The sequence below is a fragment of the Lactuca virosa genome, chromosome 6, assembly GCF_052849685.1.
Source record: "Lactuca virosa cultivar CGN04683 chromosome 6, Lactuca_virosa_CGN04683_v6, whole genome shotgun sequence".
Classification (NCBI taxonomy): Eukaryota; Viridiplantae; Streptophyta; class Magnoliopsida; order Asterales; family Asteraceae; genus Lactuca; species Lactuca virosa.
The window spans coordinates 200,351,609-200,423,697 of NC_136431.1; the positions used below are offsets into that span (position 1 = coordinate 200,351,609).

The following is a 72,089-nucleotide window of genomic DNA, read 5'->3' on the forward strand; positions in this document are numbered from 1 at the left end:
TGTTGAGTGCAAGAGAGACAAATGATCGGGTAGCCCCCGAATCAAATAACACCTATATTGGGATATCGTTCACATGGAACGATCCTAACAAAACACATAAAACATAGAGCATAAATATCATATCCGACATGTAATAAGAGTTAGGGAGAAGAAAACATACCCGTCACCACATCCGGTACGGCACGCGCCTCCTCGGCGGTCAGCTAGAAGGCTAGGCTCCACACCACTGGATCATCTGTCTTGCCCTGTCGGCCATCCGTGATCCGCAAGGTCGCTGGAGCTGGCGCTGCCACTGGTGCTCCTGATGTCAATCTCGGGCAGTTGGCCTTTTTGTGGCCCTTGTGATTGCAATGAAAGCAAATCAGGTCTGATGTCTGAAGGGTGGGGGTAGGGGCAATACAATCCCTGCCAAAGTGCCCAAGCTTGACGCACTTATAGCAGCCCGACGACCCTAATCTGCAAACTCCCTCATGCGTCTTGTCGCATTTCCCACAGCGAATCCAGCCCTTCTGTCCCTTCAACCTCGAGTCGAATCGCTTGGGTTTCTTCCCAGAAACCCCAGTCATTTGCCCGGCCTCCTCCTTCCTCTTCTGGATGTGCTCTATATCAATCTCCTTCTCTCTCGCACTGGCTATCATATCCTCCAAAGTCGGGCATGTTGAGTAGTTGAAATGTTTCCGGATGTCAGCTCTAAACATATCGTAGTACCGGGTCTTCCTCATCTCCTCATCCCCCGCATACTGAGGCACCAGTAAGGCCCTCTCCCTGAACTTAGCGATAATCCCCGCCACTGACTCAGTCGTCTATCTCATATCAAGAAACTCCCAGGCAAGCTGCTAAATCTCCACAGCTGGCACAAACTCAGCCCTAAACATGGTCACAAAGTCCGACCAAGTCAATGCCTCAATGGTTGGGGCTACCAACGAATCACTAACTGCCTCCCACCAGTCTCTAGCTCGGTCTCTCAAACATCCCGCAGCATACCGTACCTTCGACCCCTCAGGGCAGAAGCTCGTCAACTATGCAGACTCGATGTCTGCAATCCATGTCCTGGCCACAATGGGGTCCTTCACCCTATGAAAGTCTGGTGCACCACATCCCCTGAAATCCGTGAAGGAGAGTGTGGGCGTCCCTGACTGTCCACATGCCATGTCGCTCCAGAATACCCTAAGGCGATCCTCCATCAGCTCGATGATCACTTCCATGATCGACCCGAAAATCACCGAGGTCGCCTCAAGGATGCCTCTCGTAATCTCAGATGCGATGAACTTGCGTAATCCGTCATCCACTGGCTCAGAACCTACACCCGAACCTGAACCTGAACCTGACCCAGACCCCGAACCTCCTGCTCTGTGACGTGTCACCACCATTCTGAAACAAAGCACATAATCGTCAGGGTCATATATAACCTCGAGAGGTCTCACTCACACTACAAGTTCCCTGGTTCTATCTCAGCCCTCCTTGACTCGAGTACGGATCCTTTACTTTTAGTAGTACGGGCCCATACTACCTTCCACATCTATCCGTACTTTCCTCAAGGATTGTCTTGACTTCACCAGGTCCCTTTTTACTACTACTGCTCGCTTCACTAATCTCATCCTAGGCTTACCCTAGGGTAACCTCCAACCCACTCTACACCATCAGCTGCATAAGGAATCCCTGCTACCTTTACCTAACTAGCTCGCGAATACCATTACATATTACTAAGACGAGATAATTCTTTGAATGAGAGGTCTCTCCTACAACGGTTAGACTCAAACAAGAGCTGCGAAATAGGGCTAAACCTAACCTTCTGAAATTATTTAATCCTCGTAATATGTAACTTAACATATTTATTTACTAGTTAATTAAAGATAACAAGGACTCCTAAAAGCACAAAGCAAGCAGCATTCGGGCATTGAGTACCCAAACCAAGCATATCCTAATTAGGTCATCATATCACTGACTAATCAATACTATCACGCAGCTCAACAAGCACATACAGCAGGCATATAAGGCATCTTCCTAGACCCTTAGCCTTAATCTAGCATGCAGTTCTCATAATCATACAGTAGGCATATAAGGCATCCTTCCTAGATCCTTAGCCCTAATCTAGCAAGTGCTTCTCATAATCATATCATATATCATAACAAAGATGTATGGGTATCTTGGGGAAAACTTATTTGAGTTCGGCCGATTGCACGCATCACACACCTTGTTCTTTCTCAAAACTCTTTATTTTAATTTTTCAGTAAAAATTATTTTCTTGTAAAAATCTTTCAAATCCCTCGATTTGAGTCCAAACACCCCCGAAGGTGTGTCCGAATCCCTCAAACCAAGCCTCTGATACCAACTTGTAACATCCCAAAATTCAAGACCAAAAATTTCATTTTTAATTTAAAGATTTATAAAATAGATTATTGAAAATGCCATCAATGTTATCTCATATCATGAAAAACCAAAAGTCAACTATCTCAAAAACATATCATAGGAAAAATAATGTTAGAGTACAAATCCCAAGAATCTCATGTGCGGAAAATCGTGGTGTGATTCGCTGCTATCGTCCGGGCTCCTTTCCCTTCGAAGAAGAAGGACCTGAAACAAAAACTAAAAACTGTAAGCACAAAGCTTAGGGAGTTCCCCCATTATACCACATACCATACAATAAACATATTGTCTAACATGACCGGGTACTGGCCTACCCCTTCGGTCTCTTTCAACCGGTAACTTCCCTAGCATATCAGGGTGTTGGCCTACCCCTTCGGTCTCTTTCAACCGGTAACTTGTCTAGCATATCAGGGTGCTGGCCTACCCCTTCGGTCCTTTCGACCGGTACCTTGCCTAGCATATCAGGGTGCTGGCCTACCCTTTCGGTCCTTTTGACCGGTATCGGGGACTATTTCACCCCTACTTCTACCATGTAATCTCCTAGTACATAAACACATAAGTTACATACTGCCTAGCATATCAGGGTGCTGTCATACCCCTTCAGTCCTTTCGACCGGTACTGGGGCCTATCATACCCCTCCTACCACTATCACATAATATCATAGCATACTAGCACATAAAGCATAACAGATAGGGGCATACCAGATAATTATCACCAAGACAATCATCTCTACTATAACTCTTACTAGTGGGCCGGCATTGGTGCATTCGACCCACTTCTACTGGCAGGTAACTCACCTCAAATGTCGTGTAGTAGTTGAACTGTCCTCGACTCTGGGATCAACTCCTCTCAAACTCCTACACATTAAAATCTCCTTTAGTTACCCTTTCATATTCATAACCCCTTTAAGGGTCAACTCTGGTCAAAGTCCAAGACAAACTCAACCTTCTGGTCAAAGTCAACGTACTAGTCAAAGTCAACCTTCTAAGTTGACTCAACTCGTCGAGTTGGTCCATCAACTCGCCGAGTTCCATAAATCATAAACCCTGAAATCGCAACCCAACTCGTCGAGTTCTTTCATGAACTCGTCGAGTTCCTTCTTATAAAAGATTCGGGACATTTCGCTACAACTCGTCGACTCCTTCCTTGAACTCGTCAAGTTCTTTAATCTTCAAAACTCGAAAAACCTTAAACAACGCGTTGGGTCATCTCCTAGACTCACTGAGTTTGCTCAGGAATCAGAAAGGTTGGGGGACCACGATCCAACTCGCCGAGTGAACAACTCGTTGAGTTCTCATTGTCTAAATCCATTCAGTCACTTCCAATCGAGTGCAATGCTTCCAACCCATAGATCTGGTCCCCTAGGGCTGTTGTGTCACGTAAAGTTGCTAACTTTACGTCCATGCATGGTGTCATGAAGCTGGAAACACCAAAACTAAGCTATATAGGAGATCTAGGGCATGGGGAACCACCAAGGCTTGATAAAGTTGGCAACTTTAAGTCTCATAAGTTCATGAGTGCCTAGATCTGAAGTCACTACTTCATGATATACCCAAATCCCAAAAATGACTTCAATATGGCCCAAAAGCGACAACATACTACCCTAAATGAAGATCTAAGTAATAGAAAGCCAAGGTATCAACTTTATACCTCAAATGAGTCAGGAATGCAACTCAAACTCTGGATCTACTAGCTTCCTCTTGAGTCTCCAAGCTTCTCCTTCCTTCACAAGCTTCAAAGTCACAAAGAATGCACAAAACGGCTCAAAACTCTCCAAAAGTGGATTAGGTTTTCTAGGCTAGGGTTTGGGACGATGGAGGCTGTAAATGAGGCCAACCTTTGGAGGTTAAGCTGTTTAAATAGGGTGCAAAACCCTTAAAATTAGGGTTTCATTCTGCCAGGCCTACTCGTCGAGTTGAGGCTCTCAACTCGTCGAGTAGACTTCATCACCCGTGTCCAAAATCCATATAACAACTCGTCGAGTTCCTGTACAAAAATAAATAACATATACTTTAATTACATACCAGGAATTGGGTGTTACAAAATGAGTAGAAAATCGACCATATAAAGCCTTTCAGGAGGGGCACACCTCTCCTGGTGACATGACAGTCTCTCCTTAAGCCACATGTCAGCATTTGGTCGAAGCCTTGGGGAAGAAGGGTGTCTTCTTATCGCGCCACGTGTCAAAATCTGGTCCGTATGACTCTATTAATTTTCTAAAATTCATAACTTTCACATACAGTCTCCATTTTCAATGGTTTTTATATCCATAAATAGCTATCGACGAGTACAATAACTTTCATTTAGACTTTGTTGGCTAATTTTTACCTTGTTTTTCGTTTTACGGTCCGAGAAGGCTTAGACTGTAAATAACGCTTCGAAATTCATAAATTCTTCATTCGAACTCCTTTTTTGATGTTCTTTATATTGTTGATTTCATATTGAAGAGTACTACAACCCACAGTTAAATTTTTTCGGCTAACAATCAACCGATTTTCATTTCGATTTCTATATCGCACACTGTTGTATTGTGTCGTATTCGAAACTTCGAAAAATCAAAACTTACCCATATGAAGTTAGATTTAGGTGTTATTTATATGCACTTTTGTATTTAATAGGACTTGGACTTTCCTTTACATTACTTTGGCTAAAAAGCAACCTATCTTCGATTCACTTTTTATGACGCATATTGTCATATCGGGTTGAACGTGAAACTTAGATAAATCATAACTTCCTCATATGAAGTCAGATTTGGGCGTTTTATATAGCCACAGAATTATCATCACGTCTACTATGACTACCGTTAAGATTATTTATCTTAAATAATCTTTTATTTTTTATAATTTTATTTAACACAATTCGTAAATTTTATAATAATGTTTTATACAAATATTATAAGCCCGTAATATTTGTCCATAAAACATGTACGTAATATATAAATAACATTTATATAACTCACATCGCATACAAAGTATTATTATTTATTTATGATTATCCTAGTCGAGGATTTAACAATTCGATATGAAAAATATTTATAATATATAATCCTTAAAATGTCTAACCCGAATTTGCAGGGGTTACATAAAGTGACACGAATTTTAGAGATGACTCTAAATCATAGTCTAAATGGACATTGATATTAAATGGAAGTGCGGTAGCATGAAAGGTTTCATGTAGGAAATGATGGTAAACTCAATAATATTAGTCAGATTACAATAATTAAAGTGAAGTATCCGAGAAGTGTACCTGGATCGGAAAAAAACAACTTCATAGTTGATTTTGGATTTGTTTTTTAGTAACAAATTGTCATCATAAATATTCTATGAAGGTGCGGTCGCGTTGACTAATGATCCTTGAGACCACAGAAGGTCAATGCATAGAAGAAGGAAATATCACTACATCCAAGAAAAGAGTTGAGGATGGAGATCTAGTTGCGAAGTGAGTATCTTCCTGATGATTCGTTCACAATAGAGATGACCAAAGAAAATATGATTTGCATGCTAAAGGCATAGGTATGAGAAATAATAACAAGGTTTAGTTGTTAAGCCGATTACCCCGAAACATTTATATCATCAATAAATATGTAATTGTATGGTGATTATATAATAGGGAATTATTTATATTCAATAGTATGATACTATAGACAATTAGTTTATTATTATGTTTCATTTTGCATGTTTCTCCCTTAGTAATTAATTTACTCGAAACTCCACAGTTGATCATAATTTTAGGAGTAATTGATGATTTAAAACTGTCATGGAGTGTTAGTAGATTGTCCATATTGATTGGACATGGCATAAAGATTGCTGCTATACTCCTGAGTGCTTAAATATGGATTTTAAGTATTGAATAAACTTACGCTTAGAGATTACTTTGTGCATTCAATCACAGGTAATTCTAAGATGATAATATCTTCTCTTCTTCAAACGAAGATACATAAGTTATAGTTTGAAAATATGTTGTGTATTGGTATTACATAAACACATCTATAATTGGATGTTATAAAATATAGTTCCATGTATGGCATGATGAGTAAAGGTTATAATTATGTAGTCAGAGTTTATTCGTTTCTTTTACCTTAATAGGAAAAGTGATATCTTTGGGGCCCTAAGTGATTTGATGTTGACTTTCATGTGCAAGGCCTTGACCGGACTAAATTAGTTTTATCAATTAATTAGTCTAAATCCATTCATCACAGATCGAAAACGGGGAAACATAATCTTGGACTATGAGATTGATTTGTATCTATGTCTCGTGTCTATATGATATCTTATACAATGAAGGAATAGTTGATCCCTTACCTAAGGGCCAACGTTTGATTATATCAGAGTTTGGCAGTGGCTTTGGAAAGCATTCTTTACTGATTATTCAAAGTCTATACTTGCAATTGTAGTTGACGACTTATCCAAGGCAGACTGTTGGATTAAGGTGTCTAAGGTCTTAACTAAATTGGTATAATATTAGTGAATAAAAGTAAAGTCCTTTTTAGGTTTTCCTCATAACCAAAAATAGCTAGAATTGATATTAGAAAAGATATAAAATGATTTGTTAATATATTATATGCTTAATATATTAACTAGAAATAGTTAATAATTAATTAAGAATTAATTGGAAATTAATTTTGGATTAAGTGGGATTAATTAAAGGTGCAAGTGATAAATTGTAATTGTTCATAATTGAGCAATGAAAGATGATTCTAGAACCATCCATGGTATGGACGGTTTTAGGGTGGATTCTAGGGTTTCTAGAAGTCTCACATAGTTGATAAGGATAACTGCCTTGAATAGATAAAATCAAAATATTTTATTATTTAAATCAGGGTTTATCCTGGAGATCCCCTAGCTATAAATATTTGCTCCTAAATTTCATGGATTTTACCTCTCACAAGGTAGAGAACTAATTTCTCTTCATCCTCTTATCTCTCATATATTTTTAGGGTTTCCAAAGTTTTGGGTGTGAGCCATTAGAGGCATCCACATTATTGGTGCTTGCTTTCCAAGGAAGAACTCAAGAGGATGGTTTGAATTATTCGATTTTTTCAAACGGTATGTGTTCTAACTTTGTAATTTTTTATTTAAATAGGTTAGAAGTTTGTTTCATAAGTATGTTGTTATAACTTGAGAAAAAAAACTATAGACTTCTAGGTTGCATGTACCCATAATATGATTATGAATCTGCTGCGTCAATTTTATCCTTGTAACCTAGAAAAGCAATCATATGTGTTATTACGTGTTTTGAATATGATATGTATAATGGGCGAGTAATGTGATTTCTCACTAAGCCATAGGCTTATAGTTGCTAATTAATGTTTTATAGTAGGACCATCTAGTATGGTGGATGGGAAACTGGCATGACTGTGACATATGGACATTCTCGAGGGCATGACATTTGTCTAGTAATTATTGACTCAATGAGATGATTTTCAAAACAGTATTTTATGCTTCCGCAACTTGGTGATATTATGTTTAGTATGATGATATGATGAGGCATGTTTGATTTCCAAAATTGGATTTGATATCGCAAATGAGGTTTTATGTTTCACGAAGATATATACTACGATTTTCCAAAAAAATGGATTAAATTTAGGGATGTTAAATGGAAAGATTAACCATGCTAAATATCTAAATGATTTTTAAAAAGGGCATTGCTAAATGTGTAATAGTTAGGCTTATCAGATAATATGTTAAATGCTTAAGCTGCAAAAGCTATGGATAAGCTCTACTGCTATGTAGTTGATTACTTGGTATAGTTGGCAAGAAGCTTATATGTGTACAAATGCTAGAAAGCTTTGTGGTACAAATGTTTTTTTTTTTGCTTATGTATGTCAAAAGTTTATAAAAGTTAAATGCGTGAAAAGATATGCAATACTTTCTATGTAATTGAGAATATGGTCTGCTCAAAGGGTGATTAGTAGAGTTCTAATTAAGCCTTGTAAGTATTATAAGCTTTATGAAAAGCTATTGACATGATCCTATATGTAAATGAATGATGAGAAGCTTTATAAAATATATTTGTGAATGAGGCATAAAATTTATTTTATGTGATTGAGGCTATGTAGTACTCCATTGGTAAGTACAAGATATATATTTAATCTATGTAATTATCATGAACTATCAAGAAAGCAATCGGCTCAAAAGGCTATTTGTGCATTTGTGTATGTGTCAGAAGCCTTATAGAAGCTATATGTGATAAAGGACATAAAATGCCTTATGTATGATTGAGGATATACTAGGTGAGTACTAGTAAGCACATGATGAATATTGTTAAGCCTCGTGACAGGTTACAGTCACAAGTTCCAATTTTGGAAGTTAGTTAAGGCCCTACGAGGGGATGTAATGACAACTAATGAACAGTTATGACTTGTCATGAGTTTATGTGGTCCGGGTTTTCATGTAGCGGCATGGATCGATCTCACGTGGATCGAGATGCCATGCATCCGACTTTATGTTGGCTAGGGGAATCAACTCCCCATATGTGAAGCTATGTGGTTGGCCTTGTGTTAGCTAGGTGTATCGATTCCCTATATGTGTTAGGATCTTGATTAAAGCTAGCCATATATTAAAAGCATTAAACTATCTTTGTGTTAGTACTGTATGTGTAACGCTATACTTAGTGTCATTATAAGATGACAAAATATTTTAAGACATTTAAAGTTGTATTGAATTATGTTAATGAGTCAAAACTGTAACGCCCGTAGATCCCGGCTAGTCAATTTAGAGACGATTAGCGTCAAAAATGACTTTTTGATAGAAGAGTGTTTAGAATAAATAATCTTAACCAAGTTGTAGTATATGTCACAAGGTTTCCGTACATATAAAGAACGCTGAAATCCAAGTTATAACGAAGAAGTTATGACTTGTCGAAGTTTCGCGACAGATTCGGCACGACGATGTAGGACGTAAATAGTGAATTTACGATAGAGCAATTTTTAGCCTTAGCGATCTAAACAAAAGTTGTAGAATACGTTAAACCGAGAGCGTGCATAAAAGGAACGTCCAAATCTGACTTCGTATGAGGAAGTTATGATTTTTCTAAGTTTCAGCTTAGCAGTATGCAGCCCAAAACTCGATATTTAGATCGAGTGATTTTTAGCCAAAACAATCTAAACGAGAATCGAATATCTCGTTAATATTAGTGCAATCGTAAAAAGACAGACGAAAACGGACGTCAGATAAAGAAGTTATGAATTTATAACGGACTTTTCCTGTCCCGGCCTACTAAAAATATAATATTAAAAATAAAGTCAAAATCAGTCGACGGAGTCTAAATGAAAGTTGTTGAACATAATCTCACCTACGCGTGGATATAAAGAACGTCGAAAACGGAGCTCGTATGCGAAATATATTAATTTCTGAAGTTTGGGGCACGAACTTCAACCTGTGTCAGAACTCACGACGTGAACATAGAGTTCACGATGTGAACTTAGTGATTGACACCTTCAGAGCCTGACAGACTGATGCCGCGACTACGCACCAGATGACGACCAAGTTCACGACGTGAACAAGCCTGATTCACGACGTGAATAGCGAAATTCAGCCCTATAAATAGAAATCGAAGGCAGCCGGTTTTGGTTGCTAATTTCTCAACCTCTCTCCTACTTTTCTCATCATTAAGCCTACTTTTAGCCCCCCGAAGTCCTGATATCATCCCCGACACACGAAGCAAGTCCCGAAGCCTCGAAGATCCCAAGAAAAAGAGTTTTCGAGCCGAAACTCTGCCCGCGTGAAGCCCGGTTTTGAAGATATCCCGGTTTCATCAAAGAATATTACTATAAGAGCCGTAGTGCTGTCCGATCATCGTTTTATCAGGTGAGTGTATAGTCACTTTCATCTTACAGATAGATATGAAGTATTTTATATAAAATACGTGCTATGTGTATATATGTTGTTTTTTATTTGAGATGGACGTTGAATGAATGTTTTATACAGATTTTAAACTGTATATATGTATTTTATATCTACAAATATGTCGGGTAAAACATGGGTAGATAAAGAATGAAGGATGAAAGATGGAATATATGTACGTTGGTAGCTATGGATTTAGTACTGTATAGATGTACGTTGGTAGCTATGGATTTAGTACTGTATAGATGTACGTTGGTAGCTATGGATTTAGTACTGTATAGATGTACGTTGGTAGCTATGGATTTAGTATCGTATAGATGAACCTTGGCAGCTATGGACTTAGTGCCTGTTGTATGAATCTCAGGCAGCGATGGACTTCGTTCCTATTCCTTAGGATAATCCTTAGGAATGAATGAGTGAAGGATGATTGATTCTTAGGGTAAATTCTTAAGAATTAAATGAAATAATAGGGATGAGTATTGGGTTGATTGTTTGATGATTGAATATAATAATTATATTATTGTGGGTTGAAAACCCTATATGCTCACCAGGCCCCCAAGCCTGACCCACTCAGTTTTTCTTTGTATTACAGGTAGTGGCACCAGTGCATAAGTTGGATGACTTATCAAGATATTTTGGATATAGACCAGTAGTTGTAAATAAATGTTGTAAGGTTTGTTTAGTACTCTTTATGCTTTTGGTCTGTATCGGAACATGACATCCCGAGATTTTGTTATTTAATGAAAATACGTTTCCTTAAGAAATGTTTTGATAAATTCTTATCATATTTTTTTTGGGAACAAATTCCGCAACTCTTTTAATCAAAGGATTACTCTGATTTTATAAAACAAAGCATAAAGAAATCGGTCTTTTCTGGCCGTGAAAATGGGGATGTCACAGTTGGGATCAGAGTATTAGTTTAAGCGAACTAGGAATTTGTAGGATTTCTAGACTTAAACTTAGAATGCTAAGCGATGATTGTGAGATGAGTGTCTACCATATTTTAGACACGAGCACTAGTATATTTTAGGAAAGATGCCTAAATTGCTTTTATGTGCTAAATGCTATATGTTTGCCATATATGATATTGTTTGTTCGGATCTATGGTCTGTTGCCGACCGGATCTGGAAACCTTATGTGTTTAGGATTCTAAGCGTACGACTACGATATTAGAACTAGCATGTAAACGTTTCGAGGTGATAAGGATGATTTAAACGTCTATCGAAATAGAGATCTAAATTCGCCTAATTTGGTGTATAGATCGAAATGGCAAGCACACAAAGTGGATTGGGAAACGATAACCCGCAGCCTGAGCCACACGTGATTGAGAGTGCACCAGAAATAACAGTTGCACCTGATCCAATCACGATGGCAGGAGTACAAGCAATGGTACGGACGATGTTGGATCAACTGATGGAAGAGACAAAACGTTTACTTCAACAAAGTAAGGATGAACTTATTGTTCCAATACGTTAGGAACCTGCTCTTGGGGCAACTATCTGGGTTGCTAAGTCTATTGAAGAAATAATCAACGACAGGACCACCAACAAGGTTGAAGTTGGCAAGAAGAGGAAATTTGAGGGGTCTACAAGGTCCAACAAGATCAATATGTTCTTAAAGTCTGGAAAAAGAGGAGGTAAAGAAAAATGGTGCAGGAAGTGCAAAAATAAACACTCTGGAAGGAAGGTGACTTGCTTCAAGTGTGGAGAGACTGGGCATTACGCCAATGAGTGTACGCTTCCCAAGAGGGTGTGTTACGGATGTAGGGAAGGAGGACATATTTTTAGGGACTGCCCGAAGAAAAATGAAGTAGCAAGGCCGAGCGCACCGCCAACGCCAAGGGAATTTCAGAATATCCTCGACGAAGCAAATAACAACGCTAGGAATTAGAAGTAAAGACTTGATGCCCGAAGATTAAGTTATGAAGTAGCAATGTGAATAGTAGCATGTGGTATAGCCTATTAGAGGAATAGTATAGGGTAAACTTGAACCTCTGTGTAATCGTTTCAAGAAATAATATAAACCCTAGTGTTGTTATCTGATGTATTGAATGACATCTATCGGAAGATATCGTAAGTGGTATCTTGCCTTTAGAATATGTCTGATAAAATAACAGTACGTTTAAAGGAGTACGGTACGTCTGAAGTACACCTTCGATTGGCAGGATGATGGAACGGTTGGCGTAATTCTTGAAGTTGTCCCATCGTCTAGCATTTCCATCACCAATCGAGTTGAAGCATGGTTGATGATTGAAGATATGCATGAAAGAAGTCCTAGTAGAGCCTAGGGAAATTTTTATGATTATTTGGACACATTCGTATGTGTTCAATTGTTTTGTGATTTTAGGAGATAAGAACTTGGGGACTGCGAGACAATACTTGGGACGAGTATGAGTACGTGTGAATGGTAGTAGAGGCCTATACTACCGGAAGCATAGGACTCACACTTGGATCAGGGAAAGTCACAAGGTTACCAAGAAGCTAGTAATTGATTCCATTTTATTCAAGTATGTCATTACCATTGTTTCGGTAATAACTATGCAGATGATTGTTATTCCGACCCTAGTGGTCATATCAAATTGAGTCCGACTATGATGAGTTTGTTACGTGGTTCGGAGAACCAAGTTCAATGTAGCATCTGACTTAAGCCGGAAGATTGAAATCAAAGCGATTGATAGTATCGCGCTCGTTGTTAAAGAAGTTAGTAGCTAGAAATGCTACGTGCTAAAAATGTGATTATATCACATTAGAATATGAAGGAAGGTATATTCCATTCTGGAATTTGACTCTAAGAGACTTGAGTCTAAGCGTTGCATCCTACGATGAGAGGTCATTAGAACATGATCCATCGGTCTGTTACAATAAATGAAGGAAAGTACTTATTCTAAGAAGAAAAAGGAGTCCTCAATAAGGATTTACTTTGTAACTCGAAGGTTACGATTGAAAGTCCAACATAGTACGAGGAGCAGGTGCAAGATTGAGCATCGCATGCGGTCAAGAAGTCCAAGAGTTAGATACTCATTCGAAGAAACATAGAAGTACGATTATTACCTAGGATGAAAATATTACGTATGAAATCATTATACCATACCTATTTCGTTGATGATTCCGGGACGTAACCATCCTAAGGGGGAGATAATTGTAACGCCCGTAGATCCGGGCTAGTCAATTTAGAGACGATTAGCGTCAAAAATGACTTTATGATAGAAGAGTGTTTAGAATAAATAAGCTTAACCAAGTTGTAGTATATGTCACAAGGTTTCCGTACATATAAAGAACGCTGAAATCCGAGTTATAACGAAGAAGTTATGACCTGTCGAAGTTTTGCGACAGATTCGGCACGACGCTGTAGGACGTAAATAGTGAATTTACGATAGAGCAATTTTTAGCCTTAGCGATCTAAACGAAAGTTGTACAATACGTTAAACCGAGAGCGTGCATAAAAGGAACGTCCAAATCTGACTTCGTATGGGGAAGTTATGATTTTTCTAAGTTTCAGCTTAGCAGTATGCAGCCCAAAACTCGATATTTAGATCGAGTGATTTTTAGCCGAAACAATCTAAAAGAGAATCGAAGATCTCGTTAATAGTAGTGCAACGGTAAAAAGACAGACGAAAACGGACGTCAGATGAAAAAGTTATGAATTTATGACGGACTTTTCCTGTCCCGACCTACTAAAAATATAATATTAAAAATGAAGTCAAAATCAGCCGACGGAGTCTAAATGAAAGTTGTAGAGCATAATCTTACCTACGCGTGGATATAAAGAAAGTTGAAAATGGAGCTCGTATGCAAAAGATATGAATTTCTGAAGTTCGGGGCACGAACTTCAACCTGTGTCAGAACTCACGACGTGAACTCAGTGATTGACACCTTCAGAGCCTGACAGACTGATGCCGCGACTACGCACCAGATGACGACCAAGTTCACGACGTGAACAAGCCTGATTCACGACGTGAATAGCGAAATTCAGCCCTATAAATAGAAATCGAAGGCAGCCGGTTTTGGTTGCTAATTTCTCAACCTCTCTCCTACTTTTCTCATCATTAAGCCTACTTTTAGCCCCCCGAAGTCCCTATATCATCCCCGACACCCGAAGCAAGTCCCGAAGCCTCGAAGATCCCAAGAAAAAGAGTTTTCGAGCCGAAACTCTGCCCGCGTGAAGCCCGGTTTTTGAAGATATCTTGGTTTCATCAAAGAATATTGCTATAAGAGCCGTAGTGTTGTCCGATCATCGTTTTATCAGGTGAGTGTATAGTCACTTTCATCTTACAGATAGATATGAAGTATTTTATATAAAATACGTGCTATGTGTATATATGTTGTTTGTTTATTTGAGATGGACGTTGAATAAATGTTTTATACAGATTTTAAACTGTATATATGTATTTTATATCTACAAATATGTCGGGTAAAACATGGGTAGATAAAGAATGAAGGATGAAAGATGGAATATATGTACGTTGGTAGCTATGGATTTAGTATTGTATAGATGTACGTTGGTAGCTATGGATTTAGTACTGTATAGATGTACGTTGGTAGCTATGGATTTAGTATTGTATAGATGTACGTTGGTAGCTATGGATTTAGTATCGTATAGATGAACCTTGGCAGCTATGGACTTAGTGCCTGTTGTATGAATCTCGGGCAGCGATGGACTTCGTGCCTATTCCTTAGGATAATCCTTAGGAATGAATGAGTGAAGGATGATTGATTCTTAGGGTAATATCTTAAGAATTAAATGAAATAATGGGGATGGGTAATTGGGTTGATTGTTTGATGATTGAATATAATAATTATATTATTGTGGGTTGAAAACCCTATATGCTCACCAGGCCCCCAAGCCTGACCCACTCAGTTTTTCTTTGTATTACAGGTAGTGGCACCAGTGCATAAGTTGGATGACTTATCAAGATATTTTGGATATAGACCAGTAGTTGTAAATAACTGTTGTAAGGTTTGTTTAGTACTGTTTATGCTTTTGGTCTGTATCGGAACATGACATCCCGAGATTTTGTTATTTAATGAAAATACGTTTCCTTAAGAAATGTTTTGATAAATTCTTATCATATTTTTTTTGGGAACAAATTCCGCAACTCTTTTAATCAAAGGATTACTCTGATTTTATAAAACAAAGCATAAAGAAATCGGTCTTTTCTGGCCGTGAAAATGGGGATGTCACAGTTGGGATCAGAGTATTAGTTTAAGCGAACTAGGAATTTGTAGGATTTCTAGACTTAAACTTAGAATGCTAAGCGATGATTGTGAGATGAGTGTCTACCATATTTTAGACACGAGCACTAGTATATTTTAGGAAAGATGCCTAAATTGCTTTTATGTGCTAAATGCTATATGTTTGCCATATATGATATTGTTTGTTCGGATCTATGGTCTGTTGCCGACCGGATCTGGAAACCTTATGTGTTTAGGATTCTAAGCGTACGACTACGATATTAGAACTAGCATGTAAACGTTTCGAGGTGATAAGGATGATTTAAACGTCTATCGAAATAGAGATCTAAATTCGCCTAATTTGGTGTATAGATCGAAATGGCAAGCACACAAAGTGGATTGGGAAACGATAACCCGCAGCCTGAGCCACACGTGATTGAGAGTGCACCAGAAATAACAGCTGCACCTGATCCAATCACGATGGCAGGAGTACAAGCAATGGTACGGACGATGTTGGATCAACTGATGGAAGAGACAAAACGTTTACTTCAACAAAGTAAGGATGAACTTATTGTTCCAATACGTTAGGAACCTGCTCTTGGGGCAACTATCTGGGTTGCTAAGTCTATTGAAGAAATAATCAACGACAGGACCACCAACAAGGTTGAAGTTGGCAAGAAGAGGAAATTTGAGGGGTCTACAAGGTCCAACAAGATCAATATGTTCTTAAAGTCTGGAAAAAGAGGAGGTAAAGAAAAATGGTGCGGGAAGTGCAAAAATAAACACTCTGGAAGGAAGGTGACTTGCTTCAAGTGTGGAGAGACTGGGCATTACGCCAATGAGTGTACGCTTCCCAAGAGGGTGTGTTACGGATGTAGGGAAGGAGGACATATTTTTAGGGACTGCCCGAAGAAAAATGAAGTAGCAAGGCCGAGCGCACCGCCAACGCCAAGGGAATTTCAGAATATCCTCGACGAAGCAAATAACAACGCTAGGAATTAGAAGTAAAGACTTGATGCCCGAAGATTAAGTTATGAAGTAGCAATGTGAATAGTAGCATGTGGTATAGCCTATTAGAGGAATAGTATAGGGTAAACTTGAACCTCTGTGTAATCGTTTCAAGAAATAATATAAACCCTAGTGTTGTTATCTGATGTATTGAATGACATCTATCGGAAGATATCGTAAGTGGTATCTTGCCTTTAGAATATGTCTGATAAAATAACAGTACGTTTAAAGGAGTACGGTACGTCTGAAGTACACCTTCGATTGGCAGGATGATGGAACGGTTGGCGTAATTCTTGAAGTTGTCCCATCGTCTAGCATTTCCATCACCAATCGAGTTGAAGCATGGTTGATGATTGAAGATATGCATGAAAGAAGTCCTAGTAGAGCCTAGGGAAATTTTTATGATTATTTGGACACATTCGTATGTGTTCAATTGTTTTGTGATTTTAGGAGATAAGAACTTGGGGACTGCGAGACAATACTTGGGACGAGTATGAGTACGTGTGAATGGTAGTAGAGGCCTATACTACCGGAAGCATAGGACTCACACTTGGATCAGGGAAAGTCACAAGGTTACCAAGAAGCTAGTAATTGATTCCATTTTATTCAAGTATGTCATTACCATTGTTTCGGTAATAACTATGCAGATGATTGTTATTCCGACCCTAGTGGTCATATCAAATTGAGTCCGACTATGATGAGTTTGTTACGTGGTTCGGAGAACCAAGTTCAATGTAGCATCTGACTTAAGCCGGAAGATTGAAATCAAAGCGATTGATAGTATCGCGCTCGTTGTTAAAGAAGTTAGTAGCTAGAAATGCTACGTGCTAAAAATGTGATTATATCACATTAGAATATGAAGGAAGGTATATTCCATTCTGGAATTTGACTCTAAGAGACTTGAGTCTAAGCGTTGCATCATACGATGAGAGGTCATTAGAACATGATCCATCGGTCTGTTACAATAAATGAAGGAAAATACTTATTCTAAGAAGAAAAACGAGTCCTCAATAAGGATTTACTTTGTAACTCGAAGGTTACGATTGAAAGTCCAACATAGTACGAGGAGCAGGTGCAAGATTGAGCATCGCATGCGGTCAAGAAGTCCAAGAGTTAGATACTCATTCGAAGAAACATAGAAGTACGATTATTACCTAGGATGAAAATATTACGTATGAAATCATTATACCATACCTATTTCGTTGATGATTCCGGGACGTAACCATCCTAAGGGGGAGATAATTGTAACGCCCGTAGATCCGGGCTAGTCAATTTAGAGACGATTAGCGTCAAAAATGACTTTATGATAGAAGAGTGTTTAGAATAAATAAGCTTAACCAAGTTGTAGTATATGTCACAAGGTTTCCGTACATATAAAGAACGCTGAAATCCGAGTTATAACGAAGAAGTTATGACCTGTCGAAGTTTCGCGACAGATTCGGCACGACGCTGTAGGACGTAAATAGTGAATTTACGATAGAGCAATTTTTAGCCTTAGCGATCTAAACGAAAGTTGTAGAATACGTTAAACCGAGAGCGTGCATAAAAGGAACGTCCAAATCTGACTTCGTATGGGGAAGTTATGATTTTTCTAAGTTTCAGCTTAGCAGTATGCAGCCCAAAACTCGATATTTAGATCGAGTGATTTTTAGCCGAAACAATCTAAAAGAGAATCGAAGATCTCGTTAATAGTAGTGCAACGGTAAAAAAACAGACGAAAACGGACGACAGATGAAAAAGTTATGAATTTATGACGGACTTTTCATGTCCCGACCTACTAAAAATATAATATTAAAAATGAAGTCAAAATCAGCCGACGGAGTCTAAATGAAAGTTGTAGAGCATAATCTTACCTACGCGTGGATATAAAGAAAGTTGAAAATGGAGCTCGTATGCAAAAGATATGAATTTCTGAAGTTCGGGGCACGAACTTCAACCTGTGTCAGAACTCACGACGTGAACTCAGTGATTGACACCTTCAGAGCCTGACAGACTAATGTGGTGACTACGCACCTGATGATGACCAAGTTCACGACGTGAACAAGCCTGATTCACGACGTGAATAGCGAAATTCAGCCCTATAAATAAAAATCGAATGCAGCCGGTTTTGGTTGCTAATTTCTCAACCTCTCTCCTACTTTTCTCATCATTAAGCCTACTTTTAGCCCCCCGAAGTCCCTATATCATCCCCGACACCCGAAGCAAGTCCCGAAGCTTCGAAAATCCCAAGAAAAAGAGTTTTCGAGCCGAAACTCTGCCCGCGTGAAGCCCGGTTTTTGAAGATATCTTGGTTTCATCAAAGAATATTGCTATAAGAGCCGTAGTGTTGTCCGATCATCGTTTTATCAGGTGAGTGTATAGTCACTTTCATCTTACAGATAGATATGAAGTATTTTATATAAAATACGTGCTATGTGTATATATGTTGTTTTTTATTTGAGATGGACGTTGAATAAATGTTTTATACAGATTTTAAACTGTATATATGTATTTTATATCTACAAATATGTCGGGTAAAACATGGGTAGATAAAGAATGAAGGATGAAAGATGGAATATATGTACGTTGGTAGCTATGGATTTAGTACTGTATAGATGTACGTTGGTAGCTATGGATTTAGTACTGTATAGATGTACGTTGGTAGCTATGGATTTAGTGTATAGATGTACGTTGGTAGCTATGGATTTAGTATCGTATAGATGAACCTTGGCAGCTATGGACTTAGTGCCTGTTGTATGAATCTCGGGCAGCGATGGACTTCGTGCCTATTCCTTAGGATAATCCTTAGGAATGAATGAGTGAAGGATGATTGATTCTTAGGGTAATATCTTAAGAATTAAATGAAATAATGGGGATGGGTAATTGGGTTGATTGTTTGATGATTGAATATAATAATTATATTATTGTGGGTTGAAAACCCTATATGCTCACCAGGCCCCCAAGCCTGACCCACTCAGTTTTTCTTTGTATTACAGGTAGTGGCACCAGTGCATAAGTTGGATGACTTATCAAGATATTTTGGATATAGACCAGTAGTTGTAAATAACTGTTGTAAGGTTTGTTTAGTACTGTTTATGCTTTTGGTCTGTATCGGAACATGACATCCCGAGATTTTGTTATTTAATGAAAATACGTTTCCTTAAGAAATGTTTTGATAAATTCTTATCATATTTTTTTTGGGAACAAATTCCGCAACTCTTTTAATCAAAGGATTACTCTGATTTTATAAAACAAAGCATAAAGAAATCGGTCTTTTCTGGCCGTGAAAATGGGGATGTCACAGTTGGTATCAGAGTATTAGTTTAAGCGAACTAGGAATTTGTAGGATTTCTAGACTTAAACTTAGAATGCTAAGCGATGATTGTGAGATGAGTGTCTACCATATTTTAGACACGAGCACTAGTATATTTTAGGAAAGATGCCTAAATTGCTTTTATGTGCTAAATGCTATATGTTTGCCATATATGATATTGTTTGTTCGGATCTATGGTCTGTTGCCGACCGGATCTGGAAACCTTATGTGTTTAGGATTCTAAGCGTACGACTACGATATTAGAACTAGCATGTAAACGTTTCGAGGTTATAAGGATGATTTAAACGTCTATCGAAATAGAGATCTAAATTCGCCTAATTTGGTGTATAGATCGAAATGGCAAGCACACAAAGTGGATTGGGAAACGATAACCCGCAGCCTGAGCCACACGTGATTGAGAGTGCACCAGAAATAACAGTTGCACCTGATCCAATCACGATGGCAGGAGTATAAGCAATGGTACGGACGATGTTGGATCAACTGATGGAAGAGACAAAACGTTTACTTCAACAAAGTAAGGATGAACTTATTGTTCCAATACGTTAGGAACCTGCTCTTGGGGCAACTATCTGGGTTGCTAAGTCTATTGAAGAAATAATCAACGACAGGACCACCAACAAGGTTGAAGTTGGCAAGAAGAGGAAATTTGAGGGGTCTACAAGGTCCAACAAGATCAATATGTTCTTAAAGTCTGGAAAAAGAGGAGGTAAAGAAAAATGGTGCAGGAAGTGCAAAAATAAACACTCTGGAAGGAAGGTGACTTGCTTCAAGTGTGGAGAGACTGGGCATTACGCCAATGAGTGTACGCTTCCCAAGAGGGTGTGTTACGGATGTAGGGAAGGAGGACATATTTTTAGGGACTGCCCGAAGAAAAATGAAGTAGCAAGGCCGAGCGCACCGCCAACGCCAAGGGAATTTCAGAATATCCTCGACGAAGCAAATAACAACGCTAGGAATTAGAAGTAAAGACTTGATGCCCGAAGATTAAGTTATGAAGTAGCAATGTGAATAGTAGCATGTGGTATAGCCTATTAGAGGAATAGTATAGGGTAAACTTGAACCTCTGTGTAATCGTTTCAAGAAATAATATAAACCCTAGTGTTGTTATCTGATGTATTGAATGACATCTATCGGAAGATATCGTAAGTGGTATCTTGCCTTTAGAATATGTCTGATAAAATAACAGTACGTTTAAAGGAGTACGGTACGTCTGAAGTACACCTTCGATTGGCAGGATGATGGAACGGTTGGCGTAATTCTTGAAGTTGTCCCATCGTCTAGCATTTCCATCACCAATCGAGTTGAAGCATGGTTGATGATTGAAGATATGCATGAAAGAAGTCCTAGTAGAGCCTAGGGAAATTTTTATGATTATTTGGACACATTCGTATGTGTTCAATTGTTTTGTGATTTTAGGAGATAAGAACTTGGGGACTGCGAGACAATACTTGGGACGAGTATGAGTACGTGTGAATGGTAGTAGAGGCCTATACTACCGGAAGCATAGGACTCACACTTGGATCAGGGAAAGTCACAAGGTTACCAAGAAGCTAGTAATTGATTCCATTTTATTCAAGTATGTCATTACCATTGTTTCGGTAATAACTATGCAGATGATTGTTATTCTGACCCTAGTGGTCATATCAAATTGAGTCCGACTATGATGAGTTTGTTACGTGGTTCGGAGAACCAAGTTCAATGTAGCATCTGACTTAAGCCGGAAGATTGAAATCAAAGCGATTGATAGTATCGCGCTCGTTGTTAAAGAAGTTAGTAGCTAGAAATGCTACGTGCTAAAAATGTGATTATATCACATTAGAATATGAAGGAAGGTATATTCCATTCTGGAATTTGACTCTAAGAGACTTGAGTCTAAGCGTTGCATCATACGATGAGAGGTCATTAGAACATGATCCATCGGTCTGTTACAACAAATGAAGGAAAGTACTTATTCTAAGAAGAAAAAGGAGTCCTCAATAAGGATTTACTTTGTAACTCGAAGGTTACGATTGAAAGTCCAACATAGTACGAGGAGCAGGTGCAAGATTGAGCATCGCATGCGGTCAAGAAGTCCAAGAGTTAGATACTCATTCGAAGAAACATAGAAGTACGATTATTACCTAGGATGAAAATATTACATATGAAATCATTATACCAGACCTATTTCGTTGATGATTCCGGGACGTAACCATCCTAAGGGGGAGATAATTGTAACGCCCGTAGATCCGGGCTAATCAATTTAGAGACGATTAGCGTCAAAAATGACTTTATGATAGAAGAGTGTTTAGAATAAATAAGCTTAACCAAGTTGTAGTATATGTCACAAGGTTTCCGTACATATAAAGAACGCTGAAATCCGAGTTATAACGAAGAAGTTATGACCTGTCGAAGTTTTGCGACAGATTCGGCACGACGCTGTAGGACGTAAATAGTGAATTTACGATAGAGCAATTTTTAGCCTTAGCGATCTAAACGAAAGTTGTACAATACGTTAAACCGAGAGCGTGCATAAAAGGAACGTCCAAATCTGACTTCGTATGGGGAAGTTATGATTTTTCTAAGTTTCAGCTTAGCAGTATGCAGCCCAAAACTCGATATTTAGATCGAGTGATTTTTAGCCGAAACAATCTAAAAGAGAATCGAAGATCTCGTTAATAGTAGTGCAACGGTAAAAAGACAGACGAAAACGGACGTCAGATGAAAAAGTTATGAATTTATGACGGACTTTTCCTGTCCCGACCTACTAAAAATATAATATTAAAAATGAAGTCAAAATCAGCCGACGGAGTCTAAATGAAAGTTGTAGAGCATAATCTTACCTACGCGTAGATATAAAGAAAGTTGAAAATGGAGCTCGTATGCAAAAGATATGAATTTCTGAAGTTCGGGGCACGAACTTCAACCTGTGTCAGAACTCACGACGTGAACTCAGTGATTGACACCTTCAGAGCCTGACAGACTGATGCCGCGACTACGCACCAGATGACGACCAAGTTCACGACGTGAACAAGCCTGATTCACGACGTGAATAGCGAAATTCAGCCCTATAAATAGAAATCGAAGGCAGCCGGTTTTGGTTGCTAATTTCTCAACCTCTCTCCTACTTTTCTCATCATTAAGCCTACTTTTAGCCCCCCGAAGTCCCTATATCATCCCCGACACCCGAAGCAAGTCCCGAAGCCTCGAAGATCCCAAGAAAAAGAGTTTTCGAGCCGAAACTCTGCCCGCGTGAAGCCCGGTTTTTGAAGATATCTTGGTTTCATCAAAGAATATTGCTATAAGAGCCGTAGTGTTGTCCGATCATCGTTTTATCAGGTGAGTGTATAGTCACTTTCATCTTACAGATAGATATGAAGTATTTTATATAAAATACGTGCTATGTGTATATATGTTGTTTTTTATTTGAGATGGACGTTGAATAAATGTTTTATACAGATTTTAAACTGTATATATGTATTTTATATCTACAAATATGTCGGGTAAAACATGGGTAGATAAAGAATGAAGGATGAAAGATGGAATATATGTACGTTGGTAGCTATGGATTTAGTACTGTATAGATGTACGTTGGTAGCTATGGATTTAGTACTGTATAGATGTACGTTGGTAGCTATGGATTTAGTGTATAGATGTACGTTGGTAGCTATGGATTTAGTATCGTATAGATGAACCTTGGCAGCTATGGACTTAGTGCCTGTTGTATGAATCTCGGGCAGCGATGGACTTCGTGCCTATTCCTTAGGATAATCCTTAGGAATGAATGAGTGAAGGATGATTGATTCTTAGGGTAATATCTTAAGAATTAAATGAAATAATGGGGATGGGTAATTGGGTTGATTGTTTGATGATTGAATATAATAATTATATTATTGTGGGTTGAAAACCCTATATGCTCACCAGGCCCCCAAGCCTGACCCACTCAGTTTTTCTTTGTATTACAGGTAGTGGCACCAGTGCATAAGTTGGATGACTTATCAAGATATTTTGGATATAGACCAGTAGTTGTAAATAACTGTTGTAAGGTTTGTTTAGTACTGTTTATGCTTTTGGTCTGTATCGGAACATGACATCCCGAGATTTTGTTATTTAATGAAAATACGTTTCCTTAAGAAATGTTTTGATAAATTCTTATCATATTTTTTTTGGGAACAAATTCCGCAACTCTTTTAATCAAAGGATTACTCTGATTTTATAAAACAAAGCATAAAGAAATCGGTCTTTTCTGGCCGTGAAAATGGGGATGTCACAGTTGGGATCAGAGTATTAGTTTAAGCGAACTAGGAATTTGTAGGATTTCTAGACTTAAACTTAGAATGCTAAGCGATGATTGTGAGATGAGTGTCTACCATATTTTAGACACGAGCACTAGTATATTTTAGGAAAGATGCCTAAATTGCTTTTATGTGCTAAATGCTATATGTTTGCCATATATGATATTGTTTGTTCGGATCTATGGTCTGTTGCCGACCGGATCTGGAAACCTTATGTGTTTAGGATTCTAAGCGTACGACTACGATATTAGAACTAGCATGTAAACGTTTCGAGGTGATAAGGATGATTTAAACGTCTATCGAAATAGAGATCTAAATTCGCCTAATTTGGTGTATAGATCGAAATGGCAAGCACACAAAGTGGATTGGGAAACGATAACCCGCAGCCTGAGCCACACGTGATTGAGAGTGCACCAGAAATAACAGCTGCACCTGATCCAATCACGATGGCAGGAGTACAAGCAATGGTACGGACGATGTTGGATCAACTGATGGAAGAGACAAAACGTTTACTTCAACAAAGTAAGGATGAACTTATTGTTCCAATACGTTAGGAACCTGCTCTTGGGGCAACTATCTGGGTTGCTAAGTCTATTGAAGAAATAATCAACGACAGGACCACCAACAAGGTTGAAGTTGGCAAGAAGAGGAAATTTGAGGGGTCTACAAGGTCCAACAAGATCAATATGTTCTTAAAGTCTGGAAAAAGAGGAGGTAAAGAAAAATGGTGCAAGAAGTGCAAAAATAAACACTCTGGAAGGAAGGTGACTTGCTTCAAGTGTGGAGAGACTGGGCATTACGCCAATGAGTGTACGCTTCCCAAGAGGGTGTGTTACGGATGTAGGGAAGGAGGACATATTTTTAGGGACTGCCCGAAGAAAAATGAAGTAGCAAGGCCGAGCGCACCGCCAACGCCAAGGGAATTTCAGAATATCCTCGACGAAGCAAATAACAACGCTAGGAATTAGAAGTAAAGACTTGATGCCCGAAGATTAAGTTATGAAGTAGCAATGTGAATAGTAGCATGTGGTATAGCCTATTAGAGGAATAGTATAGGGTAAACTTGAACCTCTGTGTAATCGTTTCAAGAAATAATATAAACCCTAGTGTTGTTATCTGATGTATTGAATGACATCTATCGGAAGATATCGTAAGTGGTATCTTGCCTTTAGAATATGTCTGATAAAATAACAGTACGTTTAAAGGAGTACGGTACGTCTGAAGTACACCTTCGATTGGCAGGATGATGGAACGGTTGGCGTAATTCTTGAAGTTGTCCCATCGTCTAGCATTTCCATCACCAATCGAGTTGAAGCATGGTTGATGATTGAAGATATGCATGAAAGAAGTCCTAGTAGAGCCTAGGGAAATTTTTATGATTATTTGGACACATTCGTATGTGTTCAATTGTTTTGTGATTTTAGGAGATAAGAACTTGGGGACTGCGAGACAATACTTGGGACGAGTATGAGTACGTGTGAATGGTAGTAGAGGCCTATACTACCGGAAGCATAGGACTCACACTTGGATCAGGGAAAGTCACAAGGTTACCAAGAAGCTAGTAATTGATTCCATTTTATTCAAGTATGTCATTACCATTGTTTCGGTAATAACTATGCAGATGATTGTTATTCCGACCCTAGTGGTCATATCAAATTGAGTCCGACTATGATGAGTTTGTTACGTGGTTCGGAGAACCAAGTTCAATGTAGCATCTGACTTAAGCCGGAAGATTGAAATCAAAGCGATTGATAGTATCGCGCTCGTTGTTAAAGAAGTTAGTAGCTAGAAATGCTACGTGCTAAAAATGTGATTATATCACATTAGAATATGAAGGAAGGTATATTCCATTCTGGAATTTGACTCTAAGAGACTTGAGTCTAAGCGTTGCATCATACGATGAGAGGTCATTAGAACATGATCCATCGGTCTGTTACAATAAATGAAGGAAAGTACTTATTCTAAGAAGAAAAAGGAGTCCTCAATAAGGATTTACTTTGTAACTCGAAGGTTACGATTGAAAGTCCAACATAGTACGAGGAGCAGGTGCAAGATTGAGCATCGCATGCGGTCAAGAAGTCCAAGAGTTAGATACTCATTCGAAGAAACATAGAAGTACGATTATTACCTAGGATGAAAATATTACGTATGAAATCATTATACCAGACCTATTTCGTTGATGATTCCGGGACGTAACCATCCTAAGGGGGAGATAATTGTAACGCCCGTAGATCCGGGCTAGTCAATTTAGAGACGATTAGCGTCAAAAATGACTTTATGATAGAAGAGTGTTTAGAATAAATAAGCTTAACCAAGTTGTAGTATATGTCACAAGGTTTCCGTACATATAAAGAACGCTGAAATCCGAGTTATAACGAAGAAGTTATGACCTGTCGAAGTTTCGCGACAGATTCGGCACGACGCTGTAGGACGTAAATAGTGAATTTACGATAGAGCAATTTTTAGCCTTAGCGATCTAAACGAAAGTTATAGAATACGTTAAACCGAGAGCGTGCATAAAAGGAACGTCCAAATCTGACTTCGTATGGGGAAGTTATGATTTTTCTAAGTTTCAGCTTAGCAGTATGCAGCCCAAAACTCGATATTTAGATCGAGTGATTTTTAGCCGAAACAATCTAAAAGAGAATCGAAGATCTCGTTAATAGTAGTGCAACGGTAAAAAAACAGACGAAAACGGACGTCAGATGAAAAAGTTATGAATTTATGACGGACTTTTCATGTCCCGACCTACTAAAAATATAATATTAAAAATGAAGTCAAAATCAGCCGACGGAGTCTAAATGAAAGTTGTAGAGCATAATCTTACCTACGCGTGGATATAAAGAAAGTTGAAAATGGAGCTCGTATGCAAAAGATATGAATTTCTGAAGTTCGGGGCACGAACTTCAACCTGTGTCAGAACTCACGACGTGAACTCAGTGATTGACACCTTCAGAGCCTGACAGACTAATGTGGTGACTACGCACCTGATGATGACCAAGTTCACGACGTAAAAACGCATGGTTCACGACGTGAATAGCAAAATTCAGCCCTATAAATAAAAATCGAATGCAGCCGGTTTTGGTTGCTAATTTCTCAACCTCTCTCCTACTTTTCTCATCATTAAGCCTACTTTTAGCCCCCCGAAGTCCCTATATCATCCCCGACACCCGAAGCAAGTCCCGAAGCCTCGAAAATCCCAAGAAAAAGAGTTTTCGAGCCGAAACTCTGCCCGCGTGAAGCCCGGTTTTTGAAGATATTTTGGTTTCATCAAAGAATATTGCTATAAGAGTCGTAGTGTTGTCCGATCATCGTTTTATCAGGTGAGTGTATAGTCACTTTCATCTTACAGATAGATATGAAGTATTTTATATAAAATACGTGCTATGTGTATATATGTTGTTTTTTATTTGAGATGGACGTTGAATGAATGTTTTATACAGATTTTAAACTGTATATATGTATTTTATATCTACAAATATGTCGGGTAAAACATGGGTAGATAAAGAATGAAGGATGAAAGATGGAATATATGTACGTTGGTAGCTATGGATTTAGTACTGTATAGATGTACGTTGGTAGCTATGGATTTAGTACTGTATAGATGTACGTTGGTAGCTATGGATTTAGTGTATAGATGTACGTTGGTAGCTATGGATTTAGTATCGTATAGATGAACCTTGGCAGCTATGGACTTAGTGCCTGTTGTATGAATCTCGGGCAGCGATGGACTTCGTGCCTATTCCTTAGGATAATCCTTAGGAATGAATGAGTGAAGGATGATTGATTCTTAGGGTAATATCTTAAGAATTAAATGAAATAATGGGGATGGGTAATTGGCTTGATTGTTTGATGATTGAATATAATAATTATATTATTGTGGGTTGAAAACCCTATATGCTCACCAGGCCCCCAAGCCTGACCCACTCAGTTTTTCTTTGTATTACAGGTAGTGGCACCAGTGCATAAGTTGGATGACTTATCAAGATATTTTGGATATAGACCAGTAGTTGTAAATAACTGTTGTAAGGTTTGTTTAGTACTGTTTATGCTTTTGGTCTGTATCGGAACATGACATCCCGAGATTTTGTTATTTAATGAAAATACGTTTCCTTAAGAAATGTTTTGATAAATTCTTATCATATTTTTTTTGGGAACAAATTCCGCAACTCTTTTAATCAAAGGATTACTCTGATTTTATAAAACAAAGCATAAAGAAATCGGTCTTTTCTGGCCGTGAAAATGGGGATGTCACAGTTGGGATCAGAGTATTAGTTTAAGCGAACTAGGAATTTGTAGGATTTCTAGACTTAAACTTAGAATGCTAAGCGATGATTGTGAGATGAGTGTCTACCATATTTTAGACACGAGCACTAGTATATTTTAGGAAAGATGCCTAAATTGCTTTTATGTGCTAAATGCTATATGTTTGCCATATATGATATTGTTTGTTCGGATCTATGGTCTGTTGCCGACCGGATCTGGAAACCTTATGTGTTTAGGATTCTAAGCGTACGACTACGATATTAGAACTAGCATGTAAACGTTTCGAGGTGATAAGGATGATTTAAACGTCTATCGAAATAGAGATCTAAATTCGCCTAATTTGGTGTATAGATCGAAATGGCAAGCACACAAAGTGGATTGGGAAACGATAACCCGCAGCCTGAGCCACACGTGATTGAGAGTGCACCAGAAATAACAGTTGCACCTGATCCAATCACGATGGCAGGAGTACAAGCAATGGTACGGACGATGTTGGATCAACTGATGGAAGAGACAAAACGTTTACTTCAACAAAGTAAGGATGAACTTATTGTTCCAATACGTTAGGAACCTGCTCTTGGGGCAACTATCTGGGTTGCTAAGTCTATTGAAGAAATAATCAACGACAGGACCACCAACAAGGTTGAAGTTGGCAAGAAGAGGAAATTTGAGGGGTCTACAAGGTCCAACAAGATCAATATGTTCTTAAAGTCTGGAAAAAGAGGAGGTAAAGAAAAATGGTGCAGGAAGTGCAAAAATAAACACTCTGGAAGGAAGGTGACTTGCTTCAAGTGTGGAGAGACTGGGCATTACGCCAATGAGTGTACGCTTCCCAAGAGGGTGTGTTACGGATGTAGGGAAGGAGGACATATTTTTAGGGACTGCCCGAAGAAAAATGAAGTAGCAAGGCCGAGCGCACCGCCAACGCCAAGGGAATTTCAGAATATCCTCGACGAAGCAAATAACAACGCTAGGAATTAGAAGTAAAGACTTGATGCCCGAAGATTAAGTTATGAAGTAGCAATGTGAATAGTAGCATGTGGTATAGCCTATTAGAGGAATAGTATAGGGTAAACTTGAACCTCTGTGTAATCGTTTCAAGAAATAATATAAACCCTAGTGTTGTTATCTGATGTATTGAATGACATCTATCGGAAGATATCGTAAGTGGTATCTTGCCTTTAGAATATGTCTGATAAAATAACAGTACGTTTAAAGGAGTACGGTACGTCTGAAGTACACCTTCGATTGGCAGGATGATGGAACGGTTGGCGTAATTCTTGAAGTTGTCCCATCGTCTAGCATTTCCATCACCAATCGAGTTGAAGCATGGTTGATGATTGAAGATATGCATGAAAGAAGTCCTAGTAGAGCCTAGGGAAATTTTTATGATTATTTGGACACATTCGTATGTGTTCAATTGTTTTGTGATTTTAGGAGATAAGAACTTGGGGACTGCGAGACAATACTTGGGACGAGTATGAGTACGTGTGAATGGTAGTAGAGGCCTATACTACCGGAAGCATAGGACTCACACTTGGATCAGGGAAAGTCACAAGGTTACCAAGAAGCTAGTAATTGATTCCATTTTATTCAAGTATGTCATTACCATTGTTTCGGTAATAACTATGCAGATGATTGTTATTCCGACCCTAGTGGTCATATCAAATTGAGTCCGACTATGATGAGTTTGTTACGTGGTTCGGAGAACCAAGTTCAATGTAGCATCTGACTTAAGCCGGAAGATTGAAATCAAAGCGATTGATAGTATCGCGCTCGTTGTTAAAGAAGTTAGTAGCTAGAAATGCTACGTGCTAAAAATGTGATTATATCACATTAGAATATGAAGGAAGGTATATTCCATTCTGGAATTTGACTCTAAGAGACTTGAGTCTAAGCGTTGCATCATACGATGAGAGGTCATTAGAACATGATCCATCGGTCTGTTACAATAAATGAAGGAAAGTACTTATTCTAAGAAGAAAAAGGAGTCCTCAATAAGGATTTACTTTGTAACTCGAAGGTTACGATTGAAAGTCCAACATAGTACGAGGAGCAGGTGCAAGATTGAGCATCGCATGCGGTCAAGAAGTCCAAGAGTTAGATACTCATTCGAAGAAACATAGAAGTACGATTATTACCTAGGATGAAAATATTACGTATGAAATCATTATACCAGACCTATTTCGTTGATGATTCCGGGACGTAACCATCCTAAGGGGGAGATAATTGTAACGCCCGTAGATCCGGGCTAGTCAATTTAGAGACGATTAGCGTCAAAAATGACTTTATGATAGAAGAGTGTTTAGAATAAATAAGCTTAACCAAGTTGTAGTATATGTCACAAGGTTTCCGTACATATAAAGAACGCTGAAATCCGAGTTATAACGAAGAAGTTATGACCTGTCGAAGTTTCGCGACAGATTCGGCACGACGCTGTAGGACGTAAATAGTGAATTTACGATAGAGCAATTTTTAGCCTTAGCGATCTAAACGAAAGTTGTAGAATACGTTAAACCGAGAGCGTGCATAAAAGGAACGTCCAAATCTGACTTCGTATGGGGAAGTTATGATTTTTCTAAGTTTCAGCTTAGTAGTATGCAGCCCAAAACTCGATATTTAGATCGAGTGATTTTTAGCCGAAACAATCTAAAAGGGAATCGAAGATCTCGTTAATAGTAGTGCAACGGTAAAAAGACAGACGAAAACGGCCGTCAGATGAAAAAGTTATGAATTTATGACGGACTTTTCCTGTCCCGACCTACTAAAAATATAATATTAAAAATGAAGTCAAAATCAGCCGACGGAGTCTAAATGAAAGTTGTAGAGCATAATCTTACCTACGCGTGGATATAAAGAAAGTTGAAAATGGAGCTCGTATGCAAAAGATATGAATTTCTGAAGTTCGGGGCACGAACTTCAACCTGTGTCAGAACTCACGACGTGAACTCAGTGATTGACACCTTCAGAGCCTGACAGACTGATGCCGCGACTACGCACCAGATGACGACCAAGTTCACGACGTGAACAAGCCTGATTCACGACGTGAATAGCGAAATTCAGCCCTATAAATAGAAATCGAAGGCAGCCGGTTTTGGTTGCTAATTTCTCAACCTCTCTCCTACTTTTCTCATCATTAAGCCTACTTTTAGCCCCCCGAAGTCCCTATATCATCCCCGACACCCGAAGCAAGTCCCGAAGCCTAGAAGATCCCAAGAAAAAGAGTTTTCGAGCCGAAACTCTGCCCGCGTGAAGCCCGGTTTTTGAAGATATCTTGGTTTCATCAAAGAATATTGCTATAAGAGCCGTAGTGTTGTCCGATCATCGTTTTATCAGGTGAGTGTATAGTCACTTTCATCTTACAGATAGATATGAAGTATTTTATATAAAATACGTGCTATGTGTATATATGTTATTTGTTTATTTGAGATGGACGTTGAATAAATGTTTTATACAGATTTTAAACTGTATATATGTATTTTATATCTACAAATATGTCGGGTAAAACATGGGTAGATAAAGAATGAAGGATGAAAGATGGAATATATGTACGTTGGTAGCTATGGATTTAGTATTGTATAGATGTACGTTGGTAGCTATGGATTTAGTACTGTATAGATGTACGTTGGTAGCTATGGATTTAGTATTGTATAGATGTACGTTGGTAGCTATGGATTTAGTATCGTATAGATGAACCTTGGCAGCTATGGACTTAGTGCCTGTTGTATGAATCTCGGGCAGCGATGGACTTCGTGCATATTCCTTAGGATAATCCTTAGGAATGAATGAGTGAAGGATGATTGATTCTTAGGGTAATATCTTAAGAATTAAATGAAATAATGGGGATGGGTAATTGGGTTGATTGTTTGATGATTGAATATAATAATTATATTATTGTGGGTTGAAAATCCTATATGCTCACCAGGCCCCCAAGCCTGACCCACTCAGTTTTTCTTTGTATTACAGGTAGTTGCACCAGTGCATAAGTTGGATGACTTGTCAAGATATTTTGGATATAGACCAGTAGTTGTAAATAACTGTTGTAAGGTTTGTTTAGTACTGTTTATGCTTTTGGTCTGTATCGGAACATGACATCCCGAGATTTTGTTATTTAATGAAAATACGTTTCCTTAAGAAATGTTTTGATAAATTCTTATCATATTTTTTTTGGGAACAAATTCCGCAACTCTTTTAATCAAAGGATTACTCTGATTTTATAAAACAAAGCATAAAGAAATCGGTCTTTTCTGGCCGTGAAAATGGGGATGTCACAAAAACCCATGTAGATCACGAGTCTTTGGACTTACGTATGTTTGTGATAGGTATTCAAGTATAAAATTAGAAGTCAAAGCGGACTAATAGTAACTATGACAATGAATCAGAGAAGGTTTTGTTATCCTTTTCATTTATACTATAGTTGTTGATATTGTTTTGTAACACTGAAAGTTGTAAACTCTGATAATGATTTGAAAGTTTTTGTAAAACCCCATTTTTTATGAATGTATAATGGTGTTTTAAAAGTACATATTATATTCCTGATCCATATATAGTTGAGAATAAGGGATTTGCCAGGAATATTACGTTCATTGTTAGACCATACAACCCCAAAGAATGCATGTGACATCCACAAATCCTAAGATGCAACAACTTTCAGTGTTATAGTCAGCTCACCTATATCATCTCGGGTATATTGACGACGCCACACATTTGGACATTTTTCCCACCCTTAGTTCGTACAATCAAGGCTATCGATCATTCTTGGTAATCCATGCCTCTTCATGTGTAGAATACGATTGTTGAATATCATGTGCAATAACATTTCCCGAATATTGTTTGTGAAAAACCTCATAAACACATGCACAAAAATGATTTATACACTTAAATTGCAAACCTCTTATATTTTCAAATCCTCGTCTGATGTATCTTAGGCTATATCGTATCCTAAATACCTAAGTGTAGCCACACATTTCTGTATAGCACTAAAGCTCATACTACACCTAACATATGGTTTTTTGTTGAAAATATTCAAATCGCGCCTTTAAAACATTACTAATACGTAAAAATAATGTCATATTAAGACGGAAACGACGTTTGGATGCTGCATCATTATCGACAAAGTAATTATGTACCAAAAGTTTATGTTTCGGTTTGCTGATCTCGATTAACCGCTCTTGTATTACTAACATTTGTACGATCTTCATCAGCTATGTTTTGAACAACACTAAAGAATGTTACGATGAACTCCCCATCATCATCCGAACCACAATTTATAAAAAAATCCCATCTTTATGGTGTTAAAAAATATAAAAGATAGTGATCTTTATGTTTGAAAGTGGTATGATATATAGAGGTATGTTTTCAAAAAATTTGTCATTTGCACATTAAATGGAGGAGGTTGATTCTCATTGGGTATGTTCATTCGTTGTATACACCACATATCATAACGACCACGACTTCACATACTATCGGAATGGTGTTCATGATGGTCGTCGCCTAGAAAACCACTAGCCTTCGGAGAGAGTACTGCACAAGGCTTTACGCATATGGCATTACACAAATGAGAGTACTCCACAAGGCTTTACACAAATGGCATTACCCAAAGATGTAGGTCAATATGGACTGCCATTGGAGTTATATGGGCCTACAAAACAAGAATCTCTATTATGACCATTCTATTGAGAAAAACAGGCCCCTAAGTCCTGCCACCTTGGTTTATAACCCTATAATTTATTCAAGATATTTTATTCAAAACCCACTTGTCCTTCCTAATATTCGTCATTTTTCTTCTTCCTAGATAAAGCATCACCATTAAAATAGTCAACCTAAGAATACCATCCATATTTCTTTCCTTCTTTCCAACCACCGAAACTCCATGGAAAATTTTGGAAACCCCAAGCGACAAGTTCCCTAAGACCGATATGGTTGACTAGTTGTTTTCAATCTTAGTAAGACCAAGAAAGGCTTTAACCCTTATTGAAACATTCTCGGTTTAGGTATGTAAACATATTATATGTATTTTTTTATTTACTACAGAAAAAAAATAGAGAAAGACAGAAAGTTAAGAGTTGCAATATTTAATTTCTCCATTAAGTACTACTATTCATCTTATAAATCTGCTTTCATTTATTTATTAATTTCTTCTATTGTTACATGAGTCATAGTTTTCTGAAATACTTTTTAAAAATGATCCGTCCAAAAAAAACAGGTTATTTAGACAATACTTGTTGAAAACGAAAGAATCGTGGTCTAATTTTTTTAGAAAGAATATTGATTACAATGCTTATTGCAAATATTATAGACCAATAAATATATCTAAAAGATTCTAAGTTGAGCTGGTTCATCCATTCATGTAAATTGACATGGACTGTTTAAGCTGACGTGTAATATGGTCTACATTTTAGATATCAATCATATAAGATTGCAACTAGGGTAGAATATATGTGATCAACAAGACAACAACCACTTTATGGAATCTTGTTAGAAGCTTCTTTTATTGTCAGTTCTATATGGTTTACCTTTACGTTAAGTGTTAGTTTCTTGGTTTTTTTTTTTTGAACGATTGAATATTATTAAAAACGAAACTCTAGCAAAACGCTAGAAAAAAAAAATTACAAAGAAAAGGCGATGGCTGGATTTTTCAGTCAATCAACCTAAGAGTGACAAATTTCTGATTCTTACTTTTTAAACCAAGAAAACGAAAAATCCTTAATTGTTTCAACGATCATATGTCGTTTGTATTTATTTCTAGCAAAAACAACACTATTTATAAAACACCACAACTATAATGAGATTTTTTAGTTTGATTTTGATAAAGGTTTTTAATTCTAATAAACCGTTTGGATTTTTTTATTTAAAAAAATAGTTAGGGTTTTGATTTGTTGTTCGATTGAAATTTATCATGTGTATGTATGTTCTTTTGAGTTTTAAATTGTGTTTCTAAGAAAAATAAGAAATTAAGAAAATATAACTACACCGAATAATGCATCTGAAGTGAATAAGGTTTGTGTTATTCACTTTAGTTGTTCAAATAAAAGTAACCTTATTTGGTTTGAGTTCGGTGGATATTTCTTTAATCCGGTTAACAGAATAATAAAAAAAAACATTATATTTATATTTTTAATTTTATTTAATAGATTAATTATTTATGAACGAGTCCAACTTGACACCTACAACCAAAGGTATATTGGTAAAATTTAAAGCTAATAAATGAACAAATTTGATTAAAATGTAAAATAATAGTATTACTTAATAAAATATCAATGAGATAGTGACTAAATGAATAATTGTTATAACACAAAATAATAATATTTATAATAATAATAATAATAATAATAATAATAATAAACAAGGGATCAACAAAAAAACAATGTAACGTTTGTGGTTTGTGGTTTGTGACCGAAAGACATTTGGTCTAAAACATATGAAACCTTATTCGGTTTACTCGGTAAATCGAATCGAATATTTTAAAATCGGTTAAATTAAACTTTATTCTAGTTGGTTAATGATTATGGTTAACGTAAAATTAAAAAAATAGCAATAAACTAATACTTGTATTTGATTCAGAAGATTGAATAATATCTCTAATAGTAAACCCACTGTATATAGGAATGATAATAACACTTTCAATTTAAGAGATGATAGGTATGTTTGACAAAAATAACTAGATGTTAGATTTTTTTTTTTAAAGACTACTTAACATAGTTTTGGGATTATGTTTTTTGCTATAAATAAAAGTTCTAGCTTGTATGCTAAACAAAGTTTTTATTTAATCAAAGTTAAAAAAAAATAAAATAAATTGAAGCTCGTAAAAACTTCCAAAAGTTGTTTTCTATAAAAGAATATATGACATATAAAAGTATTGATAACATATTAATGAAAACATGATTGAAACTTAGTTAAATAGTAACCCTTTTTGAAAGATATTCTAATATGATTATTTTGCAAACTTATTTTAAATTGAGGTTAATCTATCAATATTTTTTTTGGATTTGAGGCTAGCACTCATGATGAATTTGATTCTTTTGAAGATGTGTTGAAGGCTGGTTTCAATCATGATGAATCATGTTTCAATCATGTTAGCATTCGTCTACTAAGTAAAATCATTTATCTTAGAATATCTAGATAACCATTTACTATATAACTAATAAAATTCCATTTGTTTTATTGATAACTAATGAATTTCACCACTTATTTTTATAGGAGTTTCCACCAACAAGAAATCTAGATTACAAAGTCTATGGTAACCCAAACACATACATAAAACATTACCACGATGAGACAAAGCTCGATGGATTAGAGATAGAAATTATTTTGATAATTAAGTAAATTGTTTATAATTAATTAAAGGAGTTGAATATTAATTAAACATTTTAGATTAACTGGGATATTCTAGAACTCTCCATGAAAGAAATATGGAACGAAATCCATAAGGATATTCTAGATTATGGTAGGTTTTGAATAAGGAAATGATAAATCCTAAAAGTTTGAATCTCGTGAGGAATTATTTACTGCCTATAAATAAAGAGTTTGAGATTAAACCCTATAAGACCTTTTAGTGCCTCTAATTTTCGTTCTCGTCTCTCTCTCTCTCTCTCTCTCTCTCTCTCTCTCTCTCTGTCTCTCTCTCTCTCTCTCTTCTCCATATACGAAAATCATAATCCCTCTCTAGGGTTATGGGATTTTTCGAATAAACCCTAATTAGGGTTTTCCTTGTTTTGCTTTTGGACTCTAGGTCTGACTAAATTAGAGGAGTTTTATTTTGGGCTCTTCATCTATTGCAAGGTTGTCATTCACATGTTCTCTTATAACATTCAAACATTGGAAGATATGCTTCGTGCCTATGTGATGGACTTTGGCAAAGCATGGGACGCTCATCTACCACTGATTGAGTTCTCTTATAACAGTAACTACCACGCCGGCATCAAAGTCACTCTGTTTGAGGCACTATACGAACGTAAGTGCAGATCACCATTATGTTGGGCTGAAGTTGGAGACTCCCAACTGGCTAAGGGGTCAAACGACCAATAGCACCCTCACCGGCCCTGAGATCATATAGGAGATGACATAGAAGATCGTTCAGATCCGTGAGCGACTAAAGGCATCTCGAGATCGACAAAAGAGTTATGCGGATAAACGACGCAAACCCTTTGTAACACCCATTTTCCAAGACAAAACATAAAATCTGAAGATGTGTTTTAAGTATTATTTTATTCTGATATATGTATATATTTAAATAAAGAGTTTAGTGAAAAAGTATGTAATTGGCAATATAATTTGTTTTGGAGGTCTAAAGAGTGCTTTTGGGATTCGTTGTGGAAAGAATATTTGAATATATGGCTAAAGGATAATCAGTTGGGCTCGTTTTGTAGTTTGTGAACTTATATTGAAAATATTTCGTAGAGGAGGGACTATTTGGGTAAATTTTGATGTAATTTGAAAGAAAAAGAGAAGGAAGGGTTGAATATGTCATAATCGAGATTTTGGGGTTAAAAAGGTAATTTCTGGATTTAAATTGAAAAAGATCTTGAAGGGAGGGGCAGAATGGTAATATTGGATTAAATTTGAAAAGATTTTATGGAGGCATGGGCTAAATGGTAAGTTTTGGGTTTAAATTGAAAAGATCTGGTGGGGAGGGACCGATCTTGGTAAAATGGACATAAGTTTGAAGGAACACGGGTTAAACCCGTCACCCTCATGTAACCACCATATATATACATAACCCTACATAACGCTAACCCTAAGAGCTCTTTCAGCCGCCACCCTCACTCAACCAACTCCAGTGCCGCCACCTTATACCCCCATCCTTCCTCCGCCACCTCATAGCCACCATAGAGGTCAGAAACCATCAGATCCAACCCCTTCTACGTCACGAAGAGAGCGAGATAGCCGGAGAAAAGAATACCACCTTCTTCGTGGTGGCTAGTTGTCGTGTTTCTACTGCTGCTCCTTGTCGACGACGATAAGGACTGCAGACAGACATCCCTTCATCTGTTGTTGCTGCTATAACTTGTGTCGCCGCCTTATCTTCTGTCACAACTAGCATTTTTAGCTAGGAAACTTTGCTCTCATGTAAACAACGACTATTGTAAGACTTGTGCTAAAACGTTAAGGTTTACATTATGGTTCCTAATGAACCATGTAATGTTATAATGCAAATCAGATATGTATCTCAAATCTCTCCCAAATCTCTCTATGTATCTCAAATCTATCCCAAATCTCTCTATGTATCTCAAATCTCTCCCAAATCTCTCTATGTATCTCAAATCTCTCCCAAATCTCTCTATGTATCTTAAATCTCTCTCAAATCTCCCTATGTAGTTTCCTTAGTCGAAACCAACTCAACACGAAAGGAGAAAACTTGAAAGAGCAAGCCCAGTTCGAAACCCCTTAAGTGACTCCGGAACTCTCTCATTTCAGAACTTCCTCCTACTTCGGAACCTCCTATTGACTCCGGAATGTGTAGAGAGACTTCAGACCTTCTATGAGAACCGGACAGCTTCGCACTTCGGACCGGAAGCCTTCGCTTCCCCGAAAAGAAACGACTCCGGATGAGCTGACTTCACAACCGTGGGTTCGGAAACTGCCGTGCGACTCCAGAATCTACAAAAGGGACTTCGGAACAATGGCTTGACTCCGAAAGTGAAGGAATTGCTCCGGAACCTCTTGAATCCACTCCGTAACTTGAGATGAACTTCGGAACTCACCAAGTGACTTCGGAACTCACCATTTGACTGCGGATTTTGGACCATTTCGGACCATTTCGTCATTTTAAGGTATTTTGACATCGGGAATCCCACCAAACTCGTACTTTTCATAACTTAGACCCCTTAAACCCCCATTTTAAGCCAGATTTGATCATTTAAAATAATATTTAAGATTTCTAAAGATATTATTTTAAATCATAAGATGTGAATAAGATAAGGATAAGAGTGTTGACTTTGTGGATTAGACATTTTTCCCCACTTCCCCATGTATTTTAATATTCAACATGTATCCATGAAATTAACCAACGAATTCCCAAGTAAATATCACATCAAAACTTCCCACTCCCTATATTTGGATGATTCCCTTCCAAAAAGCTCCACCACCTCTTGTTATTTTACCTCCTGTCCACTCCCATTTTCTCTCAAGAGTAACTCCAAGCTTTAAAAGGAGTTAAAACCTTCTAGCTTGCTCTAATCTCTGGTGAGTATTTCGTAAATCCCTAGTGATTTAATACATTTTTCATGTCATGTCATCACATTTACACACAATAAAATGTGTTAAACCCTTAGGATAAAATCACCTTCAAGGAAGTTCATCCTCTCATCCAAGAGATTAGGCTGTAGATCTTCACCCTCATCACTCCAACCAACTCATCAAACAACTCAAGGTGAGCTTCATACCCCTATCTTTTGAGTTTTCATTGTTTTTGGGGGAGGATACAAGTCAAGGGTCTTGTGAAATCATTGTATATTGCTTGTCTATAATTGCATGTTGTGATATATGTGTTTAAAATCATGAAACTCCTTATAAAAGTCCAAAATTCGAGATTTTGGTTAAGTCCCAATAACTTAAACTATATTTCACTAACTATTGTTGATTTGAAGTAAAAACTAGTATTTATATGAATTATCATTCATAAAATCTTATGCCAAAAGTCACAAGGATTGCTCAAGGAAATCGTTTAAACAAAAGGTTGGAACTAATATTTTGAAGATATTAAATTATGAAAATATTGATATATTGGGCTATTTTCGGCCATATAAATATATATAAATCATTTTTGGAACATGGAATAAATTGAGGAATCATTGAACATCTAAATTTCTAAAGGACCAAAAATGGAATTTTTGGATAAACAAGGGCCTTTTTGAATATTTCATAAATATAAGTCTAAAATGAACATTTTAGAAGGAATGGGCCATTTTCAACAATTCACCTAGTTTTGAACTACTTATGACACCTTTTGACTAATATTGGGTCATTTTTGATAATTATGATTCAAAGTCGATTAATTTCAATAAACGAAAATGATAGATCTAGTCAACGAGTACAACTATTATTTTTATTTAATAAATAATGGATTTCAACGATTTGCTCAAAAATCTGTTAGTATTCTAGTCAGACGAATCTTCACAGTACCTATATATATATATATATATATATATATATATATATATATATATATATATATATATATATATATATATATATATATATATATATATATATATAATAGTGTACGCTTATAGTCCTGTAAGAGTTATAACCAGAGTCTCATGGAGGGGGAGCGGGAATTTGTGTATAGATCTATACGGGGTTGACACCCCGAACCTTCGTTGTTCGCTACAGCTAGACCGGCCAGTCTAGGGTGACAAATGTCTTAATCGAATCTGGCGCCTGAAGAACGCCTGGACAGGCACTCCATCATATTAGTATGGTTATAACGGCTCACTTAGAATATAACAATATAATTTTAGAAATTTACTCAAGTTACACCTCTCGATTGTAAACAACTATTGTTTTGGATAATATAAACGAAGCTTTCACCACACCAGTCTTAGGGTTTTAAGACCACCATTTTATATATCAGAAAATATAGGATTTTCTAGAGTAAACTATGATTTCGAAAACGATAAACAAAAACACTCACTCAACTATACCTAGTAAGAAAACGAAGCTTTCACCACACCAGTCTTAGGGTTTTAAGACCACCATTTTATATATCAGAAATTATAGGATTTTCTGGAGTAAACGATTTGATATGATTTCGAAAACAATAAAATAAAACACTCACTTAACTATACCTAGTAAGAAAACGAAGCTTACAACTATATTCTTTAAGAAAACATGGGATTTTCTGGATACTACTTATTGTTACGACTCAAAGGAACTATTCTCAAATACAGCTTGCCTTTATAAATTTTAGGACTTTCAAAAAATCACTCTTTTTAAAGACGAATAAAAAGTAATGACATGCATGCATATATCCATGATTTTCCGAACAAGACTCCAAACGATTTCATAGAAAATATCGGATTTTTCTGAAAGTACAACAAGAACAATTCTAAACAAGTGTAAAACTATTTTTATACAAAATTGCTTATGAACTCACCAACTTTTTAGTTGACGCTTTTCAAAATGACTTGTATTCTCAGGGATCTAGTAAGCAGGTAATCACCACGATCGAGGACTGGCGTTGCTGCATTATGCTATATCTACTTGTGTTGTTTCATGTTTAACTTTTGAACAGAACAAGTATTGTAAACAATGTAAGTTTAATATTAATGTATGATGTTTGGATTTGCTATGTTTCATTTATATTCAATTGTTATGATACTGCACAATGAAGTCATCCTCCTCCGGACGTTTCTGTCGTCTGGTCCGGGGGTGTGACATCTTCTTCTACTTCCAGCTCCTGTCGCCGGACGTCGTGCGTAGCCGTGGAAAAGCCACAGATACTGACATTATGATCGTGGGAAGACCGGTCGAGTTTGCTGATGTTGGGTCTCGTCATTGCTGTCGCCGCCATGCGGCTGTTCCACCGTGAGCTGTTGCCAAACGCCATGACCGCCGATGTTGCCGCTACTGCCCGCTGATGTTGCCGCTACTGCCCGCCGATGTTGCCGCTACTGCCCGCCATTTCATGCCATCACCGCCGCCGTACGCCACCAGGTGGGAGGCTGGATGCTTTGCGAACAGAAGTGTGTGTGTGTGTGTGTTTCTGTTGTTAGTGTGTGTTGTGTGTGGTGTTGCTTGGCCGGACTTCACGAGAAAAGCCACCACCACCACCACCGTGAGGTGGTGGCTGCCACCTTGTACCATCGTCGGCCACCACAAGGGTGGTTGTATGTGTGTATCTTATTGTGTGTGTGTGTTTATTTTGGGATATTTTGTTCTATAATTGTAATTAGTGACTAGAATAATCAATGAAATTCATAACCACCACCGTAGGATGGTGGCTGCCGCCACCAGCCGCCGTGTTGGGTGACGGTGTGCTTTGCATGTGCTTAGACTGCTTTTGGGATGCTTGGACATGATGGGACTAGAACCATAACCGCCACCGTGAGGTGGTGGCTGCCGCCGAGTGTCGCCGTCGACCACCACCGCCCGAGGTGGCAGTGAGTGGTGCTCGACCTAATGAAACCCTAATTGACCAAAGGAACCCCCAGTTGACCTAATGAAACATTATTTTACCTAAAAATCTTTATGATTGGGTTGGAAACCCTAATTAGGGTTTAGAAAACCCTAATTGTGGATTTGTTGGTTTGGAATTATCGGGACCCGCGTTTTGGGCCATTGGAATTGAATTATGAATTACACCCGATCACCGTAGATTTATCTAGTAGACTAATGGACTTAATGGATTAAGTCCTTAATGGGTTAAGTAAGAAACACTTAACCCTAATCGTCATTTTATGTGAAAACCCTAATTTTGCTTGGGCCTTTCTATTGGGCTTTGGTGATTGGGCTATTGATGGGTCATCCAAGAACAATCATATGGACTAGAATATTTGTATGGGCTTTAGGGTAAGGCCCATGTGAGGGGTTTGGGCCCAATTTGGAAAATTAGGCCATAGATGGGCCATAACTGGGCCTTGATGATTACGAGATGTTGGACCATTGGAATGCCAAATGTTTGGACTAGAATAAATGGTTGGGCTTTAGGGTAAGACCATGTAAAGGTTTGGGCCCAATTTGGAAAATTTGTCCATGTGTTGGGCTTTGATTCGTAGTTTGACTTTTGGGCCTTTGGATTGGGCCTTGAGCTTGAATCAAGCTAAGATGGGGGTAAAGTAGTCTTTTACCCCAAGCATGGACTTATGGTTATGTGTTGGAACCCAGTTATTAATTGGGTGTTATTTTGATGTTGACAGGCAGCTAAAGTTTTATCCGCGGGACTTCAGCAGTGCGAGGTGAGTTACCTTCCAGTAGGAGTGGGTCGAAGGCACCAATGTCGGCCCAATACTATTGATTATAGTTGAGATGATTGTCTTTGTTATAATTATCTGGTATGCCACTATTTGTTATGCTTTATGTGCTAGTATGTTATGTTATTATGTGGTAGTGGTAGGGGTGAAATAGTCCCCAGTTACCGGTTGAAAGATACCGAAGGGGAGGCCAACACCCAGATATGCTAGGCAGTTACCGGTTGAAAGATACCGAATGGGAGGCCAGCACCCAGATATGCTAGGCAGTTACCGGTTGAAAGATACCGAATGGGAGGCCAACACCCAAATATGTTGGGCATTATGTGTTTATATGTATGTGGTATGATGGGGGAACTCACTAAGCTTCGTGCTTATGGTTTTCAGTTTTGGTTTCAGGTACTACGTTTTCAAAGGAAAGGAGTCGGCTCGATCGTAGCGCATCACACTATGTTTTCCACACATGAGATCTTTGGGATTACACTATGATATTGTTTTATGATAAAATGTTTTGATTATTGACACTTTGGTTTCAATGGGATTTTTTTATGAATGTTTTTATATTGTTGGTTTTATAATAACTTAACTAGAAAAGATTCCCTCGCGTTGCAAGGGTTGGAGGGTATTCGTTTTTAAAGTATGTTGTTGATGCTAATTAGTGTAACTATGTATCTGATAGTTTCGTTTTTATTACCTCTTTTCATAGTTTATTTTTAGTTAAAACCATCTCATTTTAGTTAATCTTCATGCATATTTTCTCTTTTTATTATTTTTCTCCTTTAACGGGTGCTTTCCAGTCTTTTGAGCTTATTTGCAGGATTTACCGAAGACTATTTGTTATTAGAGGTATGGAAGGAGTGCGGGACTATTGGAGGCTTGCAATTTGTTCATGGACTTGAAGTGGTGCAATTGGGCTTGGTGTCAATATAAACAAGAAGTGCGTCAGACTTAAATTTCGGGCGGGACGACGAGAATTCGAGCTATAGAAGATTAAAAGAGCATTGGAGCATCTTGGAAGAGTTTGGAAGGCATAATTGGGCTATCAAGAACTTGCACAAATGGGCTGGACCATGGATGAGAAGAGTAATCTAGAAGTGCCAATTAAATGGCCCAAAAAGCCCATTCAACAGAATCCACACGGTCCGCGTGGATTTACAAATGGTCCGCGTGGATCGCACTGTGAAGGACCCGGATTTTAGCATTTTGCCTTTATTTGGGGAAAGTTGGTGAGTTACTTTTAAGCATCTTTTTCATCCGGATTTGAGGACCTTTTGACTGAGTTTTGGAGGAAGAAAAGGGGGGGGGGATTTTTTGGAGAAACACACACATTTTACTCTCTTAGAAGATTTGAAGATTTGTGGATTTCTTTCATCTTTCATCTTGAACAATGTTTGGTATCTCTAATCTCTCTTGTTTTTGTTTAATCTTAGCCATGCTAGGCTAGATTTATCATTGGTTGACTTGGATGTAATTGTTTGAATGTTTTGGTTATTTTGAAGAACTCCATGAACTTGTGTTGAATATCTATGATTATATTTTCTATGAAAACTTCCTTCATGTTTATATATCTCTAGTCATGAATATTGATATGTGGATGTTATTTTTGTTGGTTAAATTCTTGGCTAAGTAATGGGTCTTCAGTTGAACAAGCAACAATTAGTTTAAATGTTTGTTTTCATTTCATTTAGACTAAGAAAATATTTTCTCCATAGTGGTAATGAAAGCAATAGATTACTCTTTGGATTTGGTGACTCTTAAAACCTAATGCTAATTGATTTTCACAAAATTACATGCTTTATTAGTTTTGTGACTTTGATTTAGGAAATGTGCTATGAGCTTCTCTAGTCATTTTAATACAAAAGAAGAGTTGAGGCAAGTTATGCTTATAAATTGCTATAGCCAAATTAGATTATAAACACAAGTATTGCACCTTGGTATTCTCATGATTATTTAACCAAATATTCAAGTAATGAAAGTCCAAAGTCAACCATCTTTCTCTTATTGATTTTACATCAAAATTTTCTTTTGTTGAATTGTGTTTTTAAATGTTAGTGTAATTCTAGTTTTATTTTAAACATCTTAAAATATCAAAATCCCCCACTATGTTTTCCACACATGAGATCTTTGGGATTACACTATGATATTGTTTTATGATAACATGTTTTGATTATTGACACTTTGGTTTCGACATGGGATGTTTTTATGGATGTTTTTATACTGTTGGTTTTATAATAACTTAACTAGAAAAGATTCCCTCGCGTTGCGAGGGTTGGAGGGTATTCGTTTTTAAAGTATGTTGTTGATGCTAATTAGTGTAACTATGTATCACAATATGTTGGGAGTACATTTTATTTATTTATGTACAAATGAGGATTTCATTACATACATGAAAACATCAACATGCTTGCCAAAACCAACAGAAAACATCATCTCGGAAAGCTTCATCAGCTATGGCACTTGGCCATTCCTACAAAACAAAATACATCAGTCTTGACCAAATTAACCAAATTATTACTGGTTAGTTTCCAGTCATTGATTCAAACTCACCATACAAATGGTGGCCTTCTCATGCAGTATATTAGTAAGTACACTACTATATTTGGGCTGCAAATCACAAACAAACAAAAAAAATCTCAAATACACATAAGAAACTAAGAGATCAAATTTCAAAAAAGGAATTAATATTGTTACTCTTTTATCGAAAAAATATTTAAAAAAATCAATTTTAGTGAAGGACTAAACTTATATGAACAGAACTTACACACACCTACGTCAACATTAGTGTTAGAGTTCAAATTTCAAAAGAAAAAAAAATTGTCCATGTTACTCATTTATCGAAGAAAAAAGTTAAAAAAAAATATTATAACCTTTTTATTTTGGATCAAAATACCCTTTTGTTTCAGACATTCCAGAACCGCTTGAATCTTGTTCGCATTTTCATTGTGTTTAACTTCATTTTTTTATGACTTTCTGGTTTTTGGTGACCTCTGTCTTTTGGTATTGTGTATTATGTTTTTTTATTATCTGTGTGTATGTATTGTAATGCTTTTTCTGCTTATCATTAATTACTGTTTGCAGGTTTTGTAACTTCCTTGGTTTCTACTTGAATTGTCGACTGGTTCTGGTAGTGTTCTCTGCTTACTTTTTTTTTTCTGTTATTATCGATTGCTTCAACATAATTTAACAAATTCTTTTTAATAAAGTTTTTGAACGGAATGGATATAATAGTAAAACAATATCCATGTTTCTCATATGACTTTCAAAGAATATGAAAGACAGATGAGCAAAGATGGATAATGAAAATTTTATTTTACAAACCTACAGATTTAGAATTCTTAAATAAAAGATATGTACAAACTATAGATTATACGTTCTAAGAAGGTAACATCGGTATTTCTTCTTATCTTCATCTAAAGTGAACATATTGACCATGCCCACATCAACAACAACACCAGAAGATGGAATTAGGCATCTCAAAGTTAAACAATCAGGACTATAACTGATAGATTTGCTAATGTAAGCTACCACAATCAATAAAACCGTTAAAAAAACATAAGTTTGTAATTCAATATACCAATTATAAACTTATAAGTTATAAATGTATAATGAAACAAAAACACAGAGCATTATTAATACAAACCTGGCGAACATGTGTTACAGAAAGGATGACCACAAGCAGCAGTGCTAACATTATCAAGTGTATATGATTCAAAGCAAATCCCAAAAGGTAGCTTCAAATGATACAAATATAAGGATTAAAAACTTCACTGAAAGTCTGAAACATTAAGTTTTTCCTCTCCATCTTTTGATGGCTTGGTATTGGTATTATCCAACATGCCAACAACTTTACGAACTGCATCTTCATTGGCAAACCATGCTTTATGAACATTTCTTACATTCCTGTAGTGTTAGATAGCAACTGATTAAATAGAAAAAAATTGAAAATTTTGATACAGAACAATTTGTTATTCATAATAATTAAACCCTACCTAGTACTACTCATCGGAATGATGCAGTCAACTCCTTCCGTCACCGTCTTCTTTCTTGCCTCCTGCATCGTCTTCCTTTTCTCTAGAACGTCTTCTAAATCTGACAAATCGGTTCTCGGTTCCATTTTTTGAAATATCAAATTTGGGTTTGTTCTTCGGTCCATTCCAACCAAATACCCTCAATCTCCTTTTCCTACGTTCAATTCGATTCCATCCCGTCATCGGTTATGATTTTATGAACAGACACACACTCACTAAATGAGTTTAAATCAACAGATAGTTCAAATCTGCTACATACCTGGAACAATAATCCCTAAATCGATGCTAGCGAATCTATTGGAAGTCAAATCCAGGAAGTAGATGAAGCGGAGCCCCTGAAATTTTGAAAGCTTCCTCGCCTTCACCCTATGAGTTCAGGGTGCTTTCCTGTCTCGCCTTCACTCTAATCCCCGGAGAGGGAATAGCGGTGGTTCAAGAAGATGAGAGTCGGTAGGGTAAGGACCAATATTTTAATCGATGAACAAAGAGATTAAAGTAACCCTGAGTCGGTGATGGAAAATAATGGCGGTGGAAGAATATTAAGCAAGGGAAAGGGGAAAAATATGACTACCAAAACTTATGTGGTCAAAATCTAAACGACAGAAAGTTTTGTGGCCAAATTAGAAAATCCAAGAAAGTACAGTTCTTAGGTGTCCTCTCGATTTATTATATATATATATATATATATATATATATATATATATATATATATATATATAATTATAAATGAAATTATTGGTCTTAAATTTTGGGATGTTACACCCTTGGAATCTCAGGTTAGTGATCGCGTATTGTTGAAGGTCTCGCCTTAGAAGGGAATGATATGTTTCGGAAAACGTGGGAAACTAAAACCAAGGTACATGGGGCCATTCGAGATCCTTGCCAGGATCGGCCCGATAACTTACAAACTTCGACTACCACAAGAACTCAGCAACATGCATCCCATTTTTCATGAGTCCAACTTAAAGAAGTGCTCACCTGATGAGACCCTCGTCATTCCACTTGACGAGATCGAAGTAAACGTGAGCCTCCACTCCTTCGAGGAACCAGTGGAAATCATGGACAAGGAAGTCAAGAGAACAAAGCAAATCCGCATACCAATAGTAAAGATCCGTTGGAACGCCAAGCGAGGACCTGAATTTACTTGGGAACGTAAAGACCAGATGAAACAAAAATACCCACATATTTTCCCCAACCCTTGAGGACCCACTCGATATGCCAATTCCGAGACGAAATTCCTTCTAACGGGGGGATGATGTGACAACCGTCAATTTTGGTCAAACAAAGTCAATAAAAGTCAACCAAGTCAACTCGAATCGTATTAGAATTTTAGGAGGAATGTGATATCCTCTAAATGTTTCTAATGTGCTATTGAAAAATTATAATACAAAGTACCTCTCTGGTTGCCAATTATCGAAATAAAGTTAGTAACGTAACAACTCGATAATTCAATTATATATTATTTGGGTATAAATAATCTTCATAACACAATGTAGTGGAGTTTATAAACCTAATACTACATGGAAAATTCATAACAACGGCTACATATACAAATTTTTGGTGAATTCGTCACTAAATGCGACAAAGTTTATACCCGGCTAAACACCCAAATTTTTTTAACGAAACGAACTTAGAAATTCAACCTAACTTTCATGTAAAATATTATTATTTTTAATAATAATGATTTTTATAATAATTGAATTTTTATAATTCAAATTAAATATTTTATACATCCTTTATACCATATTTATTTTATAAAAACACCATCATTTTTATAAAAATACCAAAAGTTTATAAAGGTTTGACTTTTTTTTTATAAAAAGTCACTAGTTAATTAGGTTGTAGCTTCATCTTAAATGGACAACTACTTAAACCGTAGAGTAGTTTATCTTTAGTCCCATCCATGTCCCCCAGACCACCCCCCATAACCCACCCTACCCATCCCCCCCACCCTCCTTCCATCTCTCTCTCTCTCTCTCTCTCTTATACTTACGGCCGAAATGACCTTCCTTCACCACCATTCTCTTCATTTTTCAACTTCTTCTTCAAGAAAGAGCTCTCATCTTACATAGCTAAAATCTTCCAAGTGATTCTTGAGTTTTTGGTAAGTACTTCCTTCATAATCTAGTGATTCTACACACTTATATAATAGTTTCAATCCATTTACACACATTATCTTGTGTTACTGTTCATAGGATCTACAAATCTTCAAAGTGTTCTTCAAGTGTTCTTAACTTGAAACTTTCCATCTACAACCTTTCATTCATCAAGAAAACACACATAACATGAGTTTATACCCATTTATTTTTGAGTTTTCCAAGTTTTAGGGGGGGGGGGGGGGGGAATACAAGTAAACTCGTATAATAACTCAAGTTGTTATGCAAGATTCTTCTTCAAGTTGTGTAAAAGTATTATTTATATGAAATAATGTTATTACCTAGTATTATGAACATTTATGTGTGGTATGTTGTTTAAAATACAAATCTATGAAAAATGATTATAAACATTATATATGTTCTTGAGAAAAAGTCACAAAAACAAAACTATAAAAACTATGGTTTTTATGAACATAATATGACTTTTCTAGCAAAAACGGCTTTAACCAAGTTATTACATTATTTTTGTGGGATACAAATCAAAATATATTATTTTGAACATGTGTTATGAAACTAGTTAAAAATACCAAGGATTTGGTTTTACAAATAGAAAACCTTAAAAACCCACCATTTTTATGTAAAATAAGGGTTTTTCTAACGAAAATGGACATGACTAGGTTACCATACCATTTTTGTGAAATTTGATTTAAAATATCTTATTTTAAACATATAAGGTTAGTTCGACTTAATATCCACAAAAAGATAAAAATAAATTTTACAAGGTTTATGACTAAATTTTTACCGGTTAGTGACGTTAAAAATACCAAAAACTAGAAAATTTGGTTGTATCATACTAAATATTCTTATACTTGTGTTAGATGTAAAATTATATGATATAATATTTTAAAACATCTAAACATGCTAACTTTTATATATATATATATATATATATATATATATATATATATATATATATATATATATGAACAAAACAAAACATTTATGATAAACTATAATGGGTGTAGTTTATGGGTCATTAACACTATTTTACGATTGCGAACAAATAATTATTTCAAAGTATAATTATTTTACACTATGCAATTTCTATGGAAATGTAATATTTGTACTTACAAAAGGGTTTTCATTACACTATATCTAAACCTGTTGATACAATTTTATGAGACATAGTCTTCACCATACCTACCAGAGTACCTACAAAAGTCATGTATTATAACCAGAATCTCGGTAAGAGAGCGTGACAGTTGTGTATAGATCTATACGGGACTGACAATCTCGCACCTAAGTTGTTAGCTACAGCTAGACCGACATGTTTGGGGGTGACAATTGTCTAACATTTCCGACGACTGAAGAACGTCGCAGCAGGCCAACTACAGTTTTAGCATGATTATAAGAACTCACATGGGGTATTAACAATACATTTGGTTTATGGGGCTAAGATACATTCATATGGTTTTATATAAGAATAAAACTACATAATACTACTCTCGAGTACTGCAATTACTTATACATTTTTGGTCTTAGGGTACATAATACTACTCTCGAGTACTGCAATTACTTATATATTTTTGGTCTTAGGGTTTTTAAGACTACAACTCATTTTAAGAAAATATTGGATTTTCTGGAACATACACTATCATTCTACAAGGAAAAGTTACAGATTTTTCACATACAAAACTCTTATTGGGGAATCAACAATACATTTGGTTTACGGGGCAACATTCACTCAAACAGTTTTATATAATAAAACTACATAATACTATCTTTAAGTACAAAAGTACTTATACATTTTTGGTCTTAGGGTTTTTTAGACTACAACTCATTTTAAGAAAATATTGGATTTTCTGGAACATACACTATCATTCTATAAGGAAAAGTTACAGATTTTTCACATACAAAACTCTTATGAACTCACCAACTTAATTGTTGACACTTTTTCAAACTACTTGTATTCTCAGGGAATCGATAAGCAATGTAATTACAAAATTGTGAGGATGGACGTTACAACATCACACTATTCATTTTTGTCGTAATGTAATTGGAATTGAAACAAACAACATTCAGACACAATGTAATTTTCCCAATTATAATTACGATGGTTGTGTTGCTTTGATCACTATTATTCATTATGTTAAGATACTGTTCATGAAGTCATCCACCCTCAGACGTTTCCGCCATTCTGGTTTGGGGGTGTGATAAGCCTTTATGTCCAAAACTTAGATCCAAGCTCAAAATAACGTCTTAAGCCATAAAATTGCAAACTTTATGCTTTTGCATGCATGGATGGGGCTCAAACCATGAATTAAGTCCATTAACTCACTTGGATGGTTACTAACGCTTGCATGGTTGAGTCTTAACCACCAAGATCCGAATTTTATGACTCAAAACACTCCAAATAGTCCAAAAGGACAGCTCAAATGGCCTGGAGTTGCTCATACTCCAAGAAACCAAGCTATGGGACCAAAAGATGCCATATTCCACCCTAAACCTAGATTTAAGCTTGTAATGATCAAGGTTCAAACTTTATACTTTCAATAGGATAGAAATGGTGCACAAACTCTGGATCTACAAGCTCCTTCTTCTCCTTTGCTTCTTCCAAGACCTCCTTCTCTTCAAAACCACTGAAGAACACCAAAACACTCAAGGTAAGCTCAAAGATGCACTTAGGAAGGTAGGGTTCAAGATTGACACTAAAAGGGCAGTGGAGGCTGAGAGGATAACAGACTTGAGGGACATAAGTTCTTTAAATAGGGTGCAAACCCTAAAAATTAGGTTTTCCCCTGACTTGAGTACGCCCATCGTACGCATGGGTACGCCCAACGTATGTCGAGGATCACCAGATGATGCGCATGCAAGGAGTACGTCGTGCATACCAAATGTACGCCCAACGTACTCACGAGTCCTCCATCACCTTTTTACTTGAATTAAAATAGAATGAATCATTAAACTCATACCTGGCGACTCGGGTGCTTACACTATTCAAGACATTTATCCTTATCAGTTATAAGAGGCTTCTAGAAACCCTAAAACCATCCATACCATGCAAGGTTCTAGAACTGCTTCTTTTGTTCAACTTTTGAACAATTACAATTCAACCCATGCACTTTTAATTAATTGCAATTAATCACAAATTAATTTCAGATTAATTATGATTAATAATTAATTAATACTAATTGATTTCTAATTAATTTATTAATCATATAATAAATTAATAAATCATTTCCTCATTCTCCTACTATCATTTATAGCTATTTTTGGTTATGAGTGCAACCCCAAAAGGACTTTGCTTTTATTTATAAGATTATACCAATTTAGTTAAGACATTTGACCAATTTAGTTATGACATTGGACACCTATTCCAACAATAACCCCTCTCCAGGATTATGAGATTTTCTGAATAAACCCTAATTAGGATTCTCCTTGTTTTGCTTTTGGAGTCTTAGGTCTGACTAATTTAGAGGAGTTCTCCTTTGGGTTCTTCATCCATTGCAAGGTTGTCATTCACATGATCTAAGGTTCAAGAGGTAAGTGTTTTATTCTTGTACTTTGATTTTAAAGTACGTTGCTAAAACTAGTAAAATCTAGATTTTAGGATGCATGTGCACTTAGGTAAATCTTTTGATTATTCCGCTACCTTTTGATTGTGTACTTGATGCAATAAATCCCTAACAAGAGGATGTAAACTTCATCATATGTTTACAAAAAAAAAACACAATTAACTAAATATATATAAATACAAACCTATATTATTTTTATAAGTCATTCCTTTAAACAATTTCTTACAGTTTCATATAATTTATAATGATTACTTTTTTTATGGCCAAATTGCTTGTATTAAAACTATTAATTTATTACAATAAAATCGACTAAAATGATATTTTTGCAATAAAACTATATTCTTTTTATAAGTCATTCCCTTAAACAAACATTTTATTTACTAGTATTTTTGCAAATTAAATTAACTTCTCAAAATCATTCTAACAAAAAATGATACTTTACGATTTGTTTTCACGAAGTTGGTCATTATTTTTTTTAGTAGATAATTAAAATAAATCGTCACTTGCTTCCCTTTTTAGTCATTTTAGCCAGTATGTCAATTCTCAAATCATTTATCAAGCAAAAGCAAAGTACCAATAGTTAGGTAATTATATCAAAAAAAAAAAAAAAAAATGTAAGAAATTATATAAATATCAGTGATGGGTTACCAGATTCCAGATAGGGTTCGTGTAAGCTTTTATTAGGTTTTCCCTCTACTTTTAGCGCTATATAAACAATAATCGTCCTCTTCAGCCCCCTTCTCTTAGCTACTCTCCGACGAATCACCGCCGTTACCCTCCATAGATACAAACCATCGTGTATTTCTATAAATCGCTCAGTACGTGTGCTCAAATGCGCATGATACAAAGAAAGAATCTAGAAACACAGGAAGACACTGAAACATATATCTTTCCCCTTGTTAGAAAACCGATAAGTATCATGTTATACGAGCAGACTGTTTAATCGATCATTTGGTGGCGTATTTGTTCGAACACAGATAAGCAGAGACAGACCTAGGGTTTTGAAATTTGTGACAAAAAAGACGGAAGCAAGTGGGCAACTCCTACTGAAAAATAGCTCACAGGGTTTTGATTAATTAGTCGGTTTATACACACAGAAGGAGATTGCAGAGAGCTTGTTTGTGAGATTTTGAAAAAAAAATGGAGGATGCGATACTTGACGAGATTATCAGGAAGCTTTTGGATGCCAAGGGTGGACGTGTGCCGAAACAGGTGCAGATCACGGAGGCGGAGATTCGGCAGCTTTGTGTTACTGCGAAGGAGGTTTTTCTCAGCCAACCTAATTTGCTCGAACTTGAAGCTCCTATCAAGATTTGTGGTAAGTAATTACTTCTAGCAGGAAATATATTTTATATAAGTGTTATCGTCCTTTCTTCAGTAAACAAAAGTAGTTTCTCCTCTTCCATGGATTTAGATATTATCTCCACTAGTATATGTGATTGAGATCTTCCTGTACTTTCTATAGTTAAAAATTTTGATTTGGGAAAATATCTCTCTGTAGAAACAGGGTTGAGTACTATATCAGTTCAAGACGGACCAAAAGTAGCCTTATTAACTTGAGTCCTTTTCTTTTTTTGTTCATAAGAAAGAAACATTGTGGTTTTCTTGATTTGTGGATCTCAATTCACATGTCTACTTTGGTTCTACATTGAAATACAGAAACTATGGTTATATATCTTCAATCTTTTGTAGTATGGTCTAATTAGTATTACATTTCAGGTGATATCCATGGACAATATTCAGACCTCTTAAGGTTATTTGAGTATGGTGGATACCCTCCAGAGTCAAATTACTTATTCCTAGGAGACTATGTTGATCGTGGTAAACAAAGCATAGAAACAATATGCCTTCTGCTTGCATACAAGATAAAATACAAAGAAAACTTCTTTCTTCTGAGGGGAAACCACGAATGTGCTTCCATCAATCGCATATATGGCTTCTATGATGAATGCAAAAGAAGGTTCAATGTCCGTTTATGGAAGACATTCACTGACTGTTTCAACTGCTTACCTGTTTCTGCTCTTATTGATGAAAAGATTCTTTGTATGCATGGAGGATTATCCCCTGATCTAAAAAACCTGGACAATATTAGGAATATAGCACGCCCTGTTGATGTCCCTGATCAGGGGCTTTTATGTGATTTGCTATGGGCTGATCCTGATAGAGATGTGGAAGGCTGGGGAGAGAATGATAGAGGAGTATCATATACTTTTGGAGCTGATAAAGTTGCAGAGTATCTTGAAAAACATGATCTTGATCTTATATGTCGTGCTCACCAGGTAATCAGTTTTCTTTCAGTGTCTGATTGAGTAGATACTTTGGAAAATCTACTCACAAATTTTTATTTTTTTTGATGGATTTAAGGTGGTTGAAGATGGGTATGAGTTTTTTGCAAGCAGACAGTTGGTGACTATATTTTCAGCTCCAAATTACTGTGGTGAGTTTGATAATGCTGGAGCAATGATGAGTGTGGATGACACGTTGACATGTTCCTTTCAAATTCTCAAGGCATCAGAAAAGAAAGGGAGGTTTGACTTTGGTAACAATATGTTAAGACCAGGAACTCCACCACATAAGGTAAAAAATAAAGTACATTTGACCATATTGGTAAAAAGAGTAAAACAATTTATTCTGATATTTATTCATGTTTTGGGTTTTTAGGGCGGAAAGAGATGATTAATTTTCACAAGAAGCTGCGAAATGTTATAAAAAGATGATTATGTTGTGTGTGGTTTCTTCATATGTTGTCTAGCGTGATATTGTTACTACAAAAGGTACAATTGCCAAAGCTTTGGGTACTTGCTATATTTGCATCTACATCCGATGCCTTTTTTTTTTTTCTCTAAATGTAAAATGACAAGTTACATCTAATTCTTGAACTATTGTTGAAGGGCATCCCTTCTCTTCTCTATGTTGTTTCTTTTTGATTTAATGGATTTAACTGGGACATGACTTAATCTGGTAAAAGAGAAAGGTGTTAAGTCGTCTTTCTCTATTAAGTGTTAACTTTTCAGAAATGTTCTCAGTTATTGTAACTTTGTATATCTGTTGGATTCAACATAGGCAAAAAAAAAAAAAAAAAAATAGCTCATAAAAAATAAAATGGTAGCCGATTACATGATCTTAGGGTTAAAATTTATTGCAACTTTGTAGAAAATTGTAAATATGTTGCTATTATGGGTAAAAACTTGGTTTAAGTTTATGTGAGAATATTTGATTCATAAGTGGCTTGGATATCTATTTGATTACTAGACAAAAGTATATTAAATTTTATTCATTTATAATCATGGGCAGTTGCTATTGAAATGATATGATTCTTAAATCTTAAAACGGTTTGACTAAAGTAATTAGATATAGTAATTTTTAAAAATAATAATAAATTTAAAAAAAAAAGCTGATTTTTTTTTGTGCGTCCGTTGAGATGATGTGGTTTAATTTGTATATCTATTTTATCACATATTAAAAACATTCATAATGTTTTTTTTATTAATATAGTTATAAAATTATTATTTCGTGGTTAATAACAAATATATAGTTGGTAATATTAACTATCCATTTGTCCATATTTTAATAGGTAAATATATTTTTTGAAACTCACGAAAGTTAGCCCATATATCTTATAATGAGTGAGTTGGACAATTGATGATTTTTTGGTAAAAGCCGAAATGGGCCTATTAGACTATTAGGTAGGCATTTTGTCTAATTTTTCAAATTTCATAAATAATTTTTATTTTAATTAAGATTAAATTTCTATTTTCATACAATGGTCATCTATGCTTTTTTAATTTAATTATTTCAAGATTATATGTATTCTTTTAAAAAATAATTCAGAGGCTTCATTTGTTTTGACTTTATTCTGTGCGACTTTTGACTCAATTAATCCGGTTGACGTATTTAATATTAACCGAAAAAAAAAATAGATTTAATGGTTAATCAACTAACAATACGTTATAATGAATCAATCTATTTACAAATAAACTGATGGTGAATATGGAGATTATTACCTTAACATGATAAATACGTTGTTTTGATCGTGTTTTCGTTCATTTTTACTCTTTTAACATGAAACAATATTATACATTCGTAAATTTTTTTAAAAAGAAAAACAAAAACAAAGAGGCGGGAGAGTTGATCGCAAAAAGTAAAAGAGAAAAGAACAGAAACATGAAGGAAAAAAAGACAAAGGACAAAGGAGAAGGAAAAAAAGAGAGCATGGGAAAACAAAAAAGCTGAAATGAAAGAGGAATCAGGAATGGGACAAAGGAGAAGTAAAAAAGAAGAAAGGAAAAAGAGGGAGATTTATATTTTATTTCATGTTCATTCAAATCACAACTCATGTTATATGAGGACTTTTAGGCATATTTATAGAAAAGTTATTCACCAAATAAGAAGGGATGGTGTATCACCTCAAAGATGTTATTATATGGATTTTAACAAAATGATCATACATATCGTGAATGTATAATCGTCTATTTGTGGTAATACATTGACACTACAATTTTCCATCCATGATGTGTTTAACGATTTATAGGACTTCTCCAATGAAAACCATGTATTAGGCACTTGTAACTTTCTTTTTCTTCATATTCCCTCATTTAAGTCACTTTTAAGTAGTGTACTAAAATCCTCTTGCTATTCCAAGCATTCCAAAAATTTATACATCACTTGGGTATTGTTTCTAAATAGTTTTCATGTTTTCTTTTTCCCTTTTAATCACAAAATGTTGCTAACCTTCTTTTGTCCCACTTTGCTGAGAAAATAAAAAGGTACTTTGGATTTTTCCCTCAATTTCGCATAAACACATATTTCTTTGCATCATTCTATCATAAAGCATAATATAGCATGTTCATGTATTATACTCATTAAAATTAACAAATAAAGAGTTGTTTTACATTATTTACCAATTTCCCACATTTAATATCCTTTTTTTTTCAAGATCGTGACCTTCATTACTACTTCATAACTCCAAAATATTGACATCAAGGATTGTACTTGGTATTTGCTAGAAAAATTAAGGATGTTACAATGGAGATTTTAATGTTTTCTGTCACTCGTTGGCCAACTCGTTACCCACTAGCAATCCTAGAGTGCCATTGTGCTAAGAGCCTACTTCATATGTATCATTTCGTCAAATGTTTAAGGATAAATTGCGATTGACATGCGTTGAAGAGGTTTTCAATATAAGATCACCAAGTTATGCAAAAACAAGTTTGAGACTGTATGTCTTTATAAAAACTATGAATGGTGTATTAGGGCTGTCAAAAATGAAAATACCAACTTATTTCATAATCGAGTATTAGAGGATTGATACACTTGTTTTAGACCACAAATATTGTCAAGCAAATAACAAATTATTGGGGATATATTAAGAGATGACGTGCAAAACGAACAGTACTCCATATAGCCTAACCTAGTAAAAGAAAACAAAAAGTTGTTCTAGGTGTTCATGGATGTCAAAAAGAGCGGTAACTACAAACTTTTGGAATCTAACATGTTAATTAATCCGTCAAACAATACACAAGAGCTCATTCTCACATAAACGTCTATGACCTGAGGGAGTGGTGCCATAAAAAACCACACTTTTTGTTCCGCCACGTCACTACCATGCCATTTTTACCATGAAAATGTGGTTTCTTTGCCACACATTAGGTATGGTGTCACACTTTTTTTTAACAATTTAATTTAAATAAAAACTTCAATTTTAATAAAAAAACATTTCATTTCATTACTTCAAAATAATAAAAAACATAACATTGTGAGTATTGTTGTGAGAATTGTTGCGGATAATACGGTAGCATACCATCATAATGATAAACCGGATGTATTATACGAAGGTTTTGGGTTGGAGTGTTTATAGTGAGTTTTTTTGATTGTTTGAGTTGTTGGAAGAAGACATGTTGAAAGTTTTGAAAAAAAATATTAAAAGATAAAAGAACTGGATTAAGGTGTGGTAAATTAAGGGTTGTAAGGTTTTATTTATAGGTAAAAAAAAAATAAAAATCGAATTTTAAATATTTGACCAGGTTGGGAAGAAGGAAAGTAAGAGAGATAGTGCGCAGCGAAATATTACATTATGCGGCAAAACAACATTAAAAACCGCAGTCTAAGGGTGGTGTTCCCCACTGCCACCGTGGCAAACCTGCAGACCGTAACCACTCCCTTCGGTCTAAGAAGCTCAACCAAACTACTAAAATAAAAACACATGATCAAAGAAGATCAAATTACACTATGTTCGCTTCGGTTATAGATATGTATAAACAATCTTTGATTTGATTATCATTTCAAGAGCTTTTACAAATTAATTCTCGGGTTTAAGTAACAATATGAATCAAATGTTTTTTTTTCAAGCCTAAAATTACATTGTTTTAGGTTTTACATTTTCAAAATTAAAACAATCCTAACATTATTTTTGATTTTCTGATTTCAGTTGAGTTTCGCTCCAATATCAACATGATGCGATTTTGAGCGAACACGTTCTAGTATCGAGTCAAATTGATTAATATTATTAATCTTTCTTCTATTTTTTTATAATTAAATCTATTTCCATGAAATTTAAATATTAAATCGATAGATTTTTATCGATAGTTCATTAAAGCAGTACATAAGTTTCAAATTTGTTTGATTTATCAACTCCAATCTTATTAAAAAGTTTAACTACTCAGGTTGTTTTTTGATTCATTTTTTTTTTCAGTTTTGATATTATGAAACTTTAATTATGGTTTTATAAAAAAAATTAAATTGCTTTGATAAAATACAATTAACATTTATATATTTTTTTCATAAGTAAACATTCCATTGTATTCTTATTTTATTTTTTTCACACCATACCGTTAGGCCATTGACCATTTGTTAGGCAAACATTCATAATTCAATTTTTAAAACACGTATTGATCTTCCTGTTTCCCAAAACAATTTCGTGTAGCTTTCCTCATAAACCCTAACCATCACCCAAATGACCAAATCGATCCCCCTTTCCTGCGGATTTCAATTCCATCATTTCGTCAAATAAAAAAATTAAAAAAAAATCAGCTTTCTCTCTCGATATCTTCTTTTTAAACTCCTCCGTGACTCTTTTCTCTTTGATGCAGAAAGGTATTTGCAGAATTGCAGGTGGTGGAATGTAGGCGCACTCTTGTTTCTTTTTCTGTTTTCTGTAATTCCTTTGTACCCTACGATTTTGTTGATGATGAGTTTGTGTGAGGAAGGTCAGAGAGGTGAAGGTAGTAGTGGGTCGGAGGTATGTTTCTCCGGTCAAATTCACCTCTTTTTGGTGCAGATATGCATATGCTGCGGCCACCATGTACAGTTAGTGGGACCACCTCCGATACATTACAATATTTCCATGTACTTCACGTGAGATTATTCCATACTTCCATTGCATTATTTCTTTGTTTTTATGTTATATAGATTTGCTAAATATATATATACAAAAATCTATAATATATATATATATATATATATATATATATATATATATATATATATATATATATATATATATATATATATATATATATATATATATATATAGGAGGGTTCAATTGAGAAAAAAAAGGTTGAGAATGGAAGAATCATTCTCAGGCACACATTTATTTTGCCGCAAAACATTTAGGCGTACCGTCGGAAATGGATAACGGATAAACATGTGTTTTCCAACCAAACATGTTTCCTTAAACTATGCTAATCATTACCTTAATATACATAAAAACATACTTTTTTTTTGTTTTTTTATTTTTAGAAAGCCATTTTTATCGAAAAAATATTTTAAATATATTAAAATTCATAATTTTTTATTCTCTATAAATAGACATCCATATTGATATAGTTTTAAGATAAAATAAAAAATTTATTTTTTTTAAAGTTTCAGCTCTCGTTATTCATAAGTGAATAAAAATCTATCAGATTTTTATTACAGTACATTCGTTATTCACTTATAAATAAAACGTATGCTTAAATTTTTTTTTATAGTTTAAGTATCGTTCATATATGAATATGACACGTAATAAAGTTTTTCTTACTTAAAATATATTTTTTTACATCATCTTTCGTCATATATTATATTTATATATGAATAAAATGTGTATTAGTTGTCGTCATATTTTATATTCATATATGAATAAAACATTTATCAGATTTTTGTTACAGTTAATTTGTTATTCATATATGAATAAATAGTATAAATGATACTTAAACTGTAAAAAATTTAATTATATATTTTTATTTATAAATGAATAACGAATGTACTGTAGTAAAAATCTGATGCATTTTTATTCACTTATGAATAACGATAGCTGAAAATATAAAAAAAAATTATTTTATCTTAAAAGTATATCAATATGGATGTCTATTTGTAGAGAATAAAAAATCATGAATTTTGGTATATTTAAAATCATTTTTCAATAAAAATAGCTTCTTAAAAATTAAAAAAACGAAAAAAACTATGTTTTTGTATATATTAAGGTAATGATTAGCATAGTTTAAGGAAACATGTTTTGTTGGAAACACATGTGTATTCTTTATCCATTTCCGCTGGTACATCGAAGGCTTTTGCGGTAAAAATAAATGAGTGGTTGAGAATGATTCCCCCATTATCAATTTTTTTTATTTTCTCAGTTGAACTTACCTCTTTTTTCTCTCTCTCTCTCTCTCTCTATATATATATATATATATATATATATAAATATATATATATATATATATATATATATATATATATATATATATATATATATATATATATATATATATATATATATGAATAATGGTCTACCAAAATTTTTATATAATGAGTATCTTTTGTATATATATTTTCCTAATTTGCATAGAGTATCATTATACGAATAATATATCTTTAAAAATCGATATACAAATAAAAGTTAAAATACAAAATTATACAATAATATAGTTTAATATTAAATTTTTTATAAATAAATAATATAGAGAAAAGCACAAATTTAACCAAATTCCCATAGTAATTTTTCAAAAAATAACTAAAAATTTAAGAGATTACCAAAATAACCAAGAAAATTGGGCTTAATAAAACGATAATATAGATAGTATAATTAATAGTTATGGGAGGATAATAAAATAACTCTATTGTCTTAGTTAAGGTTTGTGACTATTAGGTATGGGCCTTCTATTGGCCTAGAAGATACTACTTGACATCTTCTTAACATGTTGAGGCTTTTGAAAACATCACCCTTTGCCATATTATGTTAAGAGATGTTGAAAAGACAACATAGCTCAACGCCGGTGAAGAAAAAAGCGAGGCAATTAACCAAGCATGTTTATTCATTTAATTTCATTAACTTTTTTTATAGCCACTTAATTTTTTTAAAAAAAATAATAAAGTGGTGTCCTGTGTGGTAGATATCTTCTAGCAAATATGGTGTGATGTGGAGAGTGACATGAATAAAAAAATGATGTGGAGAATGTGACCGATATTTAGAGCCCACTATGAGTTCAGTTATAACCACTCTTCTTCTTGGTTGTTTTCCTTTTAAGATTTCTGCAATCCAAAAGAAGAAAATTGCATCTAATCCTATACAATTGCAAATTTTTATGGCTATTTTGGTAGTTTTATTTTTATTTTTATTTTTGAAAACCAATAAGAATTAGTATATATTTGTCTTTTTCTCAATAAGACCATATTTGATATAATGTAATGTTCACCATCAGATTTGTATTTAGTTGTAGCAAACGATACAAAAAAAAAAGTTAACACCAAATTTGTTGTAAATAAATAATATAAGAACATATTTGATGTTTTACTATACACCAACACAAAAATCGTGTTGCTTGTAGCAATTTTACACCAATGTTGAGTCGGAACAATCCCAACATACCCAAACAAACAATCATAAACTCTTTTTGGAAAAAATAAATCACGTACTTAGTGGTACATCAAAATTTTGTTTTGACTAATAAACAAAAGAGTTTTCAAAAGGAAAAATTCATTTTAGAAAAATAAGTGAAGTAGTTAGTGGTCCAGTCAAATTTTGTTTTGGACTAATAAACAAAAGAGTTTTCAAAAGAGACCTTATTTTGGAAAAAAAATAAATCAAGTACTCATTGGTCCATTAAAATTTAGTTTCCACTAAAAGAGAAACTACTTTTGGAAAAAAAAAAACCAAATACTTAAGGTGCATTGCCATCATCTCTTTCCCCTTTGTCAAGTTAAGTGACATTGATTCGTTGATTGACGAATCGGACCTTGGTTCACTGTCCCACCGACGAACCAGTTTAGAAGTCGAAAGGGAAGACAATAGAATGGGGTCTCCCTCTTTCTGTCTTCTTCTCGACGATTTTTTCAATGGTCTATTGCAATTTCGTTTTGACTAACAAATAAAAAAGTTTAAAATAAAATAAAAAAATTATAAAAAAACTATTTTGATAGTTTTCAATGCTAAGCCTCAGACTCATTCTTTTGTTTTATCATCTTACTAGTTGTGAGACCCATGTATTATATGTGTTAATTTAAAAAAAAATTAAATATAAATGTCAAAATATTTGAGAACTTTGAATTTATAAGAAAATAAGAAAAATAATGAATTATTATAATGAAAATGTTTTTTTATCTTTTAAATTTAAATAAATAAACAAAAGAAACTAATGAGCTTTAATTTTGAGAATTTTGAAATTAAAAGGTAAATTGATTAATGAAATTGATATCCATTTATTACTACATTTATTGCAATTATTACATTAAAATATTATGTGGAATTTAATAAAATAAAAAAACTCATAAAATAATATGTGGAAAAAAATTAATTCAAAATAATCACAAAATGACATTTGACAAATTGAATGAGAGTATGACAAGAGAAAAAAAACCTTTATTTATTAGAGTAGATTAAGTTAATTGTTAACGTACAAGGTTAAAGTTTAAAAGTTACTATAAATTGTCAAAATTTGCATGGATTTCTATAAACAGGTTTCACCCACTAATTAAATATCCAAATCTTCCCTAATAAATCAAAATCTTTTACCACATGTCTTATTTTCTCCTTCATTTGGACACATGTCATTTTCTAGAATTTTTGAATTTTTTATTTTTCACTCGTCATTTTATTAAATTAAAATTTCACATTTAATATGTAAGATAATATATATGTAAAGTATTTATTAGAAATTGTTTATATATGTAATGTATTCAATGTATTAAAGCCTCATTAATTTTAATAATTTAAATTTTTTTTCATTTTTCTTATAAATTCAAATTCTCAAATTGTTAAAATTTCATATATATATATATATATATATATATATATATATATATATATATATATATATATATATATAAATAAACTCATGTAATACATGAGTTTCACACCTAGTTATCATTTATATATAAAATCATCAAACAAGAACATAACAATTTTTATTTTCTTATGACAACTATATTTTATAATATAGTATCTTTTTTCTTTAAATAAAAGAAAGATTTTATAAAAATATTGCTTTTAGTATAAAATTTAAAATAAATTTAATATCAATGATATTTAATATTGGTTTCATTTCAAACATAATGATGAAAATACTTGTAATGATATTTAATATTGGTTTCATTTAGCTTTAAGAATTACGTTTTATTAAAGCAAATGATGCACATGAAGAGCAGAAGAGGTTCCATTCGATATAAAGATGAAAACTGCAAGATAAGACAGCGTGGTTTTAAGGCAATTGATGCACATTTTAAGGATTGTATGTTTAAAGCAAGTAATGAACCTACCCTCCAGTTCTATTGTCCTAATTTAAAGCTTGCATACTGGTTGTCACTTGTCATGCGATTTTAAATATTTTGTGATGTTTTTGTCTATCAAACCAAATTATACGATTTTTGTTTTACAATATTCAAATTATTTAAATAAAACACGTGAAATTTGGTTACTACTCAATACTATAACAACAATGTTAAATACAAATTTTAACAATTTATAGAGCTTTTAAACATGTTTATTAACAACTAATAAGATGATAAATAATAATATTGAAAACATGATAACAATCAAACTGGACAAATTCTAAATACTCATGATCCTAGAAACAGCATGATCAAATTATCCTTAATATCATGATCTTTATTTCACACGTAATGATCTAGAGCATGTTTCTACAATTCAATATATGTATATTTAATTAATGATCATAAATTAATTAACCGTTATAAAATAGGTTCTATGAGATAATTTTTGGATGTAATATTACTGACCAATATTATTAAAATTAGATAACTAATTAAGTAAATTTTTTGATAAATCTTGATTAGGTATATATAATTATTAAAAGTTACATTTTTATTATTTATAAACTGAAATTCATAATGAAACGAGAAGAAAAAAAATCCTATATTATGTTAAAATAAAAAGTCATTGTAACAAAATATTTAATCATTAAAGTTTTTTACACGTCTTATCATCAAACTTGTTTAACATCTTAAGCTTATCCGAAAAGAAAAAAAAAAAGAAGGAACAGACGATCAAAAGAAACAAAAAAAGTGTATAAATATCATATAATGGAATGAGGTGGATCTATTTTTATTTTTTTAATCATAAAAAATATGACCTAACAAATTAAAAAAAAAAATCAAACAACAAAATAGTCGTTTTAAGTTATTTAAAGACCAATTTTTTTTTCTTTTTTTATTTATTAAGTTTTAAACCAATGCAAGTCGAAATATTTTTAAATCAAAGCCATACTTTTTTACAAAATCCTCTGATTATGCTTGTCTGTCTGGGTCCAATCAGTCGTTTTTCTGGACTCGGTCCGGATCAACTGGAACAGCTTGTTTGATTATGCTTCTTTGCACTTCTGATTCGGTCAAAATCCTCTGATTTGGTCCTAAAAAAAAACCACCGGACTCGGTCATTTGTACCAATTTCACGTACTTGCCCTTCTCCTTCTTCTTTCCCCTCAACGTAACTTCTTTCTTCTCCTTCTTCTTCAATCCCACCACCAATGGTCCTCGTCCTCTTTAATCGATTTTGAAAGCGAGCCATAATATCGATTTTGAAATCGAGCCTATTCCGGTAATATTCAGTTTTGTAGAAGTCGATTATTCCGATTTTGCCCTAAACATCGCCTCGACAGTAATGGAGAAGAAAGTGATTCACTAATTTGTTCCAGTTGCTTCCAATTCGATGTTCCAGATCAATTTTATATTCGTTCCGATCGTTGAATTGGTAACTGTTAAGGTAAGATCTTCTTGACGTTTTAGTTGATTGTGAGGGTAGTTGATAATATCGATTGTTAAATTGGGACCTTACGGTTCTTCATTGTTAGTCTATTATCAATTGTTGATCCGTTTTCTAGGTGAAAACTAAATCTATTAACAATGGAGCTGTGAATCAATTTGACTATCAAAACATGATTCTTTAACATGCTCGTTAGATGTTTGTTGAAATGTTTGAATAAAATTGTTCAAGTTCTAATGAAAGCTTACTGTCAAATTCTGGTTTATATTATTATTAGCTTCTGCAACTGGGGCAGAATTTTGGCTCAATTGAACAAGCAGAAAGTTGTATGTATTTTAAGGAAACCACAACGGAAAATGCATGCATGAGGATCACATTACAGGATGTATAATTAAGGAGCCAAAGCCTAGCTTACAAGGAGTGGTGGTGGCAATGTGGTGGGTACGCTAATCACCACCTGATTGCTCATCATTTGTGATGGTGCTAGGAATTTGCATAATTAGGTGCCTTATAAGTTACAAGTATTATAGAGTGTTCATGTTTGTTATTTATTTTTTTTATATATATAACTTGTGTGTTTATTGGGTCATATTTTATGATTATGTCAAAATAGTAGAATTCTAATGAAGTGATATATTACATTGTTTGTGATTATTGCAAAAATTTTGAAAACATTTTCTTATAATTACATAATTTAAATTAATGCATATGATACAAAATTTAAATTTGACAATTACAAAAATAATCGAGAAAATTAAAAAAGAATTGTCTAGTTTTGATATTAATATATACAAAATGCAATATAAAGGTAATATGGTCATTTTTCACAATTCATCACAGTCAGTCAGAGATATAATCAAACAATATGGTTTCAGTCAGATGTGGACTCAGTCAGAAGTTCTAACTCAGTCGGTACCAACTCAGTTAGCACTAACTCAATCAGCAACTATCAAACGACCCTAAGCCTACTAACTACTAATTACTACTTCTTTTTTTTTATACTAAAAGACAAAATGCATTTTATTTTACTATTAAAAACCAATTATTCAAATCACGAATCGCAAAAAGTCGACACCGCCTCTGAAACCGGATTTTACGGTTTTATCATTCATCGTCTTCAATCGTTTCGGCACTTCTTAGTTGGATAAATCCGGCGAGCATGACCGGAACGGTGATAAATCCGCTGCAGGTGGCTGGAACAGTTGACATGTCAACCAGCCGGACGTCATCAATGTCGCACAGGAACTCTGTCCGCATTTCAGCAGTTGTTGATCGACTACTTGTTTACGTTCGCGGTGGCTCAAGGAACGACAGCAACGAGTTCTTCAAACTCTGCATCTCTCTTTCCAGGTGTTTTCCTTTCGTTTCAACTTTCTTCTGTATATGGATCAGTTACAGAAACACATTTCGTTCGTTTTCTCATGCATTATGCGTTTTTTGTATACGCATTTACGGTGGAAAACTGAAAATTGTTTGATGTTTTTGTTATCAAACCCTAATAATTCGTCTCAGATAGTTTTTTTGAGACTTGATTTCACACACACACGCACTAGATAAACTTACTGTGGATGTTGAACTTCCCAATAAGAAACGAAACGCTTTCTATGTTTTCAAAATAGATGATTTGTTTTTTACTTCGGGCATTGTGTTTTTCGAATAAAAAACTAGGTTAAATCATTCTACGTTATATTTCGGTGAATATTCTATTTTAGCACTTATTTCGAAGATTAATGTTAGTACTTGTTAATCTTCTGAGTTGGAAATTTCATTATGAAGAAAACTAGTTCAATGTCTTTAGCAAACATAACTCTTAGTTAATGGTAGCTCCTTGTTCTCAATCAAATTTCATATACTGACTAGATATACCATGACGATTGCAGAGGAATCGACTATGCTGTTGCTAACAAGGAAGTTCCAGTCACAGCTTCAGAATTACCTGGTTTGTTGAAGCAGGTAACTTCTTTATTCTGATATTAATGGGAACACTGTGTTTAAGAAGTTTAATGTTTCATCTATAACATACATCCTATTGTTGATTTACTTATCCTTTATATACCTTTATATACTTTATGAATGTATTATTATTAATGAACTTTACCCAAGGTCTTTCTGTATCTATGACATGACATGAAATCTGACACCATTATGTGCTTAGATATGTCAATGGAAAACCGATGCCTCATTACAAGCAGCTATTATGGTGCTGTTGATCTCTTTGAAGGTACTCAACTGTATTTATTATAAATTCCCCCTTTTTCTGTGGTTACATTTCTTACTTCTTTAGGGATTTAAAATCTTGTTACCTTGTTTCTAAAAGGGTGCATGTAGAAACGGATGGTTCAGTGAGAAGGATAATGAAGAACTTCAAAAGCTTTCAAATGAGGTTGGTAATTTTTTATATATACTTATATTAATCAATGTTGAGTTCTCTTCCATTTTTTATAGTCTCTTATATAAATTCTACTCTTTTATGATTCTAGATATCAGGCAGTTTCTGCAGTGTTAAGGATATGAACTTTGGAGAGAACATAGTCCATCCCAGTATCTCAGCAGTTATGTTAAGGTGTTCTAATATCTCATTATCTCCACAAGTTTCCATTTAGTTTCAACTTCCATAAATGGAAAGTTTATATTTCATTACATTGAAAGTTTTTGAAAATAAATTTTGATTAGAAGGACTATCCTTTCCCTTCAGGTTCTATCCAAGTATGAAGATGGGTGAAACACTTGCTTTTGTTGAGGCCAAGGTAATATTGTTCCATTTTCCTTGAATTAATTTTATCTTGAAAATCTATGTAATATTTATAATTTTCTATTTGTCATAGCCTGGATATGGTGCTTTTTTGAAAGATTTTGATATCACAACCAAAGCAATGTCTTCTAACAATAAAATAGTAAGCAATTTCTTTTCTTGTTGATCTTGTACAATATTATGCAATTTTGCTTTTTATTTTATTTAGTTTTTTTTTCTTTTTTTAACTTCACTGCAGTATTTGTTTGTTGCTCAAATTGATGACACAGAGACATCTTCATGCATCATAAGTCCACAGCAAGTCAAGTATATTTTCTTTTAACCCCTTGTACTTTTCTCAAAAGCACATATTCTTTTAAACTAATCAAACTATAAATCTTTCTGTTAAATTTGTAGCTTTTTGTTGAATGGAAAAGCAGTGAATGGGAGGACTTGTGTTTCTAAGGTTTGTATTATAATTATTGAGTCAATTTGCTTTTGTGAATGGTGTTACATGATCCTATTTCTTGTGTTTCCCTACCAATTCATGTATCTTAAAAGTCAACAAAAGTCAGCTAAGACTACCATCAAATACTAAATCCATGTTTTGATTTAAAAGTCAATAAAAGTCAACTTCTCAAGAATACCATTAAAATACTAAAGTCATGATTTACATCAGGATCCAGGACCACAGACTCCAACACTTGTGACACATATGCTCAAGTTGGGAACCAATCTTCTTCAAGTTGTGGGCCAGTTTAATGGTATATTTATACTTTTAACCCCTTTTTAATATACATATGCTTGAATCCTCCATCTTAAATAAAAGTTACTGTAAATCTTTGTTAGGGAATTATATTATAATTGTTGCCTTCATGAGTATGATCTCAAATCCAATCTCTCCCATCCTTCCCAACTATGTGCCACCAGTTGCTGCTGCTCCTGATCCAGATAATGAATTAACTGAAGGGCCTTCTACAACATCACTAAATTGCCCCATAAGGTTCTATTTTATTTTAATACAAATAGCACTTCATTTATCATCACTAATTAATATGTCTTTAAATCCAAATTCTTATTTTTATACAGCTTCAAACGTATCAAGACACCCGTTAAAGGACAATTGTGTAAACATCATCAGGTGAGTCTCAATGCTGCCTTTGTTACACAATATGAGAAGGGCATTTATGTCTTTTTGCACAGACGAGAAATTGCAATTTACCATATTTACCCTTTGCAGTGTTTTGATTATGACAACTATGTGGACATAAACTCAAGAAGACCATCGTGGAAATGTCCTCATTGTAGTCAATCTGTCTGCTTCACCGACATCCGAATTGATCGCATCATGGTTAAGGTAAATGACCATTTTACCCCTTGTGAGTAAAACACCAACAATTTGAAAATATTCAGTATTCACCAACAAAATGATTGATCCTTCCTTAGGTTCTGAAGGAAGTAGGTGTGAATGTTTCTCATGTGAGAATCTCTGCTGATGGATCATGGGAAGCTGTTAAAGAAGAAGATGATCATAACACAGATAATAATAATAAACCACAATCTACACCACCTTTACACCAAAACATGGGGCCTGGTATTTTGGACCTTACAGAAGGTGATAATTACATAAATGCCACTGCCACTAATCCTCATCATCAAAACATCGACAAAAAACCTTCTCCTTCTCAGTTGCAAAATCCCACCTCTACAAACATAAGAAATATTCCACCTAATGGGTTTCAGAAAATTCAGACATCCAATACTATGGTGCCACCTGTCCAGATGAATCCAATTTTGCAGGGTCAAAGTCAACTTTCTGCTTCCAATGCTATGCAGTCAAACGATGTGAATGGGATTGTGAGGTACCCTACACATTCTTCCAGACATATAACAAGAATTCCAATTGCTGTTCAGGCACTTCCAGCTCAGACCTCTGCGGGCCCGGGTAGTGGTGGCTTAGATGGATTTTATATGAATCCACATCAGATAAACCATACAGTCTCGGTCCCACCTTCACAACACATGGGCCCACAGGTTTCAACAATCAATATTTTACAAAATTATATTTCACTTTTTTACCAGTTTATGGAATAATGTTTTATTGATTTATGTATGATTAGAAATTTGGTGGTGGTTATCAATATAACTCTCACCAACAACACCAGTTTCCTCAAGTTCAGCAAGTTGGTGTGGGTCCCACAAATGGTATTTTAAGCAACCAACAAAACTATGCCATGTCCATGTCAATGTCAGCTGCTGCTGCTCAACAACAAGCTGCCACAAATGCTCATGTAAACAACCAACTGGCCCAGGCCCAGGCCCACCACTATGCCATGTCAGCGGCGACAAATGGTCATGTAAGCAACAACCAACAAGCCCGGCATCATGCCATGTCAGCTGCTCAACAAGGTTTCCACGTCAGCAGCTGGACACCATCATCGCATGACCATGGAGGTAATTACTCCTTTCCATTCAGCTTGCATGATATTTTTGTATATTAACTGTTTATGATTTATGATTGAGCAACAGACCAAAACTGGAGGCTAAGTGGACGTATGCGTGGAAGTTTATCGGGTGAAGCTTATTCAGAGGCTCTTAATCAGTACATATATCTTCCAACACAACCTGTCCAAGCTACAAGACCACCACTTCTGAATACTCCCAGACCTGTAATTCCACCCCATTTGCAATTTCTTCTTGCAAATAATAGAAACATGATCGGTGACAACTCTTTGCTTTTTGATAATACCAATGGTGGCGGTGGTGGTGGTGGTTTTAGATAGTGGCGGAGGAGATAGGGTGCCACGTGGGAAGGGGGTGTATAGAAAGCAAAAGCACAGTCAATTTTTGTATCTAGTACTGGCTGTGCAACTACAGGTTAATAGGTTATGGTTTGATTTGTGTTTCATGTTCTTGAAAATTTGGCATATATATGGTTACATTACATGATCTGCTAGGTGAAACTACTTTAACTCCTTAATAGGTTATGGTTTGATTTGAGTTTCATGTTCTTAAAAATTTATAGCATGTGGTTGTCTCTTTCTTAATAGTCATGTTATTATTATTGTTATTGTTATATTTATCATGTTAAGTTTTTCAAGTGGTAAATACACATTTACAATTTTATGTCTGGTTAATATATATATATATATATATATATATATATATATATATATATATATATATATATATATATATATATATATAGAGGGTTGAGATCGGTTGAGAACTCATAGTTTCCCGAGAACTAAAAGTGGAGCATTGGATCAAAAGTAATTCATTAAGGATATGATCGTCATTTTACCAATCTCATTTA

At 35.0% G+C, this 72,089-nt stretch overlaps 2 protein-coding genes and 1 long non-coding RNA gene across 3 annotated transcripts; 2 read left to right on the forward strand and 1 right to left on the reverse strand.

Moving 5' to 3' along the window:
• Positions 1–46,442: 46,442 nt before the first annotated feature.
• Positions 46,443–47,709, reverse strand: LOC145120514 (uncharacterized). The gene is made up of 3 exons (XR_013714224.1): positions 47,438–47,709; positions 47,140–47,332; positions 46,443–47,050 (listed from the first exon to the last, which is right to left on the reverse strand). It is a non-coding gene; the product is annotated as an uncharacterized LOC145120514 (long non-coding RNA).
• Positions 47,710–53,493: 5,784 nt separating this feature from the next.
• LOC145119538 (serine/threonine-protein phosphatase PP1) lies at positions 53,494–55,760 on the forward strand. The gene is made up of 4 exons (XM_079055206.1): positions 53,494–54,167; positions 54,569–55,128; positions 55,214–55,426; positions 55,511–55,760. The coding sequence occupies exons 1-4, from the start codon at positions 53,990–53,992 to the stop codon at positions 55,523–55,525; spliced, it is 966 nt and encodes a 321-aa protein (XP_078911332.1). The 5' UTR covers positions 53,494–53,989; the 3' UTR covers positions 55,526–55,760.
• An 11,301-nt stretch (positions 55,761–67,061) lies between these two features.
• LOC145118869 (E4 SUMO-protein ligase PIAL2-like) lies at positions 67,062–71,791 on the forward strand. The gene is made up of 16 exons (XM_079054528.1): positions 67,062–67,392; positions 67,923–67,995; positions 68,198–68,263; positions 68,360–68,425; positions 68,523–68,605; positions 68,738–68,789; positions 68,868–68,936; positions 69,033–69,100; positions 69,191–69,239; positions 69,453–69,537; positions 69,623–69,776; positions 69,863–69,914; positions 70,014–70,130; positions 70,220–70,807; positions 70,894–71,227; positions 71,303–71,791. The coding sequence occupies exons 1-16, from the start codon at positions 67,202–67,204 to the stop codon at positions 71,554–71,556; spliced, it is 2,301 nt and encodes a 766-aa protein (XP_078910654.1). The 5' UTR covers positions 67,062–67,201; the 3' UTR covers positions 71,557–71,791.
• Positions 71,792–72,089: the final 298 nt, after the last annotated feature.

Excerpts from the sequence above, each read along its gene's own strand:
- LOC145119538 (XM_079055206.1), top strand. The coding sequence starts at position 53,990 with ATGGAGGATGCGATACTTGACGAGATTATCAGGAAGCTTTTGGATGCC. Across the intron at positions 54,168-54,568 it reads AGCTCCTATCAAGATTTGTG|GTGATATCCATGGACAATAT; the intron begins GTAAGTAATTAC and ends ATTACATTTCAG. Across the intron at positions 55,129-55,213 it reads TTATATGTCGTGCTCACCAG|GTGGTTGAAGATGGGTATGA; the intron begins GTAATCAGTTTT and ends GATGGATTTAAG.
- LOC145118869 (XM_079054528.1), top strand. The coding sequence starts at position 67,202 with ATGACCGGAACGGTGATAAATCCGCTGCAGGTGGCTGGAACAGTTGAC. Across the intron at positions 68,937-69,032 it reads TGTCTTCTAACAATAAAATA|TATTTGTTTGTTGCTCAAAT; the intron begins GTAAGCAATTTC and ends ACTTCACTGCAG. Across the intron at positions 70,808-70,893 it reads CACAACACATGGGCCCACAG|AAATTTGGTGGTGGTTATCA; the intron begins GTTTCAACAATC and ends ATGTATGATTAG.